The sequence below is a fragment of the Haliotis asinina genome, chromosome 13 (genome assembly GCF_037392515.1).
Source record: "Haliotis asinina isolate JCU_RB_2024 chromosome 13, JCU_Hal_asi_v2, whole genome shotgun sequence".
Lineage (NCBI taxonomy): Eukaryota > Metazoa > Mollusca > Gastropoda > Lepetellida > Haliotidae > Haliotis > Haliotis asinina.
In genome coordinates, this window is record NC_090292.1 from 43,698,692 (window position 1) to 43,770,780 (window position 72,089).

The 72,089-nt window shown below is 40.3% G+C and overlaps 5 protein-coding genes across 5 annotated transcripts in view; 3 read left to right on the forward strand and 2 right to left on the reverse strand.

The window, feature by feature from the left end:
- Positions 1 to 2,815: 2,815 nt before the first annotated feature.
- LOC137259565 (galactoside alpha-(1,2)-fucosyltransferase 2-like) lies at positions 2,816 to 20,545 on the forward strand. The gene is made up of 2 exons (XM_067797192.1): positions 2,816 to 3,125; positions 19,578 to 20,545. The coding sequence occupies exons 1-2, from the start codon at positions 2,816 to 2,818 to the stop codon at positions 20,543 to 20,545; spliced, it is 1,278 nt and encodes a 425-aa protein (XP_067653293.1).
- A 446-nt stretch (positions 20,546 to 20,991) lies between these two features.
- LOC137259302 (mammalian ependymin-related protein 1-like) lies at positions 20,992 to 29,284 on the reverse strand. The gene is made up of 6 exons (XM_067796934.1): positions 29,020 to 29,284; positions 27,194 to 27,304; positions 26,861 to 26,945; positions 25,041 to 25,220; positions 23,417 to 23,505; positions 20,992 to 22,132 (listed from the first exon to the last, which is right to left on the reverse strand). The coding sequence occupies exons 1-6, from the start codon at positions 29,149 to 29,151 to the stop codon at positions 22,079 to 22,081; spliced, it is 651 nt and encodes a 216-aa protein (XP_067653035.1). The 5' UTR covers positions 29,152 to 29,284; the 3' UTR covers positions 20,992 to 22,078.
- Positions 29,285 to 33,538: 4,254 nt separating this feature from the next.
- LOC137260229 (uncharacterized) lies at positions 33,539 to 41,426 on the forward strand. The gene is made up of 6 exons (XM_067797924.1): positions 33,539 to 33,703; positions 35,362 to 35,472; positions 36,304 to 36,388; positions 38,219 to 38,398; positions 39,625 to 39,722; positions 41,191 to 41,426. The coding sequence occupies exons 1-6, from the start codon at positions 33,557 to 33,559 to the stop codon at positions 41,251 to 41,253; spliced, it is 684 nt and encodes a 227-aa protein (XP_067654025.1). The 5' UTR covers positions 33,539 to 33,556; the 3' UTR covers positions 41,254 to 41,426.
- A 2,747-nt stretch (positions 41,427 to 44,173) lies between these two features.
- Positions 44,174 to 52,058, reverse strand: LOC137260104 (ependymin-related protein 2-like). The gene is made up of 6 exons (XM_067797808.1): positions 51,835 to 52,058; positions 50,459 to 50,569; positions 47,697 to 47,781; positions 46,349 to 46,528; positions 45,894 to 45,991; positions 44,174 to 44,360 (listed from the first exon to the last, which is right to left on the reverse strand). The coding sequence occupies exons 1-6, from the start codon at positions 51,988 to 51,990 to the stop codon at positions 44,307 to 44,309; spliced, it is 684 nt and encodes a 227-aa protein (XP_067653909.1). The 5' UTR covers positions 51,991 to 52,058; the 3' UTR covers positions 44,174 to 44,306.
- A 12,561-nt stretch (positions 52,059 to 64,619) lies between these two features.
- LOC137259833 (D-beta-hydroxybutyrate dehydrogenase, mitochondrial-like) overlaps positions 64,620 to 72,089 on the forward strand; it is a 9,376-nt gene continuing 1,906 nt past the window's right edge. The window contains exons 1-6 of the mRNA XM_067797454.1: positions 64,620 to 64,777; positions 67,180 to 67,393; positions 68,455 to 68,655; positions 69,511 to 69,663; positions 70,527 to 70,720; positions 71,632 to 71,868. Coding sequence (XP_067653555.1) covers positions 67,180 to 67,393; positions 68,455 to 68,655; positions 69,511 to 69,663; positions 70,527 to 70,720; positions 71,632 to 71,868 — 999 coding nt within the window. The 5' untranslated portion in view covers positions 64,620 to 64,777. The remainder of the gene's footprint in view (positions 64,778 to 67,179; positions 67,394 to 68,454; positions 68,656 to 69,510; positions 69,664 to 70,526; positions 70,721 to 71,631; positions 71,869 to 72,089) is intronic.

A 72,089-nucleotide genomic window follows, 5' to 3' on the forward strand; every position in this document is an offset into this window, starting at 1 on the left:
CGAACAAAGTAATTGACATTGCTCCTATGACTTTAATTTGTTTTGATTTTAATATTTTTAATTTTTTTTTTTTTGTTTTTACGCTGTCGTAGCTTTCAACAGAATCATTGTTTTCGTAGTGAAGTGTAATGAAGCAGATGACGTACACTAGGGCGTGCATGCGAATTATGATTCATATAGGCAAATCATAAAATGTCTAGATTTTACATTCCTGTTGTACATTCGCAGATCGCTTCTTTTCATTTAGTGTCAAAATGCATACAAGTATGATTACAAAGTAATTACGATTATGAAACCGAATATAAAGACGTATATTGACAAGTGTCTGCATACAGGTGAGAGAACGTTTACAAACCAAGTAAATTTTGCAAGTGAAGAAATTTATCGTGCAGTATTTTCACTTCGACCCCGACCTCGCTTATGTTATGTTACAGGTTGTGTCATGCAACATCCTTTTGGCCATGATTCAAATACATATTTAGCTGCTAGTAGAAAGTAGTTTTAATTTTCTAACTTGATGAAAACAAACCATCATCCCATTAATTCAAATGGACTTTAGTTCGTGACTTCAAGCCCTGTCTTAGGATGAATGCTATTGAAGTTTGTTTTCACCGACTTACAAAATCAAAATTACTTTCTACTGGTAGTAAAATGTGTATTGTATTGATGGACAATAGGAGTTTACATGACATTGCTTATAACATAACAGTTTCACTCTTGGAAGCAAGGCGGTGGTCAATATAATATTACTTACGATAATATTGCCACTTCCACCACAACCTCGCTTCCGATCGCGAGGAAGAAAGCGTTATATTCATGCAATATCCTTTTGGTCAGCAATGTGTAGTAAGCAGTCTTGATTTTATAAACTCCACTTTCTATCCTGGAAGCGTGGTAGGGGGCCAACCATCCGATTTAGCATATACCACAGGCTTCCACAACGCTCGATTCGCACACACAAACAACCAATTTACGCACAAACTACGGGGTCCGGTGGAAATCTGTGCATACTGACACCATTAACCGACCTCAAAGGAGCAATTGGCGACAGCAAAACATTTCGGCATGTCTTTGGTGAAGTCGAGAAATCAGCAAAATGACGAGCTACCAACACATTTTCCATACAGCCAGGGAGCCTGTATCTAATGAATGAAATAATGTTCATAAGCATTATGACACATATTTCAACTCAATTTGACTTGATTCCGCTAATTTAGAAAGAAATATAGAAAAACCTCGCCCAAGGGTGAAAAACATTTCGGTCCATGGACGATAATATTTACTTTTACTCAAAATACATGTTTTTTCCATGTTTTGCGGTTTGTAAAAGAATGAAAGTATATTTATTAGTGTCGTGACACGAGCAATTTCCGTGGACTGGTGGTTTCGTTTCTTACTGTTTTTCTCCCAGAATTCGTGACTGGTTCTCTGCCTCCCATATGCGCAACTGATATGTGTAGACTGATCAACAAAGGTGAAGTCATTTTACTCCGTTATTATGAAAACAAATCAAACACCTTGAAGTTTGCTCATCTGCCAGTGATCTAAAAACACGTTAGGACTGAAAAATAACGTCAGTGTAGGTCTTTATATTTTGTCTTATAAACCTAATTAGTTCCTTGTCACAATTGTATGTATTTAATAAAATAAATCCCCACTGCTTACACTTAAAGTGAATTTCTAACATGATTTTGATATCTAAACATAGTATAGATTACCAACGAGAATCATATTTCACACACACCCTATTCGCGAACTTTCTGTAATACAGATTCTGCTGAATGCCACAAGGAATAAATTAAAACAATACCAGTATGCAAATATTAAATTTAAGACAAAAGGACGTTATAGCAACAATATCAGGCTATTACCTCATTCAGGAATGCATCCATCTATATTTCAACAAGAACAAGTTTCGCCTGTTCATCTTACATCGTGACATGTCAAGATCGACTCCAGACAGCAGAAAACGTCCACAACCATGTGGATCCCATATTCATCTTTGAAGTTGATGCATTCAAATCCAAGTTGATTCACAGCGCGAAGACTGAGACAACGCCGATCCCTAAGATTTACGACGACGAGATAGCCAACTTAAGAAAGCACCATGATACAGTGCCTGACGGTCTTCTTCGATGGATTCCAGCGTTTACATCACTGAAGACAATCATCAACCGTCACCGTCAGAAAACCCTGCCTGGTCTTCCCAAGACAAGACATCAGACTCGAAGGACAGTGGGTTTTGACTGATGCTGGTGACCAGTTCCTGCACACTACCGGTGACGGAGACCAAATACTTATCTTCACAACTGACAAGAACCTTGAATTTTTGTGTGATGTTGATACAGTCTTTGGAGATGGTACATTTTCCTCAGCACCCAGGATATTTGACCAAATATATACTTTGCATGGAACAGTTCAAGGACACATGTTCCCACTGGTGTTTTTCTTGTTGCCAAACAGGACAGAACAAACATACATACGTATGTTTGAGTGCATCGAGGAAGCCGCACAGAACCTTGGTCATCGTCTTTCTCCTCCATCTATACAGCTAGACTTTGAAAGAGCAACCCATAACGCTGTCAAGCATGTTTTTCCCAACACCGAGGTCCGAGGATGCTTCTTTCACTTCACTCAGTGCATCTGGCGTTACACCCAGAAGGTTGGATTATCTGTGGAATATTCGGAAGATCCTGAAGTGAAGGAGCTGGTCCGCAGAGCTGCTGCACTGCCTCTTGTTCCCCTTGACAAGGTCGAAGATGTGTGGGTTTAGACTGTTGGCGATAGCCCAGGTGGAGAAAAGGTCACGCGCCTTATGGACTTTGGTACAACCACTTGGATCGAAGGACCATGGAGCCCTGCCATGTGGAATCACTTTGGAAACGACGGTCATCGGACGAATTACAACCTGGGAGGATTTCACCACAAGATCAACAGAATCGCAGCAAAGAAACACCCAAACATCTACGAGGTTGTTGGTCTTCTGAAACGAGAGCAGTCAGTCACCGAGGTCAAGGTGCAGCAACTCCAAGGTCACGGGCGTGAACCACCACACAAGAAGAAATATCGTGCAATCGACGCACGACTACGATCCCCCATGCAAAACCTGATCAGCCAAACATTAAGTGAGATTGACGACAATGATCACGTGTCTGAACTTTTAGAGCTTGGCCAAATGTGTGTATATTTAGTGACTCTGACTCTGACACCGATTCCGAAGTGACTTTGGTCCAGTGACCTTTTAATTATAGTTCAGTGACATCTCTGAGTAGTATCACAGTTCAAATTTCAGTGCTTTGAACTGCTTGATTGATTAAGTCTACCTAGAAAAAAAAAACTTTTAAAATGACAGATTAATAGTGCTGGTAGATCACATTTTGTTATCGTTGTCTGTATTTGTCGTCCTATGTCCTATGTTGAATAATGTGTCCACATTAAAGAGTGTCTGCTTTATGATAGCTTTAGCCTTTTTCTTGCGTCCCACAACGTAGACACTTTAAGATCACTCTGCTATGTCAAGTCCCACTAAGTAGATGCCAGTATTTTCGGTCTCTCCCACTAAATAGACACTATTTTCAAAGAAGGAAATTACATTTGTCTACTTCCCGGCCATGAACCGACCAGGGTCGTACCTAGAAAAATGAACGTATGATGTTTGCTATGATAGCTGGGCCAACCCTCAAAACTATCTGAATACATAGCTGTGCAACGTTTCGGACTTATAAGAAACAAATGGCTTGTTACGTGCATGTAGACATCATATTTTCACATGGCATGATTAGATATCGAGGTAAAAACACACAAATAGGATCAAATTGGATCAGTCACTATACCATCCAGGCATCAGAAAAAAAACCCCCAAAACCCCAAACAAACTACACTGCTGGGATATCTTGTTACAATCAGATAAGGAATACCATGGATATTTTTAAATAGCGGCATGTGATGGGCATCCGGCCTCCTCACTTTTTAGGGTGAAGAAATTTTGCTAATGTGGACAGGAGCCCAGTCCCTTTGTCCGTCACGGTCGAGGGAGCGAGTGCTGACCAATTTGCAGTTTGGTTTCGTAATTAGACCGTTGGCGAGAAACATTATTCGCTCCGCATCAGTGCCCCTTTAATTCCGCTAACTGAGAGCAAGAATTAAAAATCTCGCACAAGGGCGAAAAACATTTTTGGCCTATGGGCGAGAATATTTACCGGTACTCCTTTTACTTCAAATTTAACTTTTTCTATGTTTTGGAGGATGTAAATGAATGAAAGTGCCTTCATGAGTATCATGAAACAAACTTCAACTAATTTTGATACTACGCTTTGATATTCTTTTCAATTTAGGTATTCTATAAACATAAAAAAAACTCAAGATACATCTATGAAGTTGAAGTTATTTGTGAAAGCCCTAATCGTGAGTGGCCGAACTCCAGTGATATAAAGACTATGCTGGGACACATTGGTAAACAGTATTGTGAGAGCTTTGAACTGTATTGAAATATGTCTTGTCAATCCCACTGGCATTCGCCAATATCCACGTAAATATAAAATACATAGTGTGTGCTTCTTCAGAAAAATAAGGGTTAATTAAGGAGCAGCAATAGGGCAATTATGGAAAAAAACTCAAAATACTGTCACCTTCCAGGACGTCACAAGTCGTGAACTAAAGGTCTTGTAAAACAGTCTCATAAAGGAAATCCATAGCACCAAAACTGTGTTTCTTTCTAGGTGACACACGGTATGTTGAGCAATACCTTACGCTTGGAAAGTGTACCTACCCAGTTTAGCATGTTTTGTTTTAACATTGTGGGATCAATTTTTAGTAGTTCTCGTTTGCCCGTCACGGCTTTTCTTCGATTTTTAAGGGGTACTAGTATTCTCCTATTTGCCAGACCAGGAATAATCTACTAAAACAGGGATAGGTCACTCGCTTTCTTTACCATTTGTACTATTTGCCTCGCCATGGTCCAACGCTCACAGTGACTTGTAAAACCCTCTCACAAAGGAAACACGAAGCACCAAAACTGTTTCTTTCCACGTGACACTCGGTATGTAGTCAAAGTTTCCATTGTTGAATACATTCTATCGTGGGCAAAACCTACGTGTACCTACCCAGTTTATCATGTTTCGTTTTAGCATTGTGGGATCAAGTTTTAGTAATTCTCGTTTGCGCGTCCCATCATCTTCTTCGATTTTAAGGGTTATTCTCCAAGTTGAATAATCTACAACAGGGATAGGTATTCCATATAGTCGCTTGCTTTTTTTACCATTTGTACTAATTATCATGTCTCGTCAAGGTCCAACGCACACACTGACTTGGTTCATTTCAAGCGCAACTTCGACTGCGTTTAACAGTACCTCAGCTAGTTTACTGTATCAATCTGTAAATTATAGTAAGAATTAAGAACAATAATTATATGTGAATTATTGCAAGGAATGAAGAAAAAACTAAAACAAAAAGTACATATGTGAATGAACGGAGAATAACGGCCATCCGTCCCAATACATATTAAAGAACGGTCATATTAAAGAATTGTCAGACGGCTCAATCATTAGACAAATCAGTCAAGTGTGACCAGTGTAACTGCCTGGTCTTACCTACTAATAAATGAACTGCTCCAAACTCTGGGCAGGGTGAGTAGACTGATCCCAGCTACTCAAGTTTGTTAACTGAAACAGATTAAACTCTGCTGCTGCGTCAGTATGTGGAGAGGCATGTGATTTTGTAGTACTTTGTTCAACTATATAGAATACAGGAAGTATGCAGAATGCAGTAAACATTATTAATTTTACAGTTTTGTATGTACTACTTAAGTGGTTTAAAGTTCTCCGCAACTCAAGCTGAATCTCACATGTGATATATAACATGAGCTCTAAGGTCAGGACGATATCGCTGCTATGGCTGGCATACGCAGAGTGGAATTTATTCAGTCTCAGAGAGGGACTGACATCCATTGAATTTCTGGATCCTGTATGGCACCATCTAATATGCAGAGAGCACAGAACCACTGAACCATGCCGTCTCACTGGAGCAGACTAAGTTCCCAGGTGGGGGTGTCCTCTACGTTTCCCATTTTTAATCTTTACCACATCTAACAAGCTCAACGCTTGCAACATTTAACTAAAATGTGATGTTATACAGTATGGTTCAAAATTATTGAGAATAGCTAAAGCATTTCATATTATTAAACGAGAACAAATCAGATAAAATTGAATGTATTGTGAAAGTGAACTGACCTTTTCATGTTGTGTAGGTAACAATTTAATATTTTATCAAGTCTCCTTGAGCTTCTCGGCACAGTCTAAGACGGGTAGGCATACTTCCTACCAGAGAGGTTAGTGTTTCGTGAGTTATGCTGTCACAGTATCGGACCACTTCTCTCTTCATGTCTTCAATTTCTGTCAACCCCTTTTGATTCACACATTCCTTCATCATCCCCCAAATGTTCTCAATGGGATTAAGTCAGGACTATATGCAGGAAATGGTAATGCAGTAACATTTTTCTCCTGAAACCACTGCTTGGCATGTTTTGCGATGTGTTTAGGATCATTATCTTGCTGCAAAATCCAGTCATTTCCATAAAACACATGTGCACTTGGAAGAAGAAAATTATCTAATATGTTAGTGTAGCGTTGACTTGTCAGATTTCCCTCAAACACACACAGCGGGGTCGTTCCTAATAAGGGTATCCCTCCCCATACATGAAACTTTGGGCTGTATTTAGGTCGTTGATACAACGGTGCTGATGCAGACTTTGTCCATATTTTCACATTATTGGGATATACCCATATTGAGCTTTCATCAGTAAAAATCACATTTTCCCAGTCAAAGTTTTCATGTGCCAAACACGACTCAACACGCCTCTCTTTATGTTCTTGTTTCATGAGAGGAGAAGGAATTCCAGTCTTTTTCTCCCATCCAAGATCAATCAAATTTCTTCTAACTGTAGATTTTGATACAACTGTTGATCCCCTTTCTATCATTTCATACCTGATGTTGGAGATGCTTGCCCTTTGCTTTTTAGACGCTAAAATTCCCAGGCGGACGCGATCTGAGAAGTCCAATTTTCTGGGTCTCCCTGCTCCTTTCTGATGCCCAAAATCCTTTCCCTCTTTAAAATTCTTCCTAATCCTATACACAGTAGAAAGAGGAGTTCCTGTTCTCTCTGCCAATGTATTTACATCATCAATTCCTTGATTACACAACTCAAAAATCAACCTTCTTTTATCTTCAGCAGACATTGTTGACAGTGCTGAGGAAAATGACGTCTGCTACAAATTCAGGGGAGGTAACTCTAATTGTACTATACTCAGTAGGCCAAGATGAGTTACCTCCCTTATACCATTACTTAGTTTTAAGTATCAGTGAATCAGTTGAGGTGTTAGGATAGCTCAAAGTAAGAAGAAAAATTCTCAATAATTATGAACCAGACTATACATATCGGTATTCAGTTGATAATTGATAAATTATCATTTTATGATGCATATATGTATGAAATGATGGACATGTATTGGGCATTCTGTTTGCTTGACAACGGTATAAGGATCCATACCGAAACGTCGCATCATATGTAATAAAGAAGTTGTTATCCATAAAGAATCTTACCCTCTGTTAGTTAGGTGACATGTATTAGATGATTTAGTCATAATCGGACTTCAATAAGATATTGCAGATTTTGTGCAGTGTATTACATTCGTTTGCATATCTATTGCTGACAATTGTGGGGAAATAAAATTGGGGGTTAAATAATTAGAATTTTGTTTTGAAATTCCACTGCAAAAACAGGGGCTGTGGGGGTAGCCTAGCGGTTAAAGCGTTCGCTCATCATGCCGAAGACCCGCAACGTCATCGGGGACATCGCCTATACAGACAACGCAACGTGTCCGAACTTCTTATACACACTTAAACTCAAAGACAGTGAACAGCTCCCCCCCTCCCCCCCCCATCCCTCCCCCCTAAATAACTGAAGGAATTACGGCAAATTTGAAGGAATTTACGTCTCAAATGTAAACAAACGTATCCCACTCGCGAAACAACTACAGCGTTATCGGTAGTTTAGCGGTAATAACATAAACACAACGCCTCTATCGGAAACAATGTTGGTAATACACGAAACACGTTCGGGAATCTTCGGAAATTTCCCGGCTCCGTTCCGTGATTTGTCGGTCGCGTCCTGAAACGCACACACCAAGACATGGTGTCACTGGAAGGAGCACCCGTCTGGGTGAGTTTTGTCTACTGTTTTCATTTTTATTATTATCCATCTTTGACCACCTGTATTGAACGCGATAGGCACGAGGTGTTGAGCTATAGATTATTCTTAATAAAAAGATCGTCACTGCAAAAGAGCGTCATAAGTCATGCCCCCGGATGCTTCCGATGGTCAGACGTAAACAACCTCCGAGGGCATGACATGTGACGCTCTTTTGCAATGACGATCCCTTCCTTAAAACATATTCTATAATTCTATAGCTCCGACAACACCTCATACGTAAACGCGTAGTAACAATCCGAGAAAAGGTGAAAATTCCTCTAATATCTTTTCTGGAGGTATCAATCGGCAGATTTACGAAGCTATAGAGAGGAAATCAAATATGAATTGATAAGTACGATTTTAATAGCTGCTTTTGGAGGGTAGCTGTTATATTGAGGCTCTTTCTGTAGCAGATCTGAGAGTCATTATGACCATACAAAAGATATTTCTGGCTGCGAATATGACTGACGGCTTTTCATGAAATCTGTTCAATGTTGTGAATGAATCGTGTTGACAATATCTTTGACGTTCATAATAAAGAAGCTTTTCTAGGGTGTGTTGGGTCGAGGACTTTCTATGGCGTGTTGGGCCGAGGTCACGTGGTTGAAATGCTGGCGGTAAGGCATGTTTGAAGGCTCTGAAGAATAAGTTTGAATTGTGTGAATGAAAGATCTCTTCTGGTGAAATATGTCCCTTCGTCGTACGTATGACTTCTAGCCTGCTTGTTCGCTAACTGCTGAACATACGTATAATCGTTTTCCGTTGTCAGCAATGATGTCGTCATTGTTCTTACATTCATATACATGATTAAACGATTAGAAGGAATCTCGTAGCATGTTATTACACTGTGATATGCGAATGGTTGAGCATGGCTTTGCGTCACGTTTATTCCCTTGTAAGCGGGCTACATTGATTGGTTCTGGGAATCAGAAAACGACTTTTATGTGTGAGGTAAGATAAGAACATTATAACTTGAGAGCGTGTCTTACCAGTCCAAATAGGGCATTGCATTGGACGTCTTCTTTTTCATTGACGCATCAAATTTCAAAATGATGGTAACACGTCACAACTTAATTCCGGGCTCTCCGCACTGTGGCCACTCTCTCACAATGGATTTGACAAAAATAAACATGCAGCTGTTATGAATATGGGTGAAAAAATGAACATTTTTGTTTTCGAAAACTCAAAATTTAAATGGGCGAGAATGTTTAATTTCTTTTAGAATAAATGTTTCGGATGTTGTGTAAATGAATAAGAAGTATATTCATAAGTATCATGACACACATTTCTGCTCGTTGTGACTTGGCTCCTTACTGAGAGCGATTTTTAAAAAATCTAGCCCATGGGAAACATTTTGGCCCATGGGTGAGAATATGTACTTTTACTTGTTTTTTCTATGTTTTAGAGTTTGTAGATAAATGAGTATATTCATGAGTGGCTTGACACGAAATTCAGTTCATTTTGACTTAATTCTGCTAATTCAGAAAACATTTGTCCAATGGGCGAGAATATTTACTTTTACTCCAAATACATCTTTTCACATGTTTTGGAGGATGTAAGTGAATGAAGTTACATTCATGAGTATCATGACATAAATTTCAACTCATTTTGACGTAATTCCGCTAACTGAGAGTATTTTAAAAAGAATCTCGCCAATATGCGAAAACATTTTGGTTTCGGTCAAAATAATCTTCCCAATTTTTTGGAGGATGTAAATAAAACAAAGTATCATGACACAAACTTCAACTCATTTTGACTTACTTTGGTAATTGAGAGCGATATTCTAAAACGCGTGAGAACATTTACTTTACTCAAAATGCAACTTTTCCTATGTTTTGGAGGTTGTGAATGAATGAGAGAATATTTATAAGTATCATGGCACAATATTCAACTCGTCGCCTTAATTCCGCTAATGTTTAACAGGTACATATACTTGCAGTCAAAATACATAAGGTTTTTATTATTTTGGAGGTTGTAATTGAATGAAAGTGTTTATAAGTATCATGACCAAAGATGAAATCATTCTGGTTTTAATTGGACTAATTTCGCTCGAGAACAAAAATATTTTCATTTGCTTGTTTCCTTTATTTTGCAAACATATGGTCAAAACTAGATGAAAGCATAATGACAGATAACCCAGTTTAATTCACTGAGTGAGGTTAGTTTGACGCCGCACCCAGTAACATTCCAGCTACATGGCGACGATGTGTAAATAATCGGGCCTGGACCAGACGATCCAGTGGTCAACAGCATGAGCATCGGTCTACGCAATTGGGAACTGATGACACGTGTCAGCCTAGTCAACGAGCCTGACCACCCCACCCCGTTAGTCGCCTTTTACAACAAGCATAGTCGCCTTTAATGGCAAGCATGGTTTGCTGAAGGCCTATTCTACTCCAGATCTTCACTGGTCCTAAATGTAGAGCTTTACTTCCAGCATCATATACATTTAGAATACTACGCCTTGGAACTCTTTTGAATTTGGGTATTTTATAAATACTAACAAAATTCCAGATATATCTATGAAGTTGAAGTTATTTGTGAAATCACTGACCGAACTCCAGTGACATAAAGACTACGCTGAAAAACATTGATAAACAGTGTTGTGAGAGCTGTATTGAAATATGTCTTGTCAGTCTCCCTGACATTTGCCAATAACCACTTAATAAAATACATAGTCCGTGCTTCTACAGAACACATAAGGGTTAATTAAGGAGCCCCAAATGGGTAATTAAGGAAAGAACTAAAAATACTGCGTGAACTAAAGGCCATGTAAAACCCCCTCACAAAGGAAACACGAAGCACCAAAACTGTTTCTTTCTAGGTGACACTCGGTATGTAGTGAAAGTTTCCATTGTTGAATACATTCTATCGTGGGCAAAACCTTACGCTTGCAATATTTTGAGTGTACCTACCCAGTTTATCATGTTTCGTTTTAACATTGTGGGATCATTTTTTAGTAATTCTCGTTTGACGTTCCCGTCTTTTCTTCGATTGATTTTTTATGGGGTATTCTCCAATTTGAATAATCAGGGATAGGTCACTCGCTTGCTTTCTTTACCATTTCTACTAATTACCATGTGTCTCGTCATGGTCCAATGCACACACTGACTTGGTTCATTTCAAGAGCAACTTCGACTGCGTTTAACAGTACCTCAGCTAGTTTACTGTATCAATCGGAATTTTACATTGAATGAATAAATTATAGTAAGAATTAAGAACAATAATTATATGTGAATTATTGCAAGAAATAAAGAAAAACTAAAACAAAAAGTACATATGTGAATGAATGGAGAATAAATGATACACCACGGCCATCCCTCCCAAAACCTATTAAAGAACGCAAAACTATCGCTAGATCACACTAGAACGATTTAACTCAATGTTTTGGTAATCTTTTTACCACTGCATATGAAAGACTTCTGCTTAGTCATAAACGGAACAAAACAAAACAAAACAAACTTGTGGTTAATTAATACCAAGCGCTCAAAAGTTGCTAAAAAGCCGCCTGCTTCTCTCTCGCCCGCAAACGAAACCACAAACTGGTTACGTAACTCTGTCGCCAGAGCCCTGCAGTGACGTCATAGAAGAAACGATTTTCAGCTAGTTGTATGGAAACACGTCATTTGTTTTCTAGACGTCACAAAAGACATGCCGAATTGTTATTTTGCCGTCAATTGCTCCTTGGGGAAAATGTGATGATGTCACTATGCACAGATTTCCACCGGACCCCGTAGTTTGTGCGTAAATTGGTTGTTTGTGTGTGCGAATCGAGCGTTGTGGAAGCCTGTGGTATATACTACATCGGATGGTTGGCCCCTTACCACTCTTCCAGGATAGAAAATAGAGTTCAAGTTTCATCAAGTTTATAAAATCACGACTGCTTACTACACCAAAAGGATGCTGACCGAAAGGATTTTGCATGAATATAACGCTTTCTTCCTCGGAAGCCTCGCTTCCAAGCATGAAATTATTATGTTATAAGCCATGTCAAGTAAAATCCTAATGTCCACCAATAAGGAAAATATTTTACTACCAGTGAAAAGTAATCTTGCTTTTGTAAGTCGGTGAAAACTTAAATACCATTCATCCTAAGACAGGGCGCCGCCATTTCTGAAAGTCGTTTGAATTAATGGGATTAAGGTTTGTTTTCATCAAGTTAGAAAATCATAACTACTTTCTACTTGTAGTTAAATACGTATTTCAATCATAACGAAAAGGAGTTTGCATGACACAACCTGTAACATAACACAAGCGAAGTCGGGGTCGAAGTGAAAATACTGCGCGATACATTTCTTCACTTGCTAAATCTACTTGGTTTGTAAACGTTCACTCACCAGTATGTAAACACTTGTTAATATACGTCTTTATATTGGTCTCATAATCCTTATTACTTTATAATCATACTTGTATCCATTTTGAAACTTAATGAAAAGAAGCAGTCTGCGAATGTATAACAGGAATGTAATGTCTAGACATTTTATAGTTTGCCTATATGAATCATAATTCGCAAGCACGCCCTATTGTATGTCGTCTGCATTATTACACATGTTTTTTAATAAAAACAAAACGCAAATGTTAAAATTAAAGTTATAGGGTCAATGTCAGGTTATTACCTTGTTCGAGGAATGCATCCATGAATATCCACAAAAACAAGTGATATATAATTCATCTGCGGATTTCCCAAGTGATGTGTCTTTTAACAGTCTAATATACGAAAACTTGATGTATCGTTTCAGGTTTTCCCATTTCCCATTAGTCACCCAAGATAGCACACCTGGCAACTAATTACATAATGTGCGTCATTCTTTTAAAAAGGTTTTTTAGTAAATGTACATACATAAACACTACCTTTTGTCAAATCTCCCCATTAAATCCGCATGAAAGCAATTTATCAATCAGCATGTTATCGGTTACTCCTTTGATCGATTCAGACACAAGAAATGCCAAATGGGGACCTTTTTCGCGTTATCTAAGTGGCGTTACCACTAATTATACCTGTTATAAATTCATTAACTGAGCATCAAGTGAATGATGACAAATAACGTGTAGGTTTATACCACCTAACACGGATTACAACCTAGCGACACCAAGTGATTTTGACAGAACCGTCTATGAAAAAAGGGGTTGTAACTTGGAAACTAGGCAAAGCATGAGACAAAACTAAATGATAGTCAATTGTGAGAACATATAGGTGTTATTTTTCACAACATCTGTCGCGATTTCAGGTTTGTACAAACCGGTAAACGAAAGAGTTCACCCCTGGAATGCAGATGAATTCTGCATAGATCCTCATATCTCTACCTACTATTACGTCACGGAGACGAGCCACTCTGATTGGTTGAAATATCGTTTGCGGGTGAGAATTGTGCACTGTTTTCAAAAAGGTCGATTTAAGGTAATTAAAGATAGAAATGAGCATTTTTAATGACGACGTTTCATTTATAAAGATGTCAATGAGTGCTTTATGCATTTTCACCCTCTAGAGTACATGTGATCTTTAACAGCAGCATGTTAGAATATCCCTGGTCAGATATAAGAATTGTGAGACAGGTTAAAACAACAAACTATCTGGTTGACTGCACAGCTGCCTGTCGACGTAGTATACCCAGATCACCTGATTTTCCTGCGTAACCTTCATCCACCCATCCAACGCATGCAACTTCAACTTCGTTATTCTCATAAAAACCACCATTAGTGGTACAAGAGCAAAGAGTATACAATATTAACACTATAAATGTAAGCATGCGTCATGAGAATGAGATAATTACGTAACAGTTCACACAAGTGAGAAATAAAAGGTGATAAGCACTTGCTAAGTTTAAAGTTGACAGGTGACATAACCTTACTAAGAGGCCCAACTGTGATATTTTGAGGGGGTGAATAATTTTCTATAAGAATTACGTGACATACGTTTAAAAAGGGTAATGGAATTCGTTACCTACAAAGTTGCTTTTGCTTAACCTTCATATTCTTCCTTCTCTCGGTATTTTCTGCCATCTGCCAGTTTCAGTCGGAATATTTAGATTTGAGGTCCTAAATTTCAAAATACAGTTGTGTATAGATTTTGGAAATATAAGATATTTTTCAAAGGACAGTGTTTTTAAAAGTATTGAAAATAGAATCCCTTAGAACTGGAACGTTTATCTTCTTGCCATTTTTGAATAAACTGATCTATAAAGATTTGTTTTGCTTTTGAAATTAAGGACTTTGTAGAATATGCCGAGGGATTTAAAATCAATTCGGATAAACCAATTCTGTCTAATAAATGTTTTGTGGGGTGTAACCAAAGGTATGCCGTAGGGTGTTGTTCATAGTCATGACTAATGTATTGGTATAAAACATGAGATAGTTTGATGGTCTCAGACATAGATTCTACCTAATTCGCCATGAACCATAAAGTTTTGGGTGGATTTTCTAGGGCCCGAGGGAATTGTAGAGACTTTAAATGGACACTTCCAATAAGTTCTACTTTCTCATGTCCCCATATTTCGGATCCGTATGTAAGGATTGGTGATATCATGACATCAAAATCTGACATAAGACAATCTAGTGGTAGATTAACATTTCGTGCTTTCTTTAAGAGACAGTACGCCGCTTTTGTGGCATTTACTACTACTCGTTTAATGCCGGTAACCATTCTTTTATTTCTATGGAATTCTATTCCTAAATCAACATAGCTATCAGCGATATCTATTTTTCTATTTCCACATATAAATTCTAATCTTGATGTTTTAGCTGGACTTTTGTTTTCGATAAATTAACGTTTAATTTCCAGTTTCCGCAATAATCATAAAATGAGTCTAACGATTTTTGAAGATTTTCTTTACTTTTTCCAAAAAGTGCAGTATCATCAGCGTATAATAATACTAAAAGTTGTAAGAATACTTGTGGTTCATTTTCACTAAACATCTCTAATTTAACGCCATTACAGCCAAGTTCTTACAGGTGGTTTTCTAAATCGTTTAAAAAGATTGAAAATAAGAGTGGAGACAAATTTTCTCCCTGGAGAACACCTTTTTCACAAGGAAAATAGCAAGAGGAATCATTGTTGAAGTTTACAATTGATTTAATGTGATCGTACATGTCTGCAATAAGCGTGACGAATGTGCTGTGAATTCCAATCTTCCAATCTTCGTCCACAGACCAATTCTCCAAACAATGTCAAATGCTTTCGTAAAGTCAATAAACGCACAGAAGAGGTTTTGTTTTTGAGTGGACATTATATTTGCATGTATATGTAAAACAAACGTGTTATCTATTGTTGTAAAGTTCTTTCTAAAACCCGCCTGTTTTGGAGTAATTAAATTTTTCATTTCTAATTCCGAAAGCCTGGCATTTAAAATACATGTGAAAGACTTTCCGACACAACTCAAGATTGTTACTGGTCTGTGTGACTTGGGGTCATTTTGGTCGCCTTTATTTTAGTATATGGGTTTTATAATACGGATTAGCCGTGATTGTGGAAGTTTCCCAGTTGAAAGTATAAGACTGAAGAAATCGACCTAAAATGGGGCTAGTATACCCTCTGTGTCAATAATATAATCATTTGCAATATTACCTATTCCACTGGCTTTACCTCTCTTCAATTTTGTAATAGTTATCTTTATTCCTTCTAGAGTGATATCTTTATTTAATATGCTACAATCGAGATTAAAATCTGATTTTCGTGTGTGGATTCATTTCTGTCGTCGTCAATTTGGTCGCTGAAATTTAAAGTTTTATAATAATGACAAAAGGAATCAATAGTAGGACATGTTCCATTTCCATTAAAGCGTCTATCCTTAAGGGTGTTCCTGTATTGCTTTGGTGATTCCTTTCTATTATTTCTAAACGTTCTTTGGAGTGAACGTGGAATATACGAATGGATTCGTATATATTTATCTAAACATTTTTTGTAAGTTTTCGATTCTGCACGGAGTCTTTGAACACCCCTTAACTGTTTCGTTCTATTAAAGGTACTTTTAGTGTAAAGCTTAGTTTTGTTAAAATCGGTTTCAAATTCAGCTAGAGGGATCAAATTCACTATAACAACCCCTAATTAAAACAGTTGAGTTGACTACAATATCTCCACGTAAGCTCATAGTCCCCGATCTCACTTATTGACATTGATCCTGTATATTGTTTGATAGTTAAGCAGTAAATCCACCCTAGTCATAAATATAACGTGTTTCAAGCCTTGCTTAGTAGTCTTATCACTGACTGCTACAGCGTGTTATTGGGAGTGATTCTGTAGGCCAGCCATGAATTTCACATAGGTGAGTCTAATACAAATTTGCAAGAGTTGTTACCCGTGAAGACTGGGGTTACAATTCTCCTGTTCACCATACTACCCAACAAGAATATTGAAGCCGTCGGTTTCAGTGTTGTTCCCTAGCTTTCTGTGTGGATTACGTTGGAACGGGTTACGCTGCGCTCACGAAGTAGAATATGCTATTACAATGTGTGCAGAAACAGGTTTCAACAACCATGTTTTAAAAGGAGACTAAAAGGGCCGGGTGGTCAGGCTCTCTGGTTGACACGTGTAGTATAGCAATAAGTCATGATGTACATCACTGAACAGTCTGGCCCAGACTCGACTGTATTAATCCTGGAATATATAAAATAACAAATGTTGCTAGTTGCAACCGCATTGCGGGAAGAGTTGCATTAGACACTAAATATTTGTGTCCCAATTCCCTGCTTCAAGCATGTGGCTAAGGGTTCTATTGTCGGAGTCGTAAGTCAGTGTTGGTTTAACCTCAATTCAGAACTTCGTAGACCTTTATCACTTATTGATTTACACCCATATCAAGTCGACACACAGTGATATAACGGGCCACTGTCAAGGCAGGGTACTCTATTTACCCGACGCCTCGTCGTCATGACAACAAAGGAACAAACATCATTATCGTCATTGTTACAGTTATTAATTTTGTTATTATTAATATGATTATAATCACTTTTGCTGTTCTGGTATCATTATAAATCTATGCATTTTTAGTCACGATATGGTTGAAACTTTGCCGAGGTGACTTAAAACATTTCCTCTCTCACTACCGTAGATGTGGTGTTGCGTACATATATATTATGGGCGTGCATCCGTATGTACGCACATCCATCCATCCATCCATCATCCATACATCCATACATCCATCCCTACCCATCCATCCATTCACCCATCCATCCATCCATCCATCCATCCATCCATCTACATACATACATACATACATACATACATACATACATACATACATACATACATACATACATACATACATACATACATACATACATACATACATACATACATACATACATACATACATACAAAGCGTGTCACTTTCATGGCACGGTAAACCAATATATCAACTGGACATGGCACTTCGATAACCATCATGGACATATTTTGGATTGTACATTTTCACGATACATCTGTCATGCGTATTTGTAACAAAGAGTACTTAGAAATAACGAAATGCCTCTAAGATTGTCTGAACATTTCTAACAAGCTTCACTTTTTTCAGCTTTATGATGAATGGCTATATTTACACATATAACGATACGTGGACTATATTTCCATCAGAACTGTGGTTTAAACATATTTATTTCAACGACAAAGCAACGACAGAATTTTCATGAACTGGATTTGTCAACACGCTAAAGAGAACCTATGTGAAGAAAGCTCCAGTGCATGTACATGGAACAGGATCATGATAAGAAAAGATGATCTCTAATGGAAATTGATGTCATAACATGTAGTCAGAAAATTAGAATAATGAAGGTTTTATACATTTATGTCCTTTGCAATCGGGATTCATAGCACCAAGGCTTCATATTATTATAGGTTGTAATATATGGTTTGAACTGTGTACAGATTTGTGAAACTAGGTATGTTATCAGAAACTCACGGATAGTGTGCAGTGTGTAATGAAGAGAATAAGGACATAATAAAACATCAACTGATGTATTCTACATTTTTATCTGATAAAAGGAGCATCCTTTATAAGTAGCTGATAAAACATGACCCCCGGGCATTGCGAAGAAGTAAGGCTGCTTTGACCAGGAAAATGCCCGAGGGCCGTCCCTCTTCGCAAACTCCACGGGTCATACTTTCTCCAACTTATTAACCGACTGTATTAATTAGATATATAAGTTAGATATTTTTCAGTGTTTGGTATTTACTGGTGAAATCAAGTGGGGGTGGGACGGGAAGCCGACGCCTTGCCTTGCTCTTGCTTCGCACACGTCTTGCGAGGAACACACAGTTCATACAAACAATAGGTTTCGTAGCCAAGTGGGTAAAAACGCCAAGCTAGTAAGCGAAGGGTTGCGAGTTCGAAACCGGGTGTCGGCACTACGTGTTGCGAATTGGCAATAATATCATATTTCATGACTACATGATGACAAGACTAAGTCGCACCAGTCTTCAAAACAAGTAATAATGCAAGGTCAATGGCAGTTCCTCAGAAAATCCCTGGGCAGAGGGACGATATTGAAGTAATTCCCAACTTACAGACAGAGCATCGGGTGTGGCAAAAATAGTGCTCGCGAGAACAATAGCGTGACGTCACTAGATGTTTATAAGTGCATCTATTCCACACATTAAGCCTGGAACAGTACATATGGATTACAGACTACCGATGACAAACTGAGAATTGTGACAACACCAGCGGTATAAACCATAGTTTAGGCAACGTGAGCCTTGACAGTTGGACTGATTTCATAGCATGTGCATCACGAGACACAGACTAGTTGACTGTTAGTGTTTTTCATTCGAACTCAAGTTGCATGTCCCCCATACATTTTTGTCGATTATTTTCCAGGGAAAACCGCCCACAACAATGCCGAAATTTACCACGTGACACCCATGCTGATAAATCGAGAAGATCAACAAAGGGTTACAGTCCGAGATGCATCGGAGGCCTTGACTTTTCACGGGAGACCTTGACCTTTCACGGGAGACCATGACCTTTCATGGGAGACCTTGACCTTTTATTGGAGACCATGACCTTTTACGGGAGGCCTTGTCCTTTCACAAGACGCCTTGGCCTGTCATGATAACATCAAACACGTTCATCGGCTAGAAAACTGTTTCTTGTCTACCACAGCAAATTCTATATTTCACCAAGGCCGGACATGATAAACTTATATATTTGACATATAATAGTTGCTGGATATTTTCATGTTGCATTAACATGCATGATAATTTTAAGGGCGTCTTGAGTTAGAATTCTGCTGAGTTAGCTAAAAGGATAAGGCGTAATGGCTGCCTTACACACTTGGAAACGTATATTCTTGTGTGTAATTATATTCATGGTGATAGTGTTCATGGCTTTAATTCCACTTCAAGATGTTCTACTGCAAGAAAAAGATATTTTCAACTATTCAGAAATATATAATTGGACTCAGGACCTCAACATTTCATCTGGAAATCATAACACAACTGGATCAAGGTTCAACATCACGGTGCTTTCCGATGACGTCGTCGGGAACGTGTTTTCAAAATGGCGGACAACCACGCCAAGCGTCAACACTCTAACAGTAGCATTCCGGGGACGTCTGGGAAACAATATGTTTGAATATGCCTCATTGCTTGGAATTGCAGTCAGTACAGGAAAACAACCTTTTATTTCTAAATCTAATTTACTCAACGGGCTCTTTAACATATCTTTCATCGCGGATAAACGCAATCACTCTTCGATTCGTGTTTCAGAGAAACAGTATGGCGCTTATGACCACAAGCTCCTCACACTGCCCGATGGAAATGTTGAAATCTTGGGGTACCTTCAATCATGGAAGTATTTCCATTCCATCGGAGACTCAATAAGAAAAGAGTTCGTCTTCAGAAGGAAATATATTGATCTCAGTCGTCAGTGTTTGGAAAAATACACAAGTAAGCATTCAAACCGAACTGTTGTCGGGATTCACGTTCGACGCACAGACATGGTGTCTGGACGAAAGTCAGGCTATGTTCCTGCCCCTTTGTCGTATATTCAAAAAGCTGTGGCGCATATGAAAACCAAGTTTCACAACCCTCTGTTCCTTATAGCTACCGATGACAAAAACTGGTGCAGACAAAATGTTGTTTCCCCGGATATAATACTCATGGAAAATTCAGATCCCTTTGTAGACTTTGCGACATTGACCTTGTGTGACCACATGATAATGACAGTGGGTACCTATGGTTGGTGGGCTGCTTGGCTTGGAAATGGGTACGCCGTATATTACAGAGATTTTCCCAGGCCAGGATCGGTGTTAGCTAGGAATCTCATAAAGGAAGACCACTTTTTGCCTCACTGGGTACCTCTTGATGCTTGATCAAACTCATATGAAGATCAGGGTAAGACTGATCTTCAGCAACCCGTGGTTGTTGTAAAACGCGACCAACGGAATCGAACGGTCAAGCATATGACTCGTTGGACACATGTCCGTTTAGTAGATCGATGTTTATAATACTCATTACTGCATTGTCTAATTCAAACTGGATGATTTACAGACCACTGCCACACAGATGGAATACTGCTTAAGTGGTGTAAAGCTAAAGTCAGTCGCTCACTTATTTGCTGGTACTCGACTTAACTGCCTGTATTCCTGTTTGTGTTCTTTGTTTGTTTGTCTGACTGTTGCTTCATGCCGCACTCAATTGTTTTGTCTCCAGCTCGAATGGGTCGTGGTATTCAACTGTGACCTGCTGCTCGTTGATAAATCAGCTTTAAATTATACGTTACATAGATATATGTGCATGTAAAAAGTAAAGAAAGCGCTTTGTTTGTGCGATGAAAATGAACATACGTTGATGTATTTATTTCTCGTAGATCTTTGTCCTTTTATTTATATTTTGTGTATTTGTTTTATTTGTAAATAAGCATTCGTCTGGTTTGTGTCCAAACCAAGCTTTCCAAGACAATAGAACACTTTCAAACTAAACAAATGAATAGTCCTGCTACGGTACGACATTCTGAAATTAATCCGGACGAGAAAAGCAAGTGACTAACAACATGACCATCAACATATATGCAACTGGGACACGATGGCATTTGTCAACCAAGTGAATAGGCAAGACCACACAATCCCATCAGTCTTGTTACAGTGCTAGCATGGGTTGCTTAAGACCCATTCTAGCCCGGATCTTCCCGAGTTCCACACAAATGCAACCCATGTAACACATGACCTTATTCGGTAACTTGGTGTAGGTCATTATTCATAATATCAATCATTTTCCGGAGGCGAAATTAGACGACCCCATTGAGCATGGTTTGTAGCGTCAAAACTCTGTTGTGACAATACGTGTTGATCAATATACTTAGAGTGACTTCCTTAGTTGGTAAACTGGTAATACATCTGCCCCATTGCATTGAACCTTTGAGAACTTACTGGAAAACAAGGACAAGTTGAGCACCGACCTGACAACTGACAAGTGTTAGTATGTATGAGTATGTATGCCTACTGCCTCTTGATATTGTGAGCGAAAGGGCTCCTGGATGTCCGAAACGCGAGAGTCTTACGAACAAGGCGTCTGCAGCTAGGCGCGGAAATCAATTTCATCGTCATGCATTGCACGTGCACTAGCCCATTTCTGCTTTACCTTTCAATAACCAAATGGGTTTGCCCAATACCGAGTTTACTTCTCGTAAACGCGTCCAGCTTACCCTTGTTTGCCAGTGAGTGCCAGTGTTCATTTCAGTGATATCAGGCATTGGAAGAATCATGAACACGAAACAGAATGATTTTGTAACATAATTAGTTTTAGTTCCATATAGTGTTCATCCAATGAACATGGACAAATTACGTGTCAGAGTTTGCTTATATTTGAAGAACTGACGATGTCAGTAGTTGGTGCAGCAGCGTTCGCTATAAACCAAGGAACCTGAAGCTTGGCTTGAATGTCCCGTCAGTCATTGGAACCTGAAACGATTACAAAAAAAGCGTACCTGTCAATTACATTAAAAAAAACAACTAATAAATGTATGATATTTTCAATCATATTTGGCGTAATATGGTAACGACAAGTGTATGTTGAGCATATTCAGTGCAAATGTGGCTGAAATGGTCTGGAAATTCGATAACAACATGACATGTCAACTTTTATTAAGTTGAAATTTAAGGTGCCATATTTAGTGCGGTAGCTTGAGTTAGTACAAACTGGTTGCTAAAACGGTCATTGAGTCCAGTAGGGGAGGTAAGTAAATCGGCGAGCAAAAGAAAGTACACCGGTGTTCCTGTAATCCCAAACTTTGATTGTATAGAACGCAACGATTCAAGTGCTAACATGCAGGCAAACACATTAGAACGCGTTTTGCACAAATTTTCGCAAAATTGTGACTATTTTCCCATGTACGGGCACTTTGTGTACTGAGGTTATAAAAACGTGTTTGCCGCGAACACTGATGAATCACTTGACAAAATCCTCATGATAACAATGCCAAGACTGACGTTAGCGCACACAGACCGGGCACAGAGGAATGTCACAAATGGGCGCATCCAACAGTCGTTTTGCAAGGACCCTAGGTTGTACAAGGCAAACCATGATTCAGCTGTTAAACTGTTCGATATGACAGGTCGGCCATGTGATCGACCCATAAGTGGACGTCCCAGTCACATGGATCGTAATCTGCGGACCATTCACCTATGCAACCGGAAGTTGACGGTGACGTCATCCGCAACCACCAAATATCTGGGTCAAAATTGGTATTCGTGAACCATGCATGACATTCATAGGCCCATAACTGCATCTTTTGGTCAGACTCGCTACCTTGCTTGACACATGTCATCGGATTGCAGTTGCATAGGTCGAAGCTGTGGCATATTTCCAAACATAAGGATGTTCAAAGCGCACAATCTGTTATCAGCATGGATAACCCAAGCGGCTTGTAAAGCATGAGAAAAGCGGTCACCATCTATCCCTCCGCCTCCGGGTACCCACTTTCAGCTGGGTGAACAGCGGCAATTTTGAATAAAGTCACATGCCAGAAAGGAGACAACACGATTTTCATTATGGAGTAGGACATCGCTCCTAGAAACTTCCAGAACCCAAGATGCCAAACAAGTTAACCAAGAACATTCAGTCAACAATGTTGCTTAACTTCACCTGATTTGGGACCCACACGCTATGCACAAGACCACACACCTCAACATGAACCAAAACCAAGACAACAACAAAAGTAAGAAAAACAACAATGGAATTCCTACCTGCTTGCAGGATGGTGGGGGAGTGAAAACAGAAGGATCCCGGATTCCTTTGGTGATGTTCATGAATCCCACTGTTTCCAACAGTTGCGCTGAAAGAATACACAGGAAGAAACATTAGAAATTTTTTATTAGATTGAGTGAGTTCAGATTTTAAGTCACCCCGACATAATTTCAGTCACATGTTAGTTAAGACATATTACAAAAAAGGCACATCACTTGGGAAATCTGCAGATGAATTATATATCACTCGTTTTTCTGGATATTGATGTATACACTCCTCGAACACGGTAATAACATGACATTGTTCGTATAACTTTAATTTACTTTAATTTTAATATTTGCATTTTGTTTTTATTAAGTTGTCGTGGCTTTCAACAGAATCATTGTTTTCGCCGTGAAGTGTAATAAGGCAGACGACATACAATAGGGCTTGCTTGCTAATTGTGATTCATATAGGCAGACCATAAAATGTCTAGACATTACATTCCTGTTATACATTCGCAGATCGCTTCTTTTATCAAGCTTCAAAATGCATACAAGTATGATTATAAAGTAATTAGGATTATGAGACCAATATAAAGACGTATATTGACAAGTGTCTATATACAGGTGAGTGAACGTTTACAAACTAAGAAGACTTTGCAAGTAAAGAAATTTATCGCGCAGTATTTTCACTTCGACCCCGACCTCGCTAATGTTATGTTATAGGTTGCGTCATGCAAAATCCTTTTGGTCAAATACATATTTAACTACTAGTAGAGAGTAGTTTTGATTTTCTAAGTTGATGAAAACAAACCATAATCTCATTAATTCAAATGGACTTTAATCCGTGACTTCACGATTTTCAAAAATGGCGGCGCCCTGTCTGAGGAGGAATGTTATGTAAGTTTGTTTTCACCGACTTACATGATCAAAATTACTTTCTACTGGTAGTAAAATACGTATTTCATTGACGGACAATCGGATTTTGCATGACATCGCTTATAACATAACAATTTCACTCTTGGAAGCGGGTAGGAGGTCAAAACATATTACTTGCAATATTAATGTCACTTCGACCCCCACCTTGCTACCGTGGAAGAAGTCGTTATGTTACAAGTTGTGCGGAAAATCCTTTTGGCCATGATTCAAACACATATTTTACTACTGGTGAAAAAGTAGTTTTGATTTTCTAACTTGATGAAAACAAACGGCAATCTCTAATTCTAACCGACTTTAGCCTGTGACTTCCCAATTTTTTTTAAAAAAAATAGCTGCGCCCTGTCTGAGGATAAATGCAATTTAAGTTTGTTTTCAATTTCGGTATTAACTAACCACACGTTTTTTTAAAAAAAATAAAGAAATGGCATTCCGTTTATGACTAACCAGAAGTCTTTCATATGCAGTGGTAAAAGGGGTAAAAAAATGAGTTTATTCGTTCTTTAAGGTTAATTTTAGCAAAAGTTGCTTCTTGAAAGGAGCCCATTGTCTGTTTAATTATATTCAGGGTGTTGTTTTATTGAGTTACATCTCCGATATTCATCGATAATAGATCGATACTTAGGTTTATGAGTATCGATCTCCAGGTTTTCATAGATAGACGACGCCAGAAAGTATCTGGAAGAGGACTGTTTTATCGTATTACCATCGTTTGCTGTTCCAAATGCGACTTCGCCTACGGGGTAGCAGTCGTTGCCGTCTTTGGAAACGGTGAGGGCGATGTCGACGCTGACAGTGGGGCTTTTCTGTTTCCAGACATACGTATCTCCTGGAAGTTGATTCTTTCCCCCACCAAAGTAGAGAGATTGCGCATACACAGCGTTGTCTGGATATAGAGAGGACGAAAATATAAGCACACTTTGTTAACGAATCCTTTAATGATCGTAAGCACCAACCACCAAATTTCAGAGACTGAACATACTCAGCGCTTTCTGGATGTACAGAGGACGAGAATGTAAGCACGGTTTGCAAACGTATGATATAATGATTGTAAGCACCCACAACCAAACTACTGAAATACTGAGGCTGAAAACACTCAACGCTGTCTGGATAAACAGCAGAGGAAAATGTAAAACACACGGGGCTAGAAAGTCATTTCGTAACTCAACTGTATAGACTTTTGAACTTTTCAGTCATGAAATTGAACAGAAAAACAACCCAACAAACAAAAAAATAATTGAAAACAAAACGATGTTGTCCAGCTACAAAGTAAACAACGGATTTTGTATCAGACAATCCACTGATCGATAGCATGAACATCGATATGCAATTGGAATATGATGCCATGTGTCAAAGAAGTCAACAAGGCTGACCACCCGGTTCGCTAGGCGCCTCTCACGACAAGCATGGGTTGCTGAAGACAAGTTCTAACTCGGATCTTCATGGATCGGGCCTGCATTTCGAGATCCTACAAGTTTACTACGCTACAATGTGAGCACGGATGGCCGAGCAATGTGCATACATAGACTTAATCAGTTGCAGCAACCTTTATTTGAAAATAATCCTCTCAAGCGAATTCAGAATGAGGGCACCATTGGTTAGGACAAGCATGCAAACCTTTAGCATAATAAATAATGAATAATAAATGCGAGGGGATGTCAGAAAGTAGTGAGCCTTAATGTCATTGCTTAATGTCCATTTTATTTTGAAGGGATCATTAGCAAAGTCATAGTTTCTCATACATGGGTAATATGGTTCACGAGATTTGATTCATCACAACACATTGGGGGATAATAATTGTACATAAAATGCTGAAAATGATATGTCATTTGGTACCTCTTGGATAATGGTATCTCTTCAGATAATATCATATACTATATGTTCCCGTCATAATAAAAAAAACCCGATTGCTGAATCATAGTGAGACAGAGGCGTTTTCAAGGTACTCCCAGGCTTTGATCTTTCACAAACACTGTGTGAAGATATTCAACCTGGCACTGTTTCCAATATATTGCGAGCTGACACTTGAGTGACCCTTCAGTATTTACCTTAAACCTCTTGCGTCGTGTAGGAATAGTGAAAACAATAGACTCAAATAGAACAATAACTATGTCTGTATGATGAAAGGTATCTGGGAGGGGGTGGGTAGTGTCCCCGCAAGAAACTCTTTCAGCAGACTTGAATTGGGGAGAGGGTTGGGAGTTGACGGTTGAGTTTTGAGAGGGTGTCACATGAACAATAGATTCTAATTGCTCTTTTAAGCACTTTCATACATAAGTTTGATTTTGTCGAACTTCTACCTACCTCAAACACACAAAATATTTCTTGTGTATTTTGTTTCCTGAAGTTTGTGATGCATGTTGGGTACCAAGATGAAAAGTCAACAAAATGAGGAGCATACCAATTTGTTTGAGGTTGACAGATATTATGTAGAAGAATAAAACATAAAACAGCTGCATTTATATCACTGTCATGGTGAGGCTCACTACTTTTTCACATCCCTTCAGTCACATCACTGCATATTACCTGGAACACACGCTGGTGTAATCGAACCAGTGATTTTGCTCTTGGTACATTTGTTGGTCAGAAGGTCAATATTATACTGGGTCCCCTGGGAGTTAGAAAGTAGAAGGTCATGAATAGACTGCACTAGCCTGTATCTTCATATCTTGAAACCCTCTGCGGATCGAGAAACACTTAACCAGTATGAATGGTAAGAGGTACAAACATGCACTTACACGTTTCTGTATCAATTCACTATGCTTCAGTACTAAAATTATGCGTTTGTGAATACGGAAACCTACATCCTGGTGTACTGGTTACAGCATCCTGCTACAGTAAAGGGGAATTACTGCCCACCTTGTTGAAGTTTTGTATCACTCGAGTCACTGTGACGACGGACCCAGCTGTGCTGTTTACGAGAAGAGAAATTCTCGAGTTTGTGCCATCATAGGAAATGGCATTTGTTACCTGGAACAAATAAACGAGTTAATGCGAAGATTACTTAACGTTCCAGATTAAACAGCAACGAGTGCGTGTGGGTGTGCGCGTGCGTGTGCGTGTGCGTGTGCGTGTGCGTGTGCGTGTGCGTGTGTGTGTGCGTGTGTGTTCACTAATCCTTCTGTCAGGCATTTTGAAATGGTCTTTTTTAGAGCAGTGTTAGAATGGCAAGGTGAGTATGTCACGCCAAGCACTCGGGTTCGATTGGTCACAATGCGTGGGGTTCATTTTGCTAAAGCGGCACAAAACTAAATTCACTCACTCAGTCAAAATTGCTTGCCTGCGAAGCAGTTACCTCCCTTATCTGTTGCGACCTCATTGTACATGTATCGCGATATGGCTACCAAATTGTCGATGGGAAATAAGTGTTTACCTCACTTATTCACTCTTTGAATAATGATGATTAGGATGGTAAGGTCACTGTAGCGCCGTAATCGAAGAGTTGTGTAATCGCGGAAGGCCAGTCACCAATACTCACACAGCTACAGGTTTTCACTGCAGTTGTATTCTAAATGGCATTGTGCAATCATAGCTTTCGGCCATGGGGGCCATGCCAATTTACGCTTATCAGAGGGGTGCACAAAGTACGCAGTCTGGACTACCAGTTGTCCGACTTCCATATTTGTGTAAGTCTCGGTGGCTGAGCGGGTTAGGCGGGTGACTCTGTGTGCTGGCTATTAGGTGCCTGATTCTGAGGGTGCAGGTTCGAATCCTGGATGGGACTCAACCAAACAACGTACTAGAATTTGTTCATTACAAAGAAAGTGAACTCCCAAATATGACATATATTGCAAATTCTAGGAAAGTGGGATTTCACTTACATCCATATTACTCAAGGTGCTGTTCTCAATGCCAATGATGGATATACCCTTTATTGAAACTAAACTCTCTAACTTTTCCAAAATAATACACCATAGCGGCATTGATGAACTGAATTCGAAGTGTAATCATGTATTAAGTAATATATGTAGATATGCTTGTCAAAGCTTAATCTTGAGAGAACAATATGTTTGAAATCTGTCACAGATACGAAATGTCCATGTACACAATGTACATTGTGTGTAATTAATACTCGATATAATCGTCCTTTGTGTATATGGGACAACGGCCTTCATAGAAATATACTACTTGACATGACTTGACGTGATAAAAGAGTTCAAGGAGAAACTGAACGGTGGAAAATTAGGCCTGGTAAAAGCAAACGTTGTGCAGTACCTAAAACCAACCTGTGAGATAGACATATATAATGTCATTTAGAAACCGGTAACATGTAACATGTCATATTTGGGATTGCACTTTATCAAGCACCTAATCGCCAGCACATTAATCATATTCCGGATGGCAGTCAACCCCCTAAAATACTAGAATCTATCCTATACTGAGAAGGGCGGTGGGGGCCGAGTAGTTAGAGCGTTCGCTCGTCAAGACGAAGACGCGGGTTCGAATCATTACATGGATATAATGTATGAAATCCATTTACGGGTTCCCCAGCAACAAGATTGCTGGAATATTGCTACAAGAATCTGAAAGTCTAATTTCACGGAGGAAGTGTAATCACAGAATTAACAGATGCTACTTTAAAAGATGCATCGTTTTACAAAGCGTTCGAACGTGCATGCATGTATTGTGGCTTTATGAACAAAGCTAATTGTTAACCAAGCAAACAAGAAACCGAGTCAAACTACCAGAATCATTGCAGCCTTTCCGTTGGTGACCGTCTGTCCCATTTCGCTTTGAAGTCCTTCCCATTGTTTTGGCATACAACAACCCGCCCAGGCACTGGACACGAAGGTCAAAACAAGGATCCCTTGCAGCATGTTGAAGGCTCCGACACCTATGCAGTCTTCTTGCAGCACTGAAGAACTCTTATCAATAGAGTCTATACACGTTGATTTAACTCTGATATAGAAGCAGGTCACCTTGGAGATAACACGTATCTGTTTTCGCGAATAGTCCCTGAAATGGGTTTGTTAGGTAAGGCAGCACTCAGTAATATTCCTGCATTATGGAATGCAGTATGGAACAGACTACCCAGTGATCAACAGCATGAGCAGCAGTCTACGAAATTGGGTCGCAATGACATGAGTCAGCGTGGGTGACCATCTAATCTCCTTAGTCACCTCTTATGGCAAGCATAGTTTACTGGAGAGCAGTTCTTACCCGGATGTTCACGGGTACCTGCAATGGGAGGGTGATTACGACATGCAGTTAATATTTACATCAGGCTGTCCGTCTTTTTATCCTTCTGAAGGCATACAGACAAAACAACAACAAGACTTAGTGATACTAATATTATCACATAGGCAGCCTATTCACCTGTAGGCTATACGGACAAATTAAGAGCCATCAATACTTTCATTATATCATTGATTTATAATCTATCGATCACTTAGTATATCCATCTATTTATGATATTGATCTAATGTGTTTATCGAGGCAATATTGTGCCGGGCATTACTAACAAAAGCTATTTATAATTTTATAAGTCAAATATTACTTAGACCATCCATCCGTTTATCCGAACTACGCACGTATCATTTGCTCTATCTAGCAGCGCAGTAAGTAAGACAATCTACTGAATGATATTATGAGAACCATCCACGTCATCGGGGGACATTGTCCACCGGCCTCTCGATGGCGATGGTACATGTCCTGCTAGCTTATATACTCAACAAACAAATCTTCATTTTTCATTGTTGAAAAAAGAGTTGTTTGGTTCTCTTACCGCTGCTATAGCCCATTTACGTGCAATAACAGTATTTCCATTTGGCAAAAACTAAATCATTATATAACTGTTGATTGACATCGCATTTCCTCAATACTGAATACTTGGATTATATTTGTAGGTTTATATAATGCACTGGTTTATACGTAAATACTGTTGTTATAGCGATATTGTCAGTAAAATTGCGGAATTGACACAGCTGTTTCTGTCACGAACAAGTAGATCTATGATTGACAAGACATAATCTCATCTGCAGGACTGGATTTCCTTCCAAGATGTCCCTTTTGCCTGGATCTGTGTTCACACATCGAAGGTTTGTCATTTCAATTATTCCAGGATAGACAGACTAAAAGAGGATGAATACCATGATGAAGTATTAAGTACCCTCCCAATGCAGGCACCCGTGAAGATCCGGGTAATAATGGCTCTTCAGTAATCCATGTTTGTTACCTGTAGTGAAATTCACGTGCACATCGTTAATAAATCATCAATGTGGTAAATTGTACAAAGAATGATTTTGGGTTTCTGTCCTAGTTTCATATGGATAAAAGGTATAAAAGGTAGCGTGTGGACAGATAACACATGCAGTGTGAAATAGATCATCGCAGATATGTCACGACTATCAGCAGTTGTACGTGAGAGAGGATTAGTATGTTCCAGATGGGATCGTCACACACTAACTTTCGGCTACACCCGTCTCTAAACTGTATCAGCCTTACAGGTTGACAGACGAGCCACAGAACAGACCCAAAAGGGGGAGACCGCGAGTAACAACACCAACTGAATACCGGTATTTGAGGTACACCTGACAAACCGTTTCCTGACGGTAATGTCATCAGCGGGGAATTTCCAGGATCACCCTGTCAGTAGAAACTTGGTGACTGACGTCTTCGGGTAGCATGTTTGGGGTATCAGAGCCTACACACTTGTCAAAGGACAAGCACTGACCACATAACACAGACGTCACAGACTGTAGTTGGGCCCAACGTTGTTCGCCGCTGGCAGTGTCAAGGCGGATCTCATGAACCGCTTAGCGACGAAAGTGGGTTTTCCCTAGACAGATTTGACGACAGAGGTGAAGGTTTGCCCGCCCTAACCAACCACAGAATAGAATCCAATTTACACAAGCGCTGGAAGAATGGCGTCGCTTACCACGTGACCTTGTCCGACGTCTGACGTCTTCGACCTGTATTGTATGCAAGGTGTGGACATACAAGATATTTAAGTGATGTTAGTGGACATTTATTGTACTCAGTACTTGCGTATCCTCTATATAACTGAATACTGGTTTTCGGGATCCCGAACTTGAGCATGTGTGATGCCACGTGATGCTGCAGTATACGTGTGATAAATAATAATAATAATAAGAGTACTTATATGGCGCTTCATCCACATCAGTAAGGGACATGCTCTAAGCGCATAGTAAACTGAACATTATTATTACCCCAGATAATTCAAGCTGCCTGTTAGGTGCTAGAAGGTTATAGTCACGTGTTTTTATCTCACCGGGTACCCATTTTCTGCTGGGTGGACAGAGGCAATTCTTGAACAAACTCACTTGCCAAAGGTGAGACCACATGTTTCACATGTGCTTCGTTGTGGGGCAGGACCGACGTCCTAGAAACTCTCAGGAGTCAAACTGCCAAACACGGCCACCTATCCAAGGACTGTCCGAGTTCAACGGTGGTTAACTTCAACCTTTAGATCAGGTTGAGTAAAGATGTCGTCAAACCGCTGAACCATATTTCGTGTGTCTAGGTAGTGTGTGTCAAAAATGGTGACCTCTTGAAAACCCTGTATACTTTCTTTTGATTGACAGTTTATACATCTTATTGACGTGTTCACAGTAAGATGCTCTGTATACTGAAGTTATGTATGAAAAAGCTTCTTCTTTTGATAGAATCGGTAGCCTTACAACTGACGTATGTAAAACAACACTCAGAGTTCGCCAGGGTTTTATTCTTAGCCCTGTTTTATTTTGTTCATTGTTTTATTTGGATTAAGATGTATATCTCTGTGGTGGAATTGATAATATCCTATTTCTCATTTGCTGCTGTAGCAGTATTAAATGACATTGTTATTGAGGTTCTTGAGAACCTGACGAAGGGTGCAAGGAACAGCCCAGAAACGGTGTGTAAATAATAAAGAAGAAGTTGACATCCATAACATTTTGTCGGACATACTTATTGGTTTGCAGAAAAAACAAACAAAAAAAAAAACCTTGATTTGTTAATAAACTTGGATAAATCATATATTGTTGTGTTTTGAAATTGAGGCTATGTTAAATACTAAGAAATGCCGGTATGTGGGAGAAAGATTGATGTGTTATATTACAGATATTTAAGCATTATCTTCCCGTCAAGACTTGCGTGGCCTGCTTTCCATTTTGTCAGCATATCAAGAAATAACCTTTAATTCCAATAAACGGAATTGTTCAAACATTTGACCAAAAAATGATACGAATATTTTATGGTTCTAACATAAGGAGATATACTATCAGAGATATTTTTGAAAAAAGTAAACAGCTCTTTCTTTAAGAAAAATATAGTAGTGTCAGTCCATTTTGTACCGTGACTTGGAGAAGTTGGAAAATCAAAGCTATTTATCAATTATTTTTACAGATGTAATAAGTCTTGGACAGGACACTGTCCATTTTATCTAATGATTAAGTCTGTATTACAGACCGTATAGGTGTAACATTAAAGAACAGACAAACAAAATACAAATTCCAGAAAAACTGAACATTGGTTTCATGTTGGTTCCCTGTACTTCTGATTCAAACACATGTTGATTTTCTATTTTTCAATGTATACGATATTGATTATTAAACAAAGGGATGCCTGTGGAAGACCAGTAAAATGTCCAGTTAATTAGAGGCACATTTTAAAGTTGACCGCACCTTAAAAATATATATTATGATCGTAATAAAACCGAATCAGCGAACGCCTGGCATAGTCACTATTTGAGTCGGCCTTGTAAAGTGGATTCAATTTGTAGCGCAGGTGTCTTACTGATATGGAATTAATTTTGTCGCAGTTTTCGGTGTTGTTGTTAGTCCTTTTGTACAAACTACAATATTATAAATACGTGTATGTGTATGATTCCAATAAAAATGAGATTGATAGTTTGAAATAGGTTATTTCCTTCCGAACAAGAATAAATTAATTCAGATTATTAGAAATCGGAGCGTTGCAGAGTATGCAGTTTTAAAGCAGAAATGAAACTGATGTCTTAAAATTACACCAGTTATTCCAATCGAATCATTCCATTCATTTTTAAGTTAATAAGTGTCCCAAGGTATGCGTTTTGGTTGAAATAAAAACGATACAAGTTATTCCAAATGAAAGGACTGTATTCACTAAATAATTTGACGAGGATTGACGATATTTGACGATACACCTGATCACGTGATATTTTTGGGGTATATAAGCAATATATGTCGAGAGCTGACCTATGTATCAGTTGACATTTTGGTGAGAGAGTGACCAGCGGGCAGGATGTTTGTGTTTATGTTTATTGCCGTTCTGGTGGGATGTTCCGTCGCTGAACAACTTTGTCCACCTGCGTCATGGCGCGCAGAAGAGGTCTCGGGAGCCCTGTTTCTTCCAAAAGTCGACCACGAATACCAGCCGAAAAGAGAACAGGTGAATATTTATGTCCTATACCGTTTCTGTATCTCCAGGACAAGAGGGTGGCGGGGTAAGTGGTTACAAAGCCTTTGTCCGTCACCTCGAAGAGGCAGGTTAGAATCCACACATTGGTGTAATGCATAAAAGCAGCGGAAAAAATATAAATTCACTGCCTTGCGCTTCAATGAACCAACACTTTCACCTTAATCCACTGCCCACGATCTTTCGCCCAACGAGTTTGCTCAACGTTTTACCTAAAGACTTAACTTGGAAGTAAAGAACAAGAGAAATATACTAACACAAAATGACATGCATAGGCCATTTTAGAAGAATTCATTGCGTTGGTTTGAGAGCGATTCATTCATGCATCCTCAGTGGACAAAAAGATGGAAAAGCGCACGTCTATAGACAGCAACCTTTGACGTTGTGTTTCTGTGCACTTCAGTCCACAATATGGCGTCAAAGTCACTAATTTGTATGTCCAACATTGGCTGCAATTGTTGAGTAGCCTAACGGTTTAAAAGCCTTCCCTCGTCACACAGAAGACAATTTGTGAAGCCCATTTCCGCTATTTCCAGATATTGCTGGATATTACTAAAGGCTGCGTAAAAGTACACTCACTTCTCGGCACCTTCTGATACATGAGTTCAATATTCTCAAAATCGCCCATGAATTTCTGTTTTATAAGGGTGCAAGAGTTGGAGTTGAAGAACAAAAACATGAATGAAATTGATAAGTTAGCGTTGCATCGACATGTTTCAGCCGTATACAAAAGATACATAACTAATTGCGAACTTACCAATCAGAATAGCAATGAAGTTTGTTTTAATCCAGGAAGATCTTTGAGAAAAGAAAACACCAACTTTCACTCGTTCAGTTGGTGCCGATTTAATGAGTAGTCATAATCGTCGGAAGCCAATCAGCGACTCAACACAATTGGGTTCGGGCCAGCTCCAAAGGACCTCCTCAGGAAGCAGGGCAATCCCATTGAGAGCGAGTGTGGATTCACACCGCACTCAGTAATATTCCAGCTATAGAGCGGCGATAAGTAGATAATTGACTCTGAACCCAACAATCCAGTGGTTAACATCATGAGCATCGCTCCATGCGTTTTGGATACATGTGTCAACCAAGTTCGCGAGCCTCACCACCGATCCCTTTAGTCGTTTACGACAGGCGGGGCTTACTTAAGACCAGTTCGTACTTGGATCTTCAAGGGATGGGTAGTAAGTGGTCAAGTGTAACAAAATAGAAAATACAGTTTCATTTAGACATTCAGGATTCGAACACAAAGGGTCATCGTCATTACATATATATTAGATCTGAATTAGTCACTTTTGTATTTCTTGATCGTAAAGAACAGTTTAATCTCTATTTGTATTTTATCCATGTCAGACACTCAGTGAGTATTGTGACTGTCATACACATTATGTACTGGACAAAAATAGTTAAGGATATATGTAAACTTTGAAATTCGGAGTAATCTGTCTTCTCAGTGACAAACTGGTAAACTATCAATCATAAAAGTACCCATATCCCTTACTTATTTTGTCCTGTATATGTTCCTCACGTCTGAAACAATGCCTTTTTATGTCACTTGATCCCAAAAGCAAGGAAACAATTTGTTTTTTTAATATCGTTATCGTAATATTCGGTGTTTATTTTTGACACAGGACCACGCCCTTATATACTATGACGCTGATCAACAGAAATCTGCTCTGATCGCAAACTATTCCGGCGCCACTGGGAAAGGGGACATCAAAATCATATACGACCATCCTGCGGTGAGTTACATCAAGATGATGATGATGATGATGATGATGATGATGATGATGTCACTTATAAAGCGCAAATGTCCACACACTTATGAATGTTCAATGCCCTGAAAGGAATTGATTGAAAGAGTCTGTCATAGGTACTCTTAAACAGGTGGGTTTTAACTTTTGACTTGAAGGTTGACAGAGATTCACAGAGTTTGATTTCTAGACGTAAAGAGTTCCAAATAGCTGGTGCATCATAGGAAAAAGCCCTTTTCCAATACGAAACTATGTGGAACTTGGGAACTTGTAGTAGGAGCCGGTTCAGAGACCGAAGTGATCTTGATGGGATGTAATCTGTGATGAGTTCAGTGAGACAGCTGAAGGTGATGCAGAGAAGTTTGAAGTTGACTCTCTGTTGAAGAGAACAGTAGAGAAGTGATCAGATTTATTCTTCTGAGAAATAATTCTTGCAGCAGTATTCTGTACTTTCTGTAGTCAGGTGATTGGACGAAAAACGGCGATGAGACAGTTTTCATTCCTGCTCCCATCTTCACTCTTCTACATATTGTGCGACACCTGTGTACTATTGTGGGGTGGTGGGGTAGTCTAGTTGTTAAAGCGTTTATGGGTGCAATATGTGAAGCCCATTTCTGGCGTCCCAGATCTTGCTGGAATATTGCGGCGTAAAATCACACTCATTCATTCATTCATTCACTGTACTCTATCGTTATTTGATCATGCCCAACCAACTGACGCTTCTTCCGGTTCCCCTCCCACCAATGTAATCGTGTTGGTCTACCCCCTACCCGTCGGTGACGTTTGTGTGAAGACTAGACAAACATTTTATGTGTTTAGAAAAAGGAGTACACGATAGATCTGGTGAAGAACACATGCACATCAAAGTCCCTGACAGACCCTTTCAAGAAATGGTGCATTCCAGGTAAGTCGGGAGAATAATAATAATAACAGTACGCTGGTCAGTCTCATACAATTTTGACCACCATATTTTATATAAACACAGCCGCACCGCAGACGGTATTTAAAAACGTTCACCCTTTCCCTCCTGTGTTTGCATGGTTAACAACGGCCAAACATTGTTATATGCTGAGCCGCCAAAAATACACCTCTCCCTTTTGGAAATTGGTAATCAGTTTATTTCAAACACATGTATATAACATAATAATTGGAAAGATTTCAAAATTGTCACGTTTGATCATCAATACATAGAGACGGATTTCAGACAATTACAAGTCAAAATGACGAAAGTTGGCGCGACAGTGTGATTTCAAAGTAAAACCGTGTATGGCCTCCTTGAGTGTTGACAACAGTGCTGCATAGCCTTTACCTGGAATGGATGATACGGTTGATGAAGGTCATAGGTATTTGCGCCCATGCACGGTGATACAAATAAGAGAGAGTTCAGCTGGAGTTGTCGGCCTTGGTCGCACATCATTGAGCCTTCCCTGAATCTCGTTACACAAGTCTTCTATCGGGCTTAAGTCTAGATTGAGAGCAGGCCACTGAAGAGTTTGTTACACCTTTTCGTCTACTATGACCAAAATTCTGTAATACCATAGGGTCTATTTTGTAACAGAGAATAATAGCACCCAACACCATTATGCTCGGACCTCCCCACGATATAATCAGGATACAATCATCTGCAAAACGCTCCCCGCGTCGTCGCCATATTCTCACTCTGTCATCAGCCGTCGATTCGGGTGATATGAGTCCGACTGGAGATAAGCACGACGATGTGGGTCGGACCCCGGGAGGACATCCGACATCTGACGTTTTTCTGCCTCAAACGCCTCCGCGCTGTGTCGGCGCTGATTGGTCTCTGGTGATTACCAATTGTTGACCGTGCAGTTTCCTTAGCCCCAGCGAAACAATTTTGCAGGTGATAACGGGTAGTCTGCCGATTTTCTTTCAACGTTGTCACAGGCGGTTTTAAACTGCGAGGGCGGTCGGCTGTGCTTCCAGTGAATTGGACTCGTTGCTGCAGATGGTATATTGTTCGAATATGAGCAGAAAAAAATATTTGCAACATGCCTTGCACTTTGGCCAGCAGTCAGTCTTCCTAAAGCTTGGTCCCTCTGTTCCCTTGATAATCGTGGCATGACGCTACTGTCGAAGAGTACATGATTCGATGCATGTTCCGTAGCCCTTCTTATAGGGATGACACGTCGGGATGCACGTGCATTGTCATTTTCATGAAACACACACAAAAGCCTCGTCCCATCATTAAATTAGTAACTGCGTTTTGACAACATTTTTTCTTCTTTTTCTTGCATCAAATACAGAATTTGAAACTAGACTTTCTTGAACATTGTCTACCAACCTTGGTCCCATTTCACAAAACCCTCGTAAGCCTAAGATCTCGTAACTTTTCTCGTAGCATCTGCACCTCCTATGTTACAGTATACCAGGTACATATAAAAAGTGAAAAATAAATTAAATTAAGATGAAACATACGTGGCAAAATTGTGGGTAGTTTAACGTTTCTTTTGCGTTTCTGTATATTTCCAACCCGCGAAGATGCATGTTAGGATAGTCTACAGCAACTTATGCTCGTCGTAAATAGCGACTAATGGGGTAAGGCTCGGTTAACCCGTGTCTGTTAACCCATGTCTGTTAACCCAATATGGCCATGCTGTTGATGACAGGACTGTGAGATCCAAGCTCGATCATGTGCAGACTGCCTCGATATATCTAGAATATTGCTAAGCGCGTTAAACAATCATTCAACAAACGACACCACGCATATTTTCAGACGACGCAACGTTCCTGTACGATGCGAAGATCGGATTTTCTGCTGATGGCTCCGACACGGTGACTACCAAGATCTACTACGTTGAAAGCGTCTACTCCGGTCACAAAATTGGCCACCTGATCGCTATCACCAGCGACCTCTACGTGCCGGTACAGTCCTCAGTATTCGGACGTGATGGAGGTACGTTGTATCGCAATAGTAAAGCTAAGGCTATACTAAGTTCACTTTTTAATACTCATGACGTCATAGGAAATGTGGCTAAAACTGTTCTCTACATATTTCACATTTGCTTGCATTTACCGAAGCAATAAGGTATTACATCAATATAATTATATAGGCAAGACTCAGGAAAAGCACGATTTGAAATGTCTCGCTTGCATCCCAAGTACACAGTCGTCAGGCTCCCCATTGTTCTCGGCGCCCTTGGTTTGGTACCTCCTGATCTCTTGGCGCAGATCAGGAGAGTGCCCGGGTTCTCCACCGGGAGCCCGGCCCTTCTGACAATCTGGGTAATGCAGAAGGCTGCAGTGTTGGGGAGCCTCCATATTCTCCGAAAAATTCTTGGTGGGTTCGTCATGGCAGTGTTTCCTGGGAGAAGTCCTATTTGCTGTCTGGACTGCGTGTAGAGGGAGCGAGGGCCCTGAGCTGATGATGAGCTTTACCACCCTGACTGTGCCAGGATCACCCGAACCCTCTCTGCTGCATATCAATTTTAATCTGTAAATAATAATATAATTTCTGAAAGGTACAAGAAGGATTGTTACATTAAGGTCTGGCACTAATGGCGTGCCCCCGAATGAAGTTTATTGTCGTTATCAGTGACCAGTGGTCAAGGGATCCAGTGACCAAGTAGCATTGGGACACGGCCGCCCATGGTGCTGCAAAATGCAAATCTCATGACTTCATTTAAAATATGCAGGTTTGAAAATTATGTGTGCGGGTTGGATTCCGATAACCCTCATGGTCTTCAGCCACCAATGCTAGCTGTTGAAGACGGCTAACGGGATAGGGGAGTGAGATTCAGTTACTGTGGCGAAGCGTGCCACCGTATCCTACTTTTGTGGATCAGTGCTCATGTCGTTGATCACTGGGTTGTCTGTTCTAGACTTCATTAGTTACACTCAACCGTCATAAAGCTGGAATATCGTGTAGCGCTGAATAATGAAGAAGCAAATAGGCTTTCGGTCAAGCATACATCAATGCGATAACGTTCAAAGCAGCATGGCTGGGTAGTCTAGTCGTTGAAGCATCCATTTATCCCGCATAAAATTCCCCACAAGGTTACAATGTGTGAATTCGGTGTGATATTGTTGAAATGTTGCTAGAGGCGGCCTAAAACCAAACTCACTCACTCAAATCAGCGTGATTTTGCCGAGAACAACACAATTTTTGTTTTTGTTTCACAGATCTCTACCTGGACATAAATCTGACAGGCAATATTGTATCTCCGATACCCGCATCCGATGCCGACATCTTCACCCCGCCGGAGAGTTGCAGCAGCTCGGTGAGACGTTCATGACGTTATTTGTAAATACATATGTACAGAATAACAGAAGTGTGTTGTATTTCGGGGTCCAGGGTGCAATGAAAGTTGTAATTTAAGCTATACATCATTTTGGAGCGGTTTGATATCATGGTACGTAATACACAACGCATGGATGCGGTCAAATACAACACGTTCCTTTTGCGACCATGCTCGCACAGAAAATCACAGTCTCGCGCACCCCCTACCGTTCATCCAAGCCCAGTACCCACACCCTAAGAAACACCCACTTGTCAGCACACAGTCAGCCGCCTGTGCCTGGGAATGAGAGGTTCTTGGGGGTCTGTCCCGTGCTTCGGCGAATATATGTTCGTCGGGGATTGTGTTTTTCAGAAAGCATTACACTAAGAGGAAATTTGAACTATCATACTTCCATATTGCTTTTGAAGGCAAAGTGATCAGGCTGTATCCTCAAATTCTTGATCGACTCAGTGACCGATGTGATGAATGTCAAGTGCGGTGGCCGATAACCGCTGATCAGCCAATCACATGATTGTATGGTCCGAACTCGATCATTCAGAGCTGGCTATCAGATTGCTGGAACATTGCTGAGAAATAATAACAGTGAGCTTGCCAATGGCCTAAACTAATAAAAAACGAACTCACATTTATTTCGGCTAATGAAAACAGTCCTAGGTTTCATATGGGTACAATGTGTGAGGCCCATTTTCTAGTGTCCCCCGCCGTGATATCGCTGGAATATTGCTAAAAGTGGCGTAAAGTCAAACTCACTTACTCACTCAGTCAGTCCAAGGTTACTGATGAAAGTATACTCTGCAGACGAAAGAAACGCAAATGTGCATTTCAAATATATCTTTAATTACATAAAAACTCAACAGATCACAATAAATTGGTCAGAAGTGTTTGTCACTAACAGTCAATGTGGTATACACAGGACAACGGAATGTCAGTATGAAGGTCTCAATATGGCCCGACGTCCAATTGTTTAATGACGTCACATACGATGAAAGACAAAAACATTGGTTGTTAGGCAAAAGTGATATGTGTCCATGTGCACATATGATATGTATGACATATGTATGACATTGGTTACATGTCATGGCATGGATAAGAAATAACCAGACGATCTCAATAAATTGTTCATAAGTCCTTATCACTATTGGTCATAAAAGTAAAAGTGAGACACGTTATTGTCTAGGTGAAGGTCGTTCTCAATATCTTGCGTGACTCCTCAAATTTCAAAACTGTAAGCAAATAACAAAGTGAGAGAGTGAAATTGTGAGCATAATTTAATGCTGCTTTAGCAGTAAGCCAGCAAAATCACGAGGACATCAGAAATGGGTTTCATACTACAATATCATTTCTAAAGTTTGTATCAAACCAAGCCTTTTGGTGTCCATAAAAAATTGTCATGTATTCCCATTAGTCGTTGATCAAATATAACCTAACACTGTGATTTACCCTTCAGTATTTCCCCGAAGAAGAACTGGAAGTGCTGAAGGTGGGTGCTCTGAGGAGACTGTTCCAGTGAGGACTGATTAAGGATGGCCGCCCTTCGCCAAAAGACTTAAAACAACTTTTGTATATTAGATTCGTCTCCGGCTTTGACATGTGTCACATATTGCTGTATCTGTGTGTTTAATTGTTGTGTTCGTGTACTCATCATTGCATTGTCATTAAAACTAATCGTGTAGTAGAGCAGAAGTTTTGTTCTGTGTTTGATGAACTGTGAACTGCCCCTCCAGAATTGGTCTTCAGCTTCCCATGCTTGCTTGACATGGTTGACACATGTCATCTTTTCCTGTTTGGCGTAGATCGATGACCATCATGTTGACCACTGCATTGTTTGGATCCACAGATTCGCTTTTTCAGAAGTCACCAATATATAACTGGAATATCGCTCAATATCAAAGAAACAGACTGTGAAGGTCGTAAACAGACTGAAGGTTTTGCCGATATTCCTAACCTAAAGATATGGAACAAAAGATATATTATTTAAGGTCGCGTCTACACTTTTCAGTCATATGGTCAAAAAAGATAAGTAAAGAATAACACTATTAATGCAGGCCATATTGTTGTCATCAAAGAAGTTCTCAAAGCTCATACTTTCACTCGTCCATCTGTTCCCGTTTTATTAGCCAATGTAATCACCGAAAGCCAATCAGCGACTCAACAAAATTGGTTTCGGACCAGCCTTGAAGAGCCATATCAGCAAGCAGGGTACACCCAGTGAATTCCCATAGCTGACCGAATAATACTTGCCCCTGAACTTCCGTCTGGTAGATTCATCTGTGTGTAAATGTGTGTACGGGTATTGTTAGGACAATATTGCTGACAATCAAACAAACAAACCTGTGTGCAATGGTGACCAATTGTTTTCCACTGTGTGTGTATTGTGGAGGACAACCACAATGCAAACATGCCACCCCTCCCAAATTTATCAGATTTATACCGAAAGGTGCATGCCATTTCCACCATTTCGACAAAGTCAAATTAATCCGGATCAAATTAATTTCAGAACATAACAAATATATGATGTCTTTTCGCAGGTTTTCAACTCTAGCATAAATTCACCTCTTACTGGAGCGCTAAGATCATCTTTTACTATAAACAACGATAATCAAATAAATGCAACACATTCTGCCTGATATTTTATTCATTGTTCATTTTATTCGCTTAACATTCACAAACACTGCATTGAGTACTGCAAACTGGTTTCATTTGTAAAAGGACCCTCATTTGTAATGGCGTTGTTTCAATCCTTGTGTACAACAATTTATCCACTAATTTGTTGGAAAAAATCCTATTTCTTCTCTATTAGGGAGCTCAGAGTTTGGGGTTGGCACCTCTGTCACAATGTGGACATGGGGTTGGCACCTCTGTCACAATGTGGACATGGGGTTGGCACCTCTGTCACAATGTGGACATGGGGTTGGCACCTCTGTCACAATGTGAACATGGGGTTGGCACCTCTGTCACAATGTGAACATGGGGTTGGCACCTCTGTCACAATGTGGACTATATTCAAGGTAGTTAATTATTTGTCATGCATCGAAGGGTCCTAAGTATCTCTCTTGCCCCCTCCCTTTCCGTGTGTGTGTGTGTCTTTGTGTATGTGTATGTGTGTGTGAGTGTGGGATGAACCCCGTCATTTTATTAGTTGTATAGAGAAAATAAAGCTAAGAATCATGTGGTACCATGCTTTTGTTGTTAAGCGTAATAGAAGCGTAATTTTTTCACCATTCGGGGAGAGTGAATGGAGCAGGTTTTATGACGCTTTTGTGAATATTCCCACACATGGGCTTCAGAAATCGAGCTTATAATCTAAGGGCGAATAATCCCAAACATGTTAACGATTCTTTAATTCACTTTTCTATATATGGTATTAACCAGGCGGAAAAGGTTAGTGGGTCGCTTGAAAGATATTTCAACACTATCACGGCTAGAAAGACTTCGCATTGGGAATCGAACCCGGGTCTTCGCTGTGACATTCTAATCTTGTTTGTTTGTGGTGGGCCAGTTATCCCTCTTGTTAGGTGACTGGAGTATGACATGAAAATTTCAGGTTTACAATTTTCAGGCAGTAGTGCGTGATTTGACCCTCAAAACCCTGACCATCCACAGATGCAAGAAAATTATCGGGAAAAAATGGCGTACAGTGATTTATCGACCTGCCTGAAAAACGTCAAGATACATAATGACACCCCATGCACGAGCAGGAGGCTCCCACGTTGTGCACGTGCCTTCCATGCATTGTGTTTGCGTATGGTTCTAACGTGAAATAATGCTGCATAAACAAGATGAATGTCAATGTGACGTTCTACCAGACTTCATAGTTCAGGTTCCTCTACATTCAGAGTATGCATGCGTGCTGTTGTATACTGGACACATACCTTTGAATAAGATATATTTTACGAGCGCATCCTTAGGTGTCAACGTAGTTTATCGAGGTGTTGCCATTTCCGAGTAAAGCAACAAAATTCATTATTTCTCATTTGAATAAACCGTCCAGTACTACATATGTCCTTAAGCAATACAAGTAATTCTTCAAGAGATATAGATCTTGATGTGTAAGCCTTGAAGTATACATAAATCTTTTTCGCAAGTAGTACAAATTGATTTTGGACATCATGAAGCTCTATTGCAAATCTATGGTACTTCAAGTTTGACTTCGTCAGCGATGACTATTATTACACTGTTATGGCGTCAGCAATGTGAATATCTGGATTAGAATTGGCCTTTAGCACCCCATGATTGTCGCAAGACGCTATAAAAGGGATCTGCACAGCCTAGACCAGACAACCCAGTGATCAACATCATCGACATGCACAAAAGGGATGCGATGAGACCAGCGAGCCTGACCACCCGATAACGGCACCTCGGCAAGCATGGGTTCCTGAAGATCAGTTCTAACGGGATCTTCACGGGTTGACATCATGAATGACTGACTAATGCTTGGTATAAATTTATTATTGATGACAGAGATACAGTAATACATGAAACACGTCAAAGCTGGAGACTCATGGTAAGACGAGACCTGTCAGGAGATTATAGCGGCCATCTTGCTTATCACTTGCTGGTGATTTAATGACCCAGCAATGCTGCCATAGCTCCGGGAAGCACTTCGAATGAAACTCCCTGTGACATAGACAGAAGGTAGTTATTTACTTACGGATTGAAATAACACAAAATAAAACAGTTTTCAAAATGTATATTTCGTATTTTTGGTTGGCCAAATATCCCAACACTACCGTTGTGTATTTTCTTTTATGCATCAGTATATATGCAGATTTCAGTTAAACCCCAAATAGTCATCCTGGGTAGAATAATCATCTTAAGATCGTTGATCCCTCTATATCCATCAAACATGGACACATGGATATTTTAACCTTAGATAACAAACATATTTATGATTGTGGAGAACCCTTAGCATTGCTTTTTGTATTGCACAGAGTGTCAGAAGGTTTGTGTTCAAGGCTTTGTTTTTGTGTTCAAAATGACAGCCAACAGATCAGGAAATAACAAACCTAAAGTACTGCTGGGGGTGAGGGTGGGGTGCCTGGATGAAGGCGGTGTGCTCTGTAAACGAGGCACTGCATATTTGCGGACTACTTCACAGTTCGACTTCTACTCAGATTTCAGATGATTACTGCCCAGTTCAACAACTTTTTAGTGTGGCTACTATTTAGTCTGACTATGAGACAGCTTGACTCTTCAGATTGACTACACCTCATTTCAATACCCATGCTTGTCATAAAAGCCGACTATGTCATAAAAGGCGACTAACGGGATCGGGTGGTCAGGCTCGCTGATTTGGTTAATGTCATCGGTTCCCATTTACACAGATCGATGCTCATGTTGTTGATCACTGGGTTGCCTGGTCCAGATTCGACTACTTACAGACCGCCGCCATGTACCTGGAATATTGCTGAGTGCGGCGTAAAACTCCCTCCCTCACTCCTCATTTGAATAATCAACAGACTACTCATCAGCTTTACTACTCCTCAGACTTACTACGCCTTAGACTGACTACTCCTGATATGAATACTTCTCAACTGACTACTCCTCAGTTTGACTACGACTAGGTTTAAGTACTCCTCAACCGACTACTCCTCAGTTTGATTACGACTAGGTTTGACTACTCCTCAACTGACTACTCCTCAGTTTGATTACGACTAGGTTTCACTAGTCCTCAACGGACTACTGCTCAGTTTGACTACGACGAGGTTTGACTACTCCTCAGTTTGACTACGACTAGGTTTGACTTCAGCTCAGTGTGACTCTTCCCTGTTTTGACTGCTCAACAGTTCTAATACCAAACCGTCTGATTACCCCCGAGTTTGTCTATTCAAACGTTCGACTAGTATGACTACTCTTCAGACTGCTCTTCAGAGTTTTCAGTTGGCTACTCTCAAGTTTGACTACCCATTAGTTTTTACTGCACCATATTGTCACCATTTCTCTGTGTGACCACATCTGGTTCACTGCTCCAAACTTTGTTTCTGCGTTTGACTATTCAGGGTGAGAATAGTCCTCAGACCGACTACTCCTCAATTGACTTCTGGGTTTGATTACTTCTCAGTTTGACTACTTCTAAGATTGACCATTCCTTTGATTAACTACTCCTCAATGTGATTGTTTCACTGTTTGAAAACCCCTCACATTCCTCACCCCCTCTGTGCAGCCGCTGGGTGGATCGAACACGTCTGATTCCTCGGGAGGGAATGGAGATACAACGTCGCTCAACAGGGAGATGGCAAGATATGTATCTGTGAAACAAAGTATATAGTCATTACCCTGCCAAGAGTGAAACGACAAATAAGGCAGCATAAAAATATTAAATGTTTCTAGGGCACATTTTTTTTTCAAATGTGAAAAAAGTTATTTTTATTTTTTTTTTTAAATTTTAATTTATTTTATTTATTCTTTCGGTTAAACCCTTTGTACTGCAGTGACTCCCACTAACATTCATTGTTTGCAATATTTACGTGAGATCCATTTTTGGGAAATGGCGAGTTACTGAATATTCAAAGCGAGTTACTGAATATTGATAGCGAGTTACTGAATATTCATAGCGAGTTACTGAATATTCATAGCGAGTTACTGAATATTCCGCCTAAACTTACCATCGTCCAATCCACGCATAAGGACCTGAACTGGTACGTAGAGGTCCTTGGTGAGAGTGACAGTCAAATCTGCATGTTGACCATGATAGTCGACCCTCTTCTCGAATGCCACAGCGTCAATATATCCACCTTTCCTGTTGTCCAATCCAAGGTAGTATCCAAATGTTTGGTCCGAATTACCTTAAAACAGTTTGATGAAGCTGACGAGGCATATGGTAGATTCGAGGACGAAATGACAGAAAAACTGTTATAGAATTCCTGTAATAGCGTAGGAAAAAAGAAAATCATTAATCTAAACGTAATTCGCCCAACGCAGATTATCCTGAAACATCCTACGACTCGTTCATATTTAAAACCGTGAACAATGTAACTGAAGGACATTGCTGAAAACGAACGTGTATTTGGAACAAGCATAAATAAATAAATAAATAAATAAATAAATAAATAAATAAATAAATAAATAAATAAATAAATAAATAAATAAATAAATAAATAAATAAATAAATAAATACAATAGGAATATTGACATTTGTATGATTGATATTTCATCAGATTGTCAATGAATAAATGGATCATTATTCATAATTTCAAAATATAACTAATTATTTTTGTCCAGTATAAAATAAAAAACATAAACATTCAAAACAAAAGTTAACACAAAAACAAAAACACAACTAAACAAAATTAACAAGAGAAAAAAAGAAAACACAAACAAAACTATGCTGAGGCATGTATGGTAATTATCGTTGCTAAACTCACTCACTAAGACACATGTGACGTGCATGTTTACCTGGCTACATGTGCAGTTTATTTGGTGACATTTTCGTTTACCTGGTGATGTGTATATTCACCTGATGATTTGTTTTAAGTACCTGGTGATGTGTTGTTTACGTGGTGACATGTTTATTTTCTTGTGACGAATTTGTTTACCTGGTGACATGTTGTGTAATTGGTGACTATTTTGTTTTCATGATGACATGTTTGTTTACCAGGTGATTATTTTGTCGTTTTGGTAACTTGTTTACCTCGTGACGTGTTGTTTACTTGGTGACTTTTTCGTTTACCGGTTTGGAAGTCACGAGTTCGATTCCGCACATGGGCAAAATTTGTGAAGCTCATTTTCTGGTGTCCCCCGACGTGATATTGCTGGAATATTGTTAAAAGCGGCATAAAACCTCACTCACTCACCTGGTCACTTGATTGCTTACCTAATGACGTCTTGTTTATTTGATGACTTGTTGTACCCTGTGGGCTGTTATTCAAATTTTGACAGTTTTGTTTACCTTACCTTGTGACCTGTTTTTTTACCTGTTGACTTGTTTGTTTATCTTGTAACTTCCTTATTTACCTGGAATGCATATGTCATTGAACCCCCACGTTATGCCGTGCTCAACGCATTCGTTCTTCTTGAAGTCAATCAAATACCGTTTTCCCTGCAAAGAATTTAAATGGAAACATTTACACACCGTTCTGGTCACTTGATTAACCATTCCAAGAGAAATGATTGCAACACAGGTGCTTATGTAATTATATCAAGTGCTCTGTTGTCATATACCTTGCGATTGTACCGTGTGTTGTAAGTATCCCGCACCGCTCAAAACAAACAGTTTCCTGAATTTCTCGAGTACTCAGGTTCTAAAATGACATAAGCATCTTGGTATCGCTGAAGGATGATTTCAGTCTGGACTAATGCCAGTTGTGTGTGCCAAGCTCACACAGTGAGCACGCCGTGAAAATCCGGGTTAGATTGGTCGTCAGTTTTCCTAGGAGACAATTATGAGGATCCGATGATCAGGCTCGCTGACGTGGATCAGAAAAAAACTAATTACATACTGCCGCCATGCAGCTAGATTGTTGCTGAGTGCGGCATTAAACAACAACGAGTCAATCAAGCAATCTCTACGTGATGGGGTGGGCATTGTTTTAATTTTCTCTGTGCAATATTCCGGCAGTGTCACCGCAGCATTAAGAAATGGACTGCACACATTGTGTGAGCAATCGATCCTAGGTCCTCCTCGTTAAGATCGAACACTTTATCTACTAAGCTATCCGGGCACCAGGCACGGTAATAATAAGTTCCATATTTACACATTTCAGAATTTAATTGAGTGAGTGAGAGAACTGAGTTTTACTCCGCACTCAGCACTATTACAACTATATGGCGAAGGTCTGTAAATAATCGAGTCTGGACCAGACAATCCAGTGATCAACAGCATGAGCATCGATGTGCGCAAATGGGAACCGATGACATGTGTCAACCAAATCAGCGAGTCTGACCACCCGATCCCGATAGTCACCTCTTACGACAAGCATAGTCGCCTTTTATGGCAAGCATGGATTGCTGAAAGCCTATTCCTCCCCTGACCTTCACCGATCCATTTCAGTATAACACGACCGGGATCGAACCACTGGTACCAAACTATCACTCTGTCTTCATCCATTTTATCAACTACAAATGTCAGTGGCAAAGAAAACATCTGTGGTATGATATTGGTTTTTAGCGTAAATTGATAAATATATCGAAAGGGAATCATTTTCATCCAAACGCGAATGATCTTTTGTTTGAAATAGGTTTTAACATTAATCAGTGTTTTGTTTGGTAGGTACTATTTTGGGCACACATGGCTAATACATGTTGCTCTTAGTTAGAAATGTAATGTTTGATATCGATAATCTATATCGATATTTATGTCATTCTATATCATGTAAACATGGTTTTCTTTTCTTTGATTAACTATTGAACAAAACGTATGGAATATTGCTTAAAGTTTATATCCGATCCATTACTCACTCACATTACTCTGAACTTTGACCTGCGCGATAGCATCAACGTAAATGTCAATTTGAATAATGACAAGACATTTAAAATCCATTTCCAAAATGGCAGATACACTTAAACTCTCATTAAGTTTGATTTATTGCAAGATCAAAAGGTGCATCTTGATTAATCATAATGACAGATATATACGAAACTACTTAGACATGTATGATTCATTTTCGAAACCTCATACAGCCCTTTGCTTGGTAATTCACTGGTTCAACGTATTGCAAAGTCAAACGTTTTCTTCACAATGACAAAGAAGTGACAAAAAAAAAATCATATTGAAAAGCATTTAGCTTTACACCTTTTTTTCAAAAACGGTTGGAACTAAGGACCTGCCTTCATACGTAAACCTTTTGAAACTGTCGTGACGTCGATAATGTATCACACGGACTTGCAAAGTAGACTTTTACCAAATGACAGCCTTCCAATGACTACGTTTTGACATCCAAATTGATAAAGGACAACTCGCAACTCGATGATGGATACAATACCTCATGCTTGCGCTCATCTCCAAATATAGGACCTAAAACTATCTTAAACACAGTCTGAATCGACGTGAACCTTTGACAGTTTCATATATAGTCTAAGGTAGTCTAAGGTAACCTTTGCTTAACCTCTGAGTTCGATGGACAAGATATTCGACATATGGACAACATTCGACATTCAAATCGATAATGGACACGATCTCATGTCGTTTGCTGGTTTGCTGAGCGTTCCTCTGTTCCTTTCAGTGTACTCCGCTTACGTGCGAGGTACATTGCAATATACCCCGCTGCCAATATCAACTTATTCGGTACTTAGTGGTAGTAACTTTTTTTTATCTCGAATAACATTAAATGACCTATGATGCTCGGACATTACCGATGTTGTGCGAGTGGAAATCGATGGAAGGGCGATAACTAAATCTGTTTTTCTTGTGTTGTCTGCGAAATCTACATATGGTTACGATAACATTTGACTCTCTTTCTAATAAATAAATTTTGACAAACGTTCAACTGTAGTGCCTGTGAATATTAGTAAGGGGATATTTACTTCGCATCGATTTTACTAAGACAATACATGCGGGTAAAAACAGCAAGATGCAAGAATCGAATCCTTTGATCCATACAGGTTTGCTGAAGTGTACGATTCGATATCTATACTTCAAACACTTCACAATTAACATTGAGGTGTTCGGTACCCTCCATTGCAAGTACAACAGCCGAAATATCTAAATATCTGGGATCTGTTCTGTTCATGGAAAGAAAATAAGTCGTTTCTCATAGATGAAACGGTCAGGAACTTACAGCTTTGTAGTCGACAATGACCTTCATGCTTTCATAGACATCCCCGATGGTGAAGTTTACCAGCTGAGCCGATCTGCCGTTTAGTTTGTCGTAGTACACAGTGGAATTGTCCTGAAACATTGTTCATAGACATTCGAATACGTTCGAGCGAACGCGCATTGAAATTAACATTTTTCCGCTACAATTCGTGCAGATTAGCTCGTGGTTGCTTCTTTTTGGCTTGGATGAGAGTAGTCACACTTTGTTGACTGTCTCTATATAATTGAGTGGCTTTGAAGAACTTTTGAATACTTTCTGTCTAACTGTAGACACATCATTTAAGACATTAGAGATTGCACACTTGGTGTTTCCTTTATGTTGTGTCGTATTTGGACACGCTTTTGTTGAGTTTATACTTTTGGACACGCCATTGGGGGGTGTCATATTTGGACACACTCTTGCAGTGTCCTATTGCCATACATGCTCATACTGTCATATTTGGTCATACTCTTATAGCGTCGTTTTTTCACACACTCTTGTAGTGTCATATTTCGATACACGCTCATACTGTCATATTTGGTCATACTCTTATAGCATCATTTTTCCACACTTTCTTACAGTGTCATATTTCGATACACTCTCATCCTGTCATACTTGGACACTCGTACTGTGCCATATCTGGAGATACATCTAGTGTCGTATTTGGTATCTGTAAATATAGTACAAATAATATGGGAACACCCTGTCTTCCACATGCAGATCCTCTTGAGTTGAGTTTTAGAAGACAGAATCAAACATGGTGCTGGTGTGTTTCAGCACCCTTGTTTTTCGTTGTTTTTGACAATGTTTCGTTTCACTAAACTCAGCGAATATTGAATCAGCTGCTCCACTGCATGCATGCTTTTACACGTAATATTTAACGTGCTCATTAAGCACACAAAACGTTACACTTAATTGAGAGTATAAATGACCTCCCCACGATTATGTTTATATGTGCCTTTCAAATTTTAGGGTGTTCCCATATTTTTTGTTTCCAGTGTATAATCTTGGGACAAAAATCCATTCCAATAGTTCCAAATTTTCTGAAAACGTGATAAACCTTTCTGTGAACCAAATACATGATCGATATCTCTGTGAATGTAGTGCATGATCAATGATTCTGTGAAAATATTGCATAAGAAACCGTTATGTGAAAGCAGTGCATGATGATATGATATTATATAAAATAACACATGAACCTGGAAAACACACACACACACACACACACACGAAAACACAAACACGAACACACACAAACACACACACACGCATACTCACACACACACACATACACACACGCGCGCGCTCGTGCTCCTCTTTTTAAGGAATCCGCAATAGAGAGACAATAAGACACTTACTTTTTCATTGAATCCGTTGTAAAACCCATTAATTTTCGAGACCGCTAAACTGATACTCCTTTCCTGGGCTTTCCACGACGATGGAACACAACGTTGTGTATCCAAGGCGACGACAACGACAACGGGGACGGTAGCTATCAACGTCAGCACGTCCATAGTTCTTGAGGACAATCTGGTAAAGCCTACAACGACTGACGTTTTTAAACCTTTAAAACAAGATTGCTCGCGGAATATTAAGTTGAAGTATGTCACTTAAGTTAACACCTTTTTTCAAACGGCTTATTTTATGAATACTATATACTGCCATGTAAATATTAATATTAAAAATTCATCATACATAGGGACTCATGTGTAGACTCTCTTGTTAGGAAACACAATACCACGATACGCACAAACGCACACAATATATTAAAACAAATATACATTTTCAACTTCCAGGAGTACTTATTACGATGTGCTGTTGACGATGGATCTGATAACACAGTGTTGTGACAACCTCCAGTCTGGTTTGACCACACATCGATTTATCTATACCCTTCAATAAATGTAGGGGAACTGTACTTTCAATGAACGATTATCGAAATTGGGAGACATACGGCATTGAATCAATGTTGATATAATAATAATGAATGTTTTGAGAATGCATCACCACATGAATTTCATTCAAAGCAAAGCTGTTCGTTCAGTCATTCCCCTTGTTAGGTGACTGGAGTATGACATGAAAATTTCAGGTGTACACTTTTCAGGCAGTAGTGTAGTATTTCAACACTATCACGCCTAGGAAGACTTCGCATTGGGAATCGAACCCGGGTCTTCGCTGTGACATTCTAATCTTGTTTGTTTGTGGTGGGCCAGTTATCCCTCTTGTTAGGTGACTGGAGTATGACATGAAAATTTCAGTTTCACAATTTTCAGGCAGTAGTGCGCGACTTGACCCTGAAAACCCTGTCCATGCACAGATGTAAGAAAATTATCGGATAAAAGGTCTACAGTGATTTATCGACCTGCCTGAAAAACGACATATGTCACAATGACACTCCCTGGATGTTTAGGAGGCTCCCACGTTATGCACGTGCTTCCCATGCATTGTGTTTATGTGTGGTGATAACGTGAAATGATGTTGCATACACAAGAGTGAGTGAGTGAGTTTAGTTTTACGTCGCACTCAGCAATATTCCAGCTATATGGCGGCGGTCTGTAAATAATCGAGTCTGGACCAGACAATCCAGTGATCAACAACATGAGCATCGATGTGCGCAATGGGGAACCGATGACATGTGTCAACCAAGTCAGCGAGTCTGATCACCCGATCCCGTTAGTCGCCTCTTACGACAAGCATAGTCACCTTTTATGGCAAGCATGGGTTGCTGAAGGCCTATTCTACCCCGGGACCTTCACGGGTCTGCATACACAAGCTGAATGTCATTGCAACTTTCCTCAATGGGTTTTATCTCTACCAGACTTCAAAGTTCAGGTTTCCGTAAACTAGGGTATATTACACAATTGAATCTGCATAATGTGCCAATGGTAGAGTATATTACACATTTGAATCTCCATAATGTGCCAATGGTAGAGTATATTACACATTTGAATCTCCATAATGTGCCCATGTTTTGAGGTCATGTATCATATAATGTTAACTACAGGAGGTGCTTATGAAACACAGAGTAACATCAACTTTATGCCGCTTTTAGCAATATTCCAGTGATAAAACGACCTGTGCTCCGTTGTTCAAAACAGCCTTATCTCTTCAGGTCAACCTTATCTCTAAGATTAGCCTCCCGCTGCGAGAAACAGCCTCGGTTGGTCCGATCTCTAAGGTTGGGAAGGGAATTTGACGGCTGCTTTTATTTTATACAACGGGACTGAGAGAAGTTTGAGTAAGCCGAGAGTGTAAAAAAACAAACAAACAAAACAAAACAAAACAAAACAAAACAAAACAAAACAAAACAAACAAAACAAACAAACAAACAAACAAACAAACAAACAAAACAAAAACAAAAAACACTCTCTCCTATCTGTAAAATATCATATATTGAAGGTGACTTTAAGAACTATAATAAAGTCATAATAAAGGGGCAGTAACTATGGTCAAGCAAATGGCACATCATGACGTGACATTTCAGCACTTACATTGAGAGTTAAACTCAGTTTTCTTACAATAAAAGTACATCTTCAAGAACTGGTATCAGCTTATTACAAAACTGCGTTTTGTAACACGTACACATCCCATTAAACAATAACACGAACAACAACAAAATACCACCAAGTACCCATGATCCGAACTGTTTGTCCAGTACATATGAGTGAGTGAGTGAGTTAGAATTTAGAGTCACTTTGGCAATATTTCAGCCATATCGTGACTCAGTACTTATGAACTATGAACCAATTGCATCCGTGCTCTGAAGAACAATGTGGCCTGTTTACTCAAACACATGAAATGTATGTTGCTTACCTAAGTGTCATCCCAGAACATATGAAATAAGATAACCCTTAGGTAAGCAACACACATTTCCTATGTTTTAGTAACCAGTTTACATTGTTCTCCAGAGCACGGATGCAAGTGGTTGATTGATAGTCAGCAATATTCAGCCTGTATACTAACAGCCTGTGAATCGCGTTAATCCAATAAACAACACGATTCGAATCGATCTACGCAAAGTGGCATTCGCTGACGTGTCAACCATGTCGAGCAAACAGTGGAAGAAGAATAATTCAACTCGGATTTGACGGGTAGTTTACAGTTGATCAAACAAAAAACAAAGCTCTTGTTCTACTACAGGAGTAGTTTTAATGACAATGCAGTGGTAGGTACATCAAGACAACATATAAACACAGGGATACAGCACTATCTGACGCATGTCAAAGCCGGAGAAGAATCGCGCATACAAAACACATCTTCAGTCTTTGGGAAAAGGCGGTCATCGTTGATCAGTCCTCAGACCAGCACCCTTCGTAGAGTGCTACTTTCCCCACTTCCTTCCAGTTTTTAGTTAGGGACATTCTGAAGGAAAGACCGCAATGGAAGGCTACAAAATGATCACCGAGTGCTCGACACGTTTTCAGGGCACCCTCAAACCTTTACGTCCCCATGGTCTTTAAACTGGTGATGTACCTTCTGGTGTTTGCGATCTATAGACTGTTTTATAGTGTATTGCCCAAATAATGATACTAGTGTTAACTTTCGGCGCTAGTTTAATTCTATTTATGATATGCTAGTGGTTTTACTGTTCTACGTCAACAGGGTTTTAGTTTCTGATATTTTTGGTATGGAATATAATTTTAAATTGTTCTCGTCACAATACGGCTGGAGTATTGTCGATGTGACGTTAAATATTAACTCACTCACTCACTCTCCATCAAACTGCCTCATGTTTTTCCCTGTATGTCTGGTATTCTGTGTGTGTCCCTCTTCGTAAGTTTGCTGGATTATTGCTAAAATGGCCTAAAATTAATCATACTCCCTCCTCCCTCACTCACTCGGGACATGTTTACAGTTGACAGGGGTCATGCAAGGTTTTGAGAAACAGTGGGTGAGTGAGTGAGTTTAGGTTTACGCCGCACTTCAGCTATATCGCGGCGGTCTGTAAATAATCGAGTCTGGACCAGACAATCCAGCGATCAACAACATGAGCATCGATCTGCACAATTGGGAACCGATGACATGTGTCAGTGCGCCTGACCACCCGACCCCGTTAGTCGCCTCTTACGACAAGCATAATCGCCTTTTATGGCAAGCGTGGGTTGCTGAACGCCTATTCTACCCCGGGACCTTCACGTGTCATTGAGAAACAGAGACTGATGACATTTATGTGAATCGTGGAAGTTTTGTGGGTGATAAAGAATTGTGATGAATCTATTGTGATCTGTAATTCATAACTTGAAATCCACATTTGCGTTACTTGTTTCTGTGAGTATAATTTCAATTGTCAGTTTTACGTGGGGGAAGGTCCTCGGCGTGTTACCCTGACCGATCAATATGGATAGTTACAAATTTCTCCTTGTTCATTCTTGTAAAACAAAATAATAATACAAAATAAAGAAAACAAGGCCATGAATGTTTCACCGAGCTGCTACAACTCTTCGACGGGGTGAAAATGTCGGCATCATCTTTAGGAATCGGAGTTACAATGTTGCCCGTCAGCGTTTGGTCCAGGAACACATCTGCGGAAAGAAAACTGACGTTGCTTTTTCTCTCTAACATCACGCTGTTTTGAATGATTAAGTGAGTGAAGTGTGGCCCACAAATGGACTTCAGACACGATCCCCATGTGGAGAATTGACGACATCTTCGGCGGGATGAACGGATGCCTTAGCCACTTGGCAAAATACAGAATGCAGGGCTAACGTTTGGTCCCCATTTTACATTTGATTGTCAGCAATATTCCAGCTATACACTGGTGTCTAATCAGGACAAGACAATTCAGTGATTGACAAAATCAGCATCGATCTGCGCAATTAGGATACGATGGCGTGTGTTCACCATGACAGCGACCCTGGGCACCTGGTCCCGTTGGCCCCTTCTTATGACAAGCGTGAGCTTCAGAAGGCTAGTTCCAACTCGAATCGCCAACAGTCTGTGGTGGTGTCAGGATAGAAACATAACCACAGAACTGGATTCGAACCCGTATTGGTAAGTGCCAGACGGAACCCGTGAAGGCCCCGGGATGAAATGGCCTTCAGCGGCCCATACGTGCCATGAGAGGCTTGTCGGAAGCGGCGACTAACGGGATCGGGTAGTCAGGTTGGCTGACTTGGTCGACACATGTCAGCGGTTCCCTATTGCCCAGATCGATGCTCATGTTGTTGGTCACGGGATTGCCTGGTCCAGACTTGATTATTTACAGACCGCCGCGATATAGCTGGAATATTGCTGAGTGCGGTGTAAAACTAAACTCACTCACCTTGACCATGGGTCAGTAGAGACAACAAAACTTCATTCGGAGGACAAGCAATCAGTGCCAGGTATTAAAGCAGTTGACATTCTATGCACTGCACCTTTTCAAAATGACATGTAACACACAGGTTATTGTTACAGTAAACGCAAGCAAAAAAGAAATATACTGAACAGCAAAACAAACAAACAAACAAAAAAAAAACACAAAAAAACCCGTGACTGTAAACAAAATAATATCTCAAAGTTAACGTTCATGTTAGCGTTCATGTTATGTCATGTTTAAGACCTTGACAAAATTCCAGATTAGCGCTTCTTTCGCTTTTCAGTATGCAGTGGAAGCTGCCAAAACCGACATCTGTCCAATCCGGCAAGTTGTCAACATTGGCATACATTCTCAGTCCCGTCCGTGGCTTGTACATTTATCATCAGCTCTACAATCCAGCACATTGTCTAAACCGGATCAATTTTTCAGTCGCAACGAGTACCGGTTTAGACAGCTTACACTGTATGTAGTGACCTTATTGGAGGATTAAGAAGAGTGACACAAGTGGTTCCTCCTAACTCGGTGTACGTACCCCCTTCTCGCCCGATTCTTATGGACTGTATCGGCACGTAAGTGTTGCTGGTAATGACGGAAACGTCTCCAACGGTCTGGCTGTCAACGACCTCTTCAACGTAGTAGACCTTGGTAGTCACCGTGTCAGAGTCGCCAGTAGAAAATCCCATCTTCACGTCGTACAGGAACGTTGCATCGTCTGAAAATATGCGTGGTGTTGTTTGTTGAGTGGCTGTTTAAAGCATTATGTGGTTTTGTTTGTTGAATGCTCAACAGCATGAGCATCGATCGACTCAAATGATATTCTAAGCCGAACTCATAAGTTTCAGGCACGCACGGACTTACTAGACTCAGGACGAGCAATAATTCAATCGGATACGACTCAAGGTGTGACAGATTGAGTATAATTTTACGCCGCTTTTGCAATACACTAGCGATGTCAATATCTCCACAGAGTGTACCCGTCTGCAGAATCGAACCAGGACTTTGGCTTGAGGAACGAAAAATTTAACCACTAAGCCAGGCTACTCTTACTGTTATTGTTGGACCTTTGTTGGAATAAACAGCATTTACTAACTCACTCACTTACTCATCGCTCTTCTGATTTCTGTATGTTTCAACAACAGACAAACTACGTACTGCTTGTCAAGTATCAGATGAGCCAGTGAACACGTTTGTGACAAGCAGGCGGGGCAAGTAATCTGGACGAATACACTTGGTTGCTACAGGTACATTGGCGATTAAACACGTGCAATACATGCTGACGGTGGTGTAAAATCAATACCGTTATTGTTTAATGCGTGTCTCGAAGAGCGATGCAGTTCAACAAAACACCATCATTCGCACTAGGAAATTGAACCTTTCAATATTTAGACGACAACCTGTTTCCTTCTAGTTTCAAATAGAATGTTCTGGAGGGCGTTCCCATGCGAATTGGGGTCATTTGTAAGGTCGTGGCTCGTCTAGTACTTGCAAAGCTGAAGATACGCATCACTTCCAAACCGCCATGATGTCAAAGAACTGACCTTTGTCAACCCATGAACATCGTAAGAGGCGACTAACAGGATTTGGTGGTCAGACTCGCTTACTTGGTTGACACATGTCATCGTATCGTAAAAGCGTTAGAAAATGTTGTCGCTTGAATGTTTGTTTCAGACTTTATTAATTACCCATTGCCATCCAACTGAGACAAAATGCTAAACAAATAATACTTAGGTTGATTGATGCGCATGAGTCAATCACCGGATTGTCGGGTCAATTAATTGCAGACTGCAGACAAGCAACTCGAAATACTACTGAACTCGGGCGATTCAAAAGCTACGCGGGCGTATATATACTGGACAAAATACGTTTGTGATATTGGTATTTCATTACTGATATTTTATGAGACTGTCAATAAATAAATAGATCATTATTCATAACTTCAAATTTGCACATATCCCTAACTGTTTTTGTCCAGTATATTATAAACGTGGTGTTCCTAATATACTGAGGGGAAAAAATAAGGGATCACTTGACAGGACAAGTGTTCCCTTATTTCTTCAGGTTTCCTCGCATAGCTTCGCCTTATTTTTTCAGCTTTTATATCGCATAGCTTGTGAAGAAACTTGGAACGCTTTCTCTTTCACGAGATCCCTTATTTTTTCCCGCGGTATGTTATTGAGACGTACCTGAAATGCACTGTTTATTGAAAGACCCTGTCAGATCTTTGACTTGCATGTGTTCTTCGTCAGATCGACCTCATATTCTTTTTTCTAAACAGATAAAATTGGGCATACATTCAAACTTCACTACCGTTTGAGTTCAAATGAGAACGATTACTTCCAACAATGTAAATGCCTTTAGATTTAAAACAAACATATTAACCGTGAGCTGAGAAATCGGGAGGGTGGGTAGAAGATTGTATAGATAAGAGGGAGGTGTTCCAGTAGAGACACCGGAAAAGAAGCCATACGAGTCTTAACTTTACCCGGAACTTTATATTGGAAGAGAGTACAGTATGGCATCCTAGGCGGGACATTGTCGTGTTTTCGCATTATCGCGCATTTGTGGGCCATTTGTCACCCATCTTAGATTGGGTGACATTGCGACAACGCGACAGTTTCTACCATGGAAATTCTCTTTGGATGAATCGAAAATATTTTGCTTTCAAAACGCGATACTGCGACACAGTGACAACGCAACAAGTATCCTATATGACAAGGTTTGGTTACGTTTGCCTCATTTTTGTTTGCTTCCTGTGAGGGCGACAACACGTCAACGCGGCAACTGTTATTCTGATGTTACTCACCCCTGCATAGTCTAAGATGATTTTGACATCCCCATTCCCCGTCCCGCCGGTCTCTTGACCCGCGTCACAGTAGATAAGTTCGTGGGCCTGTGGTTAAAATTAAATGCTGCACTGTGGTTAGTGAAGTTAGTTTTACGCCGCACGCAGCAATATATAAGCTATATGGTGTCGGTCTGTATATAAGATAGTCTGGACGAGACAATCTAGTGATCAACAACATGAGCATAGACCTGCGTAAATGGGATCCCATGACTTGTGTCAACCAAGTCAGCGAGCCTGACCACCCTATCCCGTTAATAGCCTCTTGCGACAAGAATAGTCGCCTTTTATGACAGACATGGCTTGTGAAGACTTATTCTAGCACGGATCTTCACTGGTCACTGAATTATGCCGTTACAAAAATAACAAGAGTTACAGTTTGTCGTTGCTTTGCGACCATAATAATAAAAATAACATTTTGGATATATTTGCACCTCAACTGCACTGCTCAATTCGGTTGTATCCCATTAGTCATACAGCCATTTTTCATACGGCCATTTTTCAACGGATTGTATTAACTGGTCATGTTCCTTAGGAAACTCCTCCGCTTTCCTTATACAAGGTGATCGTCAAACATAATTCAACACTTCTAATCTGCATACTGATTGTTTTCAATATGTTCTTTGACAAGCGGGCTAAGAATTCCACTTCCAGTTCGAATTAAACTATTAAAGCGGATTTAAGGAAAAACACGATTTTTAAAAACTTTTGATTCTGCTCATGTTGCATATTGTTTAAGAATACTTACATAACTATTGACCTAAGATTATCATTATGGCAGCTTGTTGCAGTTCAATGTGCATATTACATAACATGCAAGACATTCACGATATGATTGCTCAGTGCGGCGTAAAACAAAACTCACTCCTTCACTCACCTAGAGATACAGAAAACGAAAACGATGGCATTTACCTCTTCTCTGTCAGGCTCGTATTCGTTGTCCTTTCCGGGAGAAGCAGGGCTACTGAGATTTCTTCTCCCCGCCAAGACGCAGGTGGGCAAAGGTCAGCGACGGAACATCCGACCAGAACGACAATGATCAACCCAAATATCATGGTTGGTGGTGAGTGTTTCACCAACATGTCATCTGACACAGTCGTGCAATATATACCCCTAAAAAGTCACGTGTCCTGGTTTATATTAATCCCGATCAATTTATTTAGAGCATAAAATATTTTTATTTGGTATCACTGGTGTCATTTTTCCATTTCAATCAGGACATGTGTACCCTGTGATGTTTTTCATTCTGACCTGATTCTTTTCATTCTAAAATAATGTTCTACTTGACTAGATAGGTTTGAATGGAAATAACTGGAGGAATTTTAAAACATTAATTTCATTTGAATTTTAGTCAAAACGCATACCCTGTGACCCTTTCATATTTATTAACAAAAATTTAATTTCTCTCTTAATTGATTTTGACGAAGACCAAACCCACTCACACAGTCATTCTCCGGATGGTACAAATCATACACTGAAAAATGGATTAGGGAATCTATTGGGGGACATTCGACATGAAACTGTATTATCACTCTTTGCTCAAAGAATTCTTGTCGCAAAATACAGTTTATAGATCAAGTTTCTTTCGAAATGTGAAAAAATACATTTGAGAGACCAGCTTATGAAAAAGTACCTGTTTTGCAATATGAATAGTATCTCAGGATCTTATGCTGTATTAGCACACAATCGTACGTTGTTATCATACAAGCAAATGATCCTATGATGTTATCATACAAGCAAATAAATGAATGGTATTAATGTATTAGCACACGATCGTACGATGTTATCATACAAGCAAATGATCGTATGATGTTAAAGCATCCACACACGATCGTATGCTGTTAATATACCAGCACATGACCCTATTCTCTTAATATACCAGCACAAAATTAGAAACGAGATGCAAGAGATATGCATTTAATGTACATATTAGACATCCGCTTTATGAATGTTAATCATATTTGTAGCTTGGACAACGTTTGCGAACGGTACGATTAGCATGTGAACATTGTAAAATCACAGTTAACACCGGAATACAGTTTTTAACCGCTAGTGTTGATCGACCACTGTGGGGATGATCTCTGATGGGGTTTGTTTGCTGGTGTCGATGCCACAGGCTCAATACAATGTTTCTGGGGGCATAAGTGAGCCAAAATATCACATTTCACAACAGTACAGGAACTTGATGGTGGTCTTTATATCCAAGATCAGGGCCCTACGACAACAGTCCAACAGTGCAGGTACTTAAGGGTGGTCTATATATCCATGGTCAGGGCCATACAACAGTGCATGTACTTAATGGTAGTCTACATATCCATGTTCAGGGCAATAAAATAGTCCAGGGACTTAATGGTAGTCTATATATCCATGATCAGGGCAATACGACTACAGTCCATGTGAGTAGCGGAAGAAATAGGAAATCATGACAACGATACCAGTTTCCTCCCAATTTCAATGGAAAGCAATGAAGCGTGAGCGCGAGTAAAATTGAGTGAGGTACCAGATTGTTCAGTGGACCGCGAAAGACTCCCTAAAGACCTGGTAACAATGGGGACAAAGGAAGGTATTGAACTGAGTGTGAATGACAGAGTGTGTGCATATAAAGTTTATTTTAAATAAGGAGTAAATTATTAAATATTAAATATGTTTGTTTTTAGTGACATTGTTCAATCATCAGATATCAGGAGGTTTATGCCTTACATATACATATATAGTCTGGTTCATAATTATTGAGAATTTTTCTTCTTACTTTGAGCTATCCTAACACCTCAACTGATTCACTGATACTTAAAACTAAGTAATGGTATAAGGGAGGTAACTCATCTTGGCCTACTGAGTATAGTACAATTAGAGTTACCTCCCCTGAATTTGTAGCAGACGTCATTTTCCTCAGCACTGTCAACAATGTCTGCTGAAGATAAAAGAAGGTTGATTTTTGAGTTGTGTAATCAAGGAATTGATGATGTAAATACATTGGCAGAGAGAACAGGAACTCCTCTTTCTACTGTGTATAGGATTAGGAAGAATTTTAAAGAGGGAAAGGATTTTGGGCACCAGAAAGGAGCAGGGAGACCCAGAAAATTGGACTTCTCAGATCGCGTCCGGCTGGGAATTTTAGCGTCTAAAAAGCAAAGGGCAAGCATCTCCAACATCAGGTATGAAATGATAGAAAGGGGATCAACAGTTGTATCAAATTCTACTGTTAGAAGAAATTTGATTGATCTTGGATGGGAGAAAAAGACTGGAATTCCTTCTCCTCTCATGAAACAAGAACATAAAGACAGGCGTGTTGAGTGGTGTTTGGCACATGAAAACTTTGACTGGGAAAATGTGATTTTTACTGATGAAAGCTCAATATGGGTATATCCCAATAATGTGAAAATAGGGACAAAGTCTGCGTCAGCACCGTTGTATCGACGACCTAAATACAGCCCAAAGTTTCATGTATGGGGAGGGATCTCCTTATTAGGAACGACCCCGCTGTGTGTGTTTGAGGGAAATCTGACAAGTCAACGCTACACTAACATATTAGATAACTTTCTCCTTCCAAGTGCACATGTGTTTTATGGAAATGGCTGGATTTTGCAGCAAGATAATGATCCTAAACACAACGCAAAACATGCCAAGCAGTGGTTTCAGGAGAAAAATGTGACTGCATTACCATTTCCTGCATATAGTCCTGACTTAAATCCCATTGAGAACATTTGGGGGATGATGAAGGAATGTGTGAATCAAAAGGGGTTGACAAAAATTGAAGACATGAAGAGAGAAGTGGTCCGATACTGGGACAGCATAACTCACGAAACACTAACCTCTCTGATAGGAAGTATGCCTACCCGTCTTAGACTGTGCCGTGAAGCTCAAGGAGACTTGATAAAATATTAAATTGTTACCTACACAACATGAAAAGGTCAGTTCACTTTCACAATACATTCAGTTTTATCTGATTTGTTCTCGTTTAATAATATGAAATGTTTTAGCTATTCTCAATAATTTTGAACCATACTGTATGAATAAGCTTCGGGAAAGCAGTTAGCGTTGCTACTGTCTACAACTCGAACCCGTTTGTCAAGAAAACCGTAACTCTATATGAATTGTGTAGAGTAAATTGTCTTCTTGAACATATCATGCAATGTAAAATACACGCACGCGCACACCCATACGTGAACACACTACGCAACGAGACACGTGCAAGACTGTTTCAACAACCTTCCTTTGGCAAGTAAACCGGAAGCGGTTCGCTAGCAGACGACAGTCCTGAAGCAGAGGAACGTTTTCATATCCAACCCACTAGCAGATGACGAACACCCATCGTCAGTACCATCCATAGTGGTCACCTCGACACCTTCCTTTGTCCCCATGGTTACCAGATCTTTAGGGAGTCTTCCTCTTCCCACTGCACAATCAAGGACCTCACTCAATTGTACTCGCGCTCACGTTTCAATGCTTTCCACTGAAATTGGGAGGAAACTGTTATTGTTGTCATGGCTCCCGATTTTTCCTCCACTCAGGTACTTAATGGTAGTCTGTGTATCCAGGATTCAGGGCCAGACGACAACAGTCCAGTTACTGAATACAGACCTGTGAAAATGCAGTCAAGAACCGAGCTTTGAGGTGCAGATTTTAAGTTCCGACATGGTCTTTCTGTAATTGACTTGTGAAGGTCCCCGGGTAGAATAGGCCTTCAGCAACCCATGCTTGCCATAAAAGGCGACTGTGCTTGTCGTAGGAGGTGACTAACAGGGTCGGGTGGTCAGGCGCATGTTATCAGTTCCCAACTGCGCAGATTGATGCTCATGCTGTTGATCACTGGACTATCTGGTCCAGACTCGATTATTTCCACACCAGCGCCATATAGCTGGGATATTGCTGAGTGCGGCGTAAACCTAAACTCACTCACGCACTTTCTGCAACCCCGCTTAATGCGGCACAAAACCATATACGCTCGCTCACTCTGTCGTAGGCCGGTACTCTCCCTGACGAAATTAAGACATCAGAAGTACAGTGTACTAAAGGTCAGGCTGCAGTGCACTGTACAGCAGGATATATCACTACAACACACTCCCGTATCGGACTTTAGGCAGTAACTGGTGGCCTTCTTCAGTGTTACGAATCAACACTGTGGATTCACGTCCACAGGATTGGACTCCTGTCCTTGAAGGTAACTCCTATGAATTATCCGTTGTTGTATGTGGGTTGAGACAGCTTGGGCGTGTCTCGTGTATATTTCCCCTTGGGTCCCTCAGGCTTGGATGTACGTGGCTGCGTACATGAAGAGGTCCCATTGTTTGGTGTAGCTGGTGTTGCTGAGAGATAGACACCCCTGTATCTCGCATCACCGTGTGTGTGTGCGTGTGCGTGTGCGTGTGCGTGTGTGTGTGTGCGCGCGTCTGTTTGTGTATCTCCCTCTACGTCTCTACGTCTCTTCTATTTGTGTGTGTCTGTGTGTCTTTATGTAGGTCTTTCTTTGTGTGTCTCTCTTTCTGTCTGTCTCGCTCTCTCGCATTTTCTCACTCAACTCTCTCTCTCCCTCTCTTTATCTGCTCTCCCCCCCCCCCCCCCTCTCTCTCTCTCTCCTAATTCACACTGCAAATGGCTGACCTGCTGAGATAGCATAGCACAGCTTAGCATAGATAGCGACATTGTATTCAGCACATGGTGCAACAGCGATAAATGCGCGTTGGGAGACAAAGTTAACCTGATATAATACGCCAGGTCAGCGTGACTCAATTGACGAAATTAACCACATCACTGTCCCCTGTTCAGAGTCCACAGTTATTGTCAGACGCTTGAGTGGCCATGATAAATGATAAATACGACTATCTCACAGGCAACTTGACTAGTATACACCTACTGTACGATGCTATAGTCTTGTCTATATCCACTGACTTCCAAATGAGGTCAGGCTAAAAGGTCAATTCAGAGTGAGTTTATGCCGCCTTTAGACAATCCCCTAGCAACATCGCAACTGGAAAAAAAAGAAATGTGGACATGTTTTACCCATGTAGTCATTCGAACCCGGATCTTCGGTGGCTTAACCGCGACGCTGTCCCACCGCTCAAGGTCAAGTCAAAGTGAGCATGTCTGCCGCCGATTTAAGATTATACCAGCAATATGACGGCGAGGTACACCAGCAATGGGCTTCACACATTGTACCCATTTAGAGCATCGAATCTGGCATGTTGATCGAACGCAAACCTCCTCTGTAAATAATGACAGTATTTGAAGCATGATTCGATGAACTGGTTCTTGATAAATTTTGTCATGCATATTTTCATAACAGTTAAAGTGAAAATACTTGGAAACGAACCAAAAGAAAAATGTTGTTTGATTTTCAGGCGACTGGTGTGCGAATTGTTCACTTCAAAAAGAAAGCAAGCCAACAATTCATTTTGGCAAATATGCTATCTGTAAGGCCCTTATCTTTTGGGCCATTCCTATTTCATAAGGAGGCAACAGGCAAGGGACAGGATGTGCACTCACCCTGATGGATTCTTGTTTTAACCTGGGTGACTATTGGGGTGTCTGGCATATTGGAGGATGCCGTCTGTAAACGCCAGATTTATTTATTTTTTTTAATTTGCTACTTTTGTTTTGTTGCATTTTGTTGCTTTTGCGCTTTTCCATTCCACAAGGATCAATAATCCAGTTATTTGACGGCGATGTGAACTTGTTTTGATATCTCTGAAATTGTTTGATGCAGATGAAGGTTTTCCACAAGCATAAGCAAACACCATTTTAACGTTTTATGGTTATACTCTGCCTGGTTCGAACCGCTGATTTCCTATATGTTGTCTTAGGGACAGCCTAGTGGTAGCCTAGTGGTTAAAGCGTTCGCTCCTCACGCCTAAGACCCGGGTTCGATCCCCACCGGGGTACAATGTGTGAAGCCCATTTTCTTGTGTCCCCCGCCGTGATTTTGCTGGAATATTGCTAAAAGCGACGTAAAATTAAACTCACTCACTCACTTTCATGCGAACTGCTCATTTTAGTACTTTGTACAGGACACAACGTCAGTAATTTAACCCACTCAGCCTTCGCTTTAGAAGCCACGATTCCCCATTTAAACCTATCAGAAGGGTATACGTTATCTGGACTACTTGTGGAAGCCGCGTTGGCTGAGTGGGTTAGATCGCAGACTTTGTGTACCTACTATTAGGTGCCTGACCCTTAGTATGAGGGTTGGAATCCCAGATGGGAATCATCCTGGCAAACATACAAATTTCCACCTTATCGATCGATAAAATGTAACCCCAGATATTACTTATGTTACATTTTACTCCTCTTGGAAATGATTCTGTACCGCCACTGGTGTCACGTTTTTAAGGAGTGTGGAGGGGTAGCCCAGTGGGTTCCCACACATAACGTCATTTCTGTAACGTCACTTGCCGCAATATTGCTTGAATATTGTTGAAGTCGGTGTGAAACCAATCTCACTCACTAACTCACTCACTCACTCACATGCACTCAGATAGCGAATACAAATAGATGCAAATTTAGTGGACAGTTTAAGTTGTTCATGGATTTTTGTTCTATAACATTTTTACGTCTTCTTTTTCACAGATGGCGCCCCAGTCGAATTTCAATATGCAATATATACCAGTTGCGGCCACGGCGGTCTTCGCGACGTTGGTGTACTACTTCATCGACTACATATTCTGGTGCCTGATAGCAGGCTGCGTTCTGTACGCCGTTATGCTGTACTTCTTTAAGTCAGATACACCCAATCACATAGATCCGACAGGAAAGGCTATCCTCATTACTGGCTGCGACGCAGGTGAGCGTGATGGGCGATGGGGTAGCCTAGTGGTCAAAGCATTCCCTCGTCACGGCTAAGGCCCGGGTTCGATTTGTAGCATGAGTACAATATGTGAAGACCATTTCGAATGAACCCCCGGTGATATTACAGGAATATTTCTAAACACGGCCTAAAACTAAATTTATTCAGTCATGGGCATTAGATGGGTGGAAGTGTGGCCTAGTGGTTGACACGGTCGCTTGTCACGACGAAGACCCGTGTTCGATTCCCTACGTGGGTACAACGTGTAATGCCTATACTTGTTGCCCCATGCCGTGGTCATATTGATCAGTGCGGTGTTAAACAACAGACCTTTTATTTGTTTTGAGAAACACGATCAGACTGGTATAGCATAGTTACTGCACAGAAACAATGACATGCATATGGATTTGTGCCAAGGTGAAAACGTGTTGTCTCCCAAGGGAAATAATCTGCCTAGCAAAATAAAGATTTCATTGAATATTAGACTTCGGCAAAGAATTTCTCGCTAAACACCGTTAAACTTTCTATCATAAATACACTAATATTGTTAAATCGCCGATATCGAGCACAGCTGCTCAAAGGCGCTTTGACTTTCCCTCGATCATTGTATGTCATATTCAAAAGACGCCTCGTAGTATCAATCTCAGCTCCCTAGGGAATCGACAATTTTTGCAGCCACTAGGAGCACTCGCGTACTAGGTACCCAGTCACGGCTGGGACACATAGTAACAGTAATTTGTCCAAGTTTTGCTGCACGTTGCTGTACCTGCAACGAAGTGTTTGCACGTATTCATGCAATAAAAGCTGCTCAAACCATACACATTCACTAAAATCAGTGTATGGAATGAGAAAAACAATCAACCAGACATCATATATAGTGAATTTATTCAAGTGTATGGAACATCTCAATTTTTGACCAGACCATCCGGCTGGTTAGCTGTAAACTGAAATCTGTACCTTTGAACGGGCCTTATTCCATTCATACACTGCTAAAACCGGCATTAATCCACATTCATTCACTAAACTTGTTTCAGTCAGTGCTTGCTCTATCTTGATAGGATTTGGCAATATGCTGGCGACGCGAGCACACAAGCTCGGCTTCACGGTGTTCGCTGGCTGTCTGAACGACAACACGGAGGGGCCTCGAGAACTGCAGAGCACGTTCCAGGAGAGGATGCACGTGTTGAAAATGGATGTGACGAAGGAAGGGGAAGTGAAGGATGCTCTCAAGTATGTCCAGGAGCGATGTCGAAGCACAGGTGGGGATACTTGCTGTTGTCGCTTCTTGGTCAAGACAGATGGTTTCTCGGTCGCGAGTAGGATGCGTTGGTTTCGCGTGGCTGTCGCGATTGAAATATGAACGCTGCTTATAGTTTGCTTTTTTCAGAGAGTTGTCAAATGTAACACTTGTTATATTTAGGATTACACTTCCTCAGTAAGCATAAGTTCTATTACTTTTGTTAGGTTGACTCTCATTGCTGTGGCTGAGTGGGTTAGACGGCTGATGTTTTATGATGGTGATCAGGTGCCTGACTCTAGAATTTATACTTCATTAAGAAAGTGTAATTTGTTACATTAGCAGTAATAACACAACACCATCATGATTATCAGCAGCAGAAGCTACCACCACCACCACCACCACTACTACCACTACTACTACCACTACTACTACTACCACTACTACTACTACTACTAAAACTACAAGGTATCATTTAAAATCTTCGAATGTACAATAATGGCAAAAGTAACGGGAACACTTTGTGCCTCAACTGCCATCTAGAGACTACCACAGCTAGCCTACTACTACTGCCACCACCACCACCACCAGCACTACTACTACCACTACTACCACTACTATTACCACTATCACTTATACTACTGCCGTTGCACATTTAAGGAATATCAGTAAGAGGTCATTTTATGAGATTATTTTCCTGTGTGACATTAACATTCTTTAGTTTAAAATGAATATTTCAACTACGATTGTAACACGTAAAAGAAGCATCTTTTTACATGTCAGACCGGCAGAAAAAGCCATATTACAGTGCGACACTGCAGTGAGAAAACGGTTGCCCCCCTGGTACGGTAAGGTAACGCTACCACATTTGTTGCAGGTTTGTGGGCTGTTGTGAACAACGCCGGCATTGACGGCGGAGGCCCGGTGGAGCTGTGCAGCTTGCAGTTCTACAAAGAAGTGTGCGAAGTCAACCTTTTCGGGGCCATTAGAGTGTCTAAAGCTTTCCTGCCGCTTGTGAGGCAAGCTAAAGGTGAGGAAACAAATATGACGTGAATAAATGAATATTAACATACGAGGCATCAAGGATGTTCAGGACAGACTACCAAGATGGAGAAGATCCTAATTCTAGTCACCACCATTAGCAGCCCGCTTCTTTCATGTCGTCAAGACGTGACTGTGTCGTAAAACAATCATTATCTTCCCCTTGGAAACAAATCATATTTCAAAAGGTTGCCTTCATGCTTGTCGTAAGAGAACGAACGCAATTACGTAGGTCGATGCTCATGATGTTGATCACTGGGTCGTCCTGTTCAGACTCGATTACTTACAGACTGCCGTCGTGCAGGGATATTGCTGGGTTAAAGATATACGTTATCGAGATCATTTTAGTCCCAGACGCCTATACCACTAATGAGTTGCAACACGTGACCGCACCAGTGTGTGACAATGAGTTCGAAAACTGACTCATATCTTATTACCCCTTTACACTTGAGGCGGAATGATTTGTCTGAATTAATGACAGACCCAAGCATTAAACAACACATTAAATTTTCTTGCACCTCACTCGATCTGACGGGCTTGGTTTCCCTGTCACTCACTCAAACCTTGGATTCCACATAAACTACATGACAAAAGCTCCCGTTGCCATGGCTGCCAAAAGAGACATGTAAGTGAGTGAGTATGTGTTTACGCTGCATTAAGGTATCCTACGATCTAGGCCCAGGGGAACCTGCCTGATTCATTGATGTCACTGTAGCTGTAGTTTGCGCATCGCTGCTCAGTTGGTTACAGAAATCCGCCCTACAGCTGCAATATTACCGAGTGTCACGGTTCACCTTGATATCCAAATATATCACTGCAGACAAACTAAGTGCATAATTTGCATAATTTCAGGTCGGATAATAAACGTGTCCAGTGAAAGAGGTCGTCTGGCAAGGGGAGGTAACTCGACGTACTGCATTTCGAAGTACGGTTTAGAAGCTTTCTCTGATGCTTTGCGACAAGAAATGAGACGGTTTGGTGTCCAAGTCAGTGTGATTGAACCAGGACATTTCGGGGGAGCAACAGCCATTCTTCGCGAACACAATGTAAGTAATCCACCAACATCCCAGGCGAAATGTGTCGGCAAATGTCAATTTTTTTGCACTAATGAAAAGGTCACTTACATACTCCATCTCTCACAGACTTGACCAGTGTGGAAAATAGTTTCCAAATTTTGCTAGCTATTGGGGCGAAGCATGCCTGAAAGGTACTAGCTCATGAACAATTCAATAGCCCGGCTTTGAACGAAGAAACTAAGCAAAGGATTGGAAGAAGTTAAGGTAAAACAAATTATGACATGATTTAAAAGTGTGATATAAAACATAGCAAATCGGAGAGAGCGATATCTTACAAAATGACGTCATGAAAACTGACCAGTGAGTCGGGCCCGTGGTGATTCACTCGCCCGCCTCTATTTTCAATAGCCTCGGGCTAGCGGACCAGTGAATATTTGGCACACTTCTGCACATGTGACGCACGCTGCCGACTTGTTTCATTGCGTGTCATTTTACCAATGACATGTTGCACGTGGATAATTGGCTCCTGTTTCACAGTTTCACAGTTTCACGTATTCACATTATCCCCTCATCTTTATTTCAATTGTTTACCTGCAAACTACTGTAGCGAGACTTGAACTTCTGAGGTTCCATGGCAACATTTCCAAATTTCATAGAAAAGTCTTTTTTTTTCCCAATAAATGTCAATTCCATTGAATAGAGAGACAGAAACGAAATAGAACGAGTCAGAGGTAAGGTCGCTTACATTCGGAACCCAGTCGAGCAGTTGATGTATTATTTACGGCTATGGGCAAAGGTTGACGAATGTGTTGACAGCTGTCGTTCGGATTACCCCGTTCTACCTTTCCGAGGTCGCACAGTAAGAAACAAAAAACACATTCCGACTGTCTCATTTCCGTTCTGTTACGCGACACTTGATACTTTTCTGCTATTACATGCAGATTGAAATGTTCAGAAGGAGATTATTTGACGGTTTCAACTCGGCCAGTGACGACGTGAGGAGGGTGTACCCACTACAGATGGCAGAACAGGTTGTCAGTGACCTGCATGCCGCTGCCAAGAAATCACCCACGACATGTGACGCTGTCCTTGACATCATGGAACGTCAACTGATAGAGGTCAAGGTTAGCCCGAGATATCTCATCGGGGGAACGAATTCACTTGTGGACTTTCGTGTGGTAGGTATCCCAGAAAAAAACGGAATTGATCTTCAGCAGCTCACCCTTGTTGTAAGCTGCGACTGAAGGGATCTATAGGCCACACTTGCAGAGCTGGCTGACACATGACATCGTATCCAAATTTCGAAAATCAATGCTCTTTCTATCGATCACCTGCACGTCTGGTCGATTACTTATAGACATTTTTGGAAATAAGGGTGGGTGTGGCGTTAAAATAAGAA

Bases quoted from the DNA above. Each gene is read 5' to 3' on its own strand.
- LOC137259565 (XM_067797192.1), top strand. From the start codon at position 2,816: ATGGACTTTGGTACAACCACTTGGATCGAAGGACCATGGAGCCCTGCC. The intron at 3,126-19,577 runs GTGAGATTGACG...TTCCACTTCAAG, and splicing joins CCTGATCAGCCAAACATTAA to ATGTTCTACTGCAAGAAAAA.
- LOC137259302 (XM_067796934.1), bottom strand. From the start codon at position 29,151: ATGCTGCAAGGGATCCTTGTTTTGACCTTCGTGTCCAGTGCCTGGGCG. The intron at 26,946-27,193 runs GTGGGCAGTAAT...TCTAACTCCCAG, and splicing joins TGATACAAAACTTCAACAAG to GGGACCCAGTATAATATTGA. The intron at 23,506-25,040 runs GTAATACGATAA...GTATTCTTTCAG, and splicing joins ATTTGGAACAGCAAACGATG to CGCAACTGTTGGAAACAGTG.
- LOC137260229 (XM_067797924.1), top strand. From the start codon at position 33,557: ATGTTTGTGTTTATGTTTATTGCCGTTCTGGTGGGATGTTCCGTCGCT. The intron at 35,473-36,303 runs GTGAGTTACATC...TTATGTGTTTAG, and splicing joins TCATATACGACCATCCTGCG to AAAAAGGAGTACACGATAGA. The intron at 38,399-39,624 runs GTACGTTGTATC...TTTGTTTCACAG, and splicing joins AGTATTCGGACGTGATGGAG to ATCTCTACCTGGACATAAAT.
- LOC137260104 (XM_067797808.1), bottom strand. From the start codon at position 51,990: ATGGACGTGCTGACGTTGATAGCTACCGTCCCCGTTGTCGTTGTCGTC. The intron at 50,570-51,834 runs GTAAGTGTCTTA...ACAATGTTTCAG, and splicing joins ACAACGGATTCAATGAAAAA to GACAATTCCACTGTGTACTA. The intron at 45,992-46,348 runs GTAAGTTTAGGC...TTTGTTTCACAG, and splicing joins TATGCGTGGATTGGACGATG to ATACATATCTTGCCATCTCC.